This window comes from Lotus japonicus, chromosome 2 (genome assembly GCF_012489685.1).
Source record: "Lotus japonicus ecotype B-129 chromosome 2, LjGifu_v1.2".
NCBI classification, from domain to species: domain Eukaryota; kingdom Viridiplantae; phylum Streptophyta; class Magnoliopsida; order Fabales; family Fabaceae; genus Lotus; species Lotus japonicus.
In genome coordinates this window covers 43,726,354-43,798,442 of record NC_080042.1, presented here as the reverse complement: position 1 = coordinate 43,798,442, position 72,089 = coordinate 43,726,354, and the positions used below count along the sequence as shown (strand labels likewise).

General features: G+C 37.9%; 2 protein-coding genes and 1 long non-coding RNA gene across 4 annotated transcripts; 1 reads left to right on the top strand and 2 right to left on the bottom strand.

The window, feature by feature from the left end:
- Window positions 1–29,590: 29,590 nt before the first annotated feature.
- LOC130736466 (uncharacterized) lies at window positions 29,591–31,045 on the bottom strand. The gene has a single exon (XM_057588296.1). It carries the CDS (start codon window positions 31,043–31,045, stop codon window positions 29,591–29,593), a length of 1,455 nt encoding a protein of 484 aa, XP_057444279.1.
- Window positions 31,046–44,392: 13,347 nt separating this feature from the next.
- Window positions 44,393–47,495, top strand: LOC130735397 (uncharacterized). Its single transcript, XR_009018435.1, has 3 exons — window positions 44,393–44,965; window positions 45,744–45,861; window positions 47,049–47,495. It is a non-coding gene; the product is annotated as an uncharacterized LOC130735397 (long non-coding RNA).
- Window positions 47,496–54,070: 6,575 nt separating this feature from the next.
- LOC130738065 (serine/threonine-protein kinase TIO-like) lies at window positions 54,071–65,342 on the bottom strand. 2 transcript variants are annotated; one of them, XM_057589964.1, is made up of 17 exons: window positions 65,158–65,342; window positions 64,802–64,876; window positions 64,582–64,674; window positions 64,151–64,214; window positions 63,944–64,028; window positions 63,704–63,776; window positions 63,540–63,608; window positions 63,354–63,434; window positions 63,162–63,243; window positions 62,908–63,024; window positions 61,205–61,343; window positions 59,164–59,341; window positions 56,855–57,082; window positions 56,206–56,349; window positions 55,745–55,825; window positions 55,162–55,350; window positions 54,071–54,709 (listed from the first exon to the last, which is right to left on the bottom strand). In XM_057589964.1, the coding sequence occupies exons 1-17, from the start codon at window positions 65,212–65,214 to the stop codon at window positions 54,491–54,493; spliced, it is 1,974 nt and encodes a 657-aa protein (XP_057445947.1). In that variant the 5' UTR covers window positions 65,215–65,342; the 3' UTR covers window positions 54,071–54,490. The 2 variants fall into 2 exon arrangements, with proteins under 2 accessions (XP_057445947.1, XP_057445948.1); XM_057589965.1 differs by lacking the exon at window positions 65,158–65,342 and adding an exon at window positions 64,955–65,117.
- Window positions 65,343–72,089: the final 6,747 nt, after the last annotated feature.

The window sequence follows — 72,089 nt, the reverse complement described above, 5'->3', positions numbered from 1 at the left end:
ACCCGCCCGTTAGACAACCCTAATCTATAGAGTACCATAAATTGGATCAGGGAGTAAAACTTAGATGTGACGAATTACATACCATTGTTGACAAAGGTATGCCAAATCTTTACCAAGTGGTTCTATTGTATAATATGAAAAACAACATTTAGAAGCTATGTTTTATTGATTTATGTGTTGTGGTATTGGGAAGGTTTGTTCCATTGGTTTACAATTTTACTTTCTTGCGTGTTTTATGTTATTTTGCTAATGAGTACTCCTTATCCACTTTTTCATTTGTATTAATAAATTTCTTTTATGTTAATAAGTTACCACAGTACCACACTTCTAGGCCTATAATTATTAAACTTCTTTTGTGCTATAATAAACTTGTTTACAGAATCATGTAACTGTTCATTTTCCTAGTAGACATATCTTAATGCATATTTTTACCTCATGTTGGATACATCTTGATTCAAAATTCATTGTTCTCATATGCTTGATACATCATACATAATTAGTTAGCGAGTGATAGAAGAGAGGGACATTCTGAACTTTTAGCACTTGAGAACAATGCCTCAACGGAGTTGTAGATGTTTGAAAATCTTGAAAGAATCCTCTTCTCTCTGTTAGTGTTTAGCCATCAATAAAATATTTCAATTCATTCTTAATCTCTCCTATAATCTCTACAATTTTTTGTCTTTCTTACTTGTGGGTTCCTCAGGCCACCCAAAATGATCTTTTGATTGCACTCTTATATTTATGCTCTGTAAGATTAATCTCGTTTATGCTTTCAGGGATGCTTTATTTGCAAAAATTTGAAGAGCCTGATTTGAAAAGAGCAGGTGATTGCTTATGTTTAGTTAAACATTATGCAACCGTAGCTCAAGTGTATGCTAGAGGTAGTTTCTTCTCAAATTGTTTGACTGTTTGTGCTAAAGAAAGATTGTATGACATTGGATTCTCTTACATTCGGCAATGGAAACAAAATAAAAATGCTGACCATAGTTTGGTTAAAACTCATGATCTGTACATGATAGAAAATAATTCCTAGAAAGTTGTGCTAGTACTTATTTTGATCATCTAGATGTCAGATCCATGATGAAATTTGTTAGAGCTTTTCATTCGATGGATTTGAAGCGTGACTTCTTACGATTATTGAATTTACCGGATCAGCTTCTTGTGTTAGAAGAGGAATCAGGAAACCTTCCGGAGGCAATAAATATTGCTATGATGATGGGTGATATTCTATGTGAGGCTGATCTTCTTGGAAAGGTTGGTAAATTCAAAGAAGCTTTTGATCTTGTGCTTTACTACATACTTGTGAATTCTCTTTAGTCTTCAAGAAGCCAAGGGTGTCCCTTAAAGCCATTTGCGCAGAAGGTTGAGCTTTTGAGAAGAGCATAGTCATTTGCAAAGGAAGAGTCATGCAAATTTTATGAGCATGCATCTGAGGAAGCTGAAATATTATTAAATGATCACGGTAACAATTTTAAAATAGAGATTTATTTGAAATCATCTCACAGACATAAGTGTGTCATAAAATAGTATGTTTGTGGCAAATTTTGGATGCTCATTTTCATTTGAACCCCTCTAAATATGTCTTGAAAGATAGTGTGACTAGTGATGCTGTTAAAGGAATGATATTGGACAATCAACTTTTTGCGGAAACATTTTTCTATTGCTGGAAAGGTTGGAAGCATAACATTGTTCATATATTGGAATGTCTTCCAAGTTTTAAATCCCATGACATTCATCAGCTTAGCAGTTATGGCAAATTTGCATTTTGAATTATATGGGTGTTGGAAGATAACATGTAATCTAGATGAGATTTACTCTTTGCTTGTCTCTGATGCTAACTGGGTGATAAAATTAGGTGATAAGTTTCTGAAGAAGAATGGAAGGATGGTTTATGTTGATATACATTCTTTAGTTTCTTCTCTTAGAGCTATTGGAGTTCACAACTGCTTTCTGTTGGTATCGCAGTTTTGTGCAACCTTGATGCACTATACAAGTTTTCAGTTAATAAAGATCTTTCTGATTTTTTTCAGTTTTAGTCTTTATTGCATATCTATGAAGTCTCGCAATTTCTTCTTGGATCCAAATGTTTTAGACATACCCATGGTAACTTGAAGACATTAGAGAAATTTTGCAGGCTTCCAATTGACTGTTTACTTCGCCACATCGTTCCCCTAGACTAGAAGAAATCACTGACAGGAGACATGCCTTTCTAAGGAAAATGGAGGCTTGTAAGGATCCAAGAAGAAATTTCGAGACTTCATAGATATGCAATAAAGACTGAAACTGACAAAAATCAGAAAGATCTTTATTAACTGAAAACTTGTATAGTGCATCATGGTTGCGCAAAACTGCGATGCCAACACAAAATGGTTGTGAACGCCAATAGCTCTGAAGAGAAGAAACTAAAGAATGTATATCAACATAAACCAGCATTCCATTCTTCTTCAGAAACCTATCACCCAATTTTATCACCCAATAAGCATCAAGAACAAGCAAAGAAGAAATCTCATTTCGATTACATGTTATCTTTCTGACAGCCATGTAATTCAATGCAAATTTTCCATAACTGCTAAGCTGATGAATGTCCTGGAATTTGGAACTTGGAAGACATTCCAATATATGAACAATGTTATGCTTCCAACATGTCCAACAATAAAACAATGTCTCTGCAGAAAGTTAATTCTCCAAAATCATTCCTTTCGCAACATCATTAGTCACACTACCTTTCCAGACATATTTAGAGAAGTTCAAATGAAAATGAGCATCCAAAAGTTTCCATAAACATAATATTTCACCTCTGACACACTTATGTCTGCGAGATGATTTCAAATGAATGGCTATTTCAAAAATGTTACCATGCTCATTTAATAATATTTCAGCTTCCTCAAATGCATGCTCATAAAAGCTCCATGGCTCTTCCTTTGCAAATGACAATGCTCTTCTCAAAAGCTCAACCTTATGTGCAAATGGCTTTAAGGGCCACCCTTGGCTTCCAAAAGACCAGAGAGAATTCACAAGTACGTAGTAAAGCATAAGATCAAAAGCATCTTTGAATCTACCAGCTTTTCCAAGAAGATCAACCTCACGTACAATATCACCCATCATCATAACAATGTTTACTGCCTCCGGAATGTTTCCTGATTCTTCTTCTAACACAAGAAGTTGATCTAGTAAATTCAATGATCGTAAGAAGTCACGCTTCAAATCCATGGAATGAAAAGCTCTAACAAATTTCATCATGGATCTGACATCTTTATGATCAAAATAATTACGAGTACAACTTTTTCAGGAAATTTTGTACTATCATGTACAGATCATGAGTTTTAACAAAACTATGGTCAGCATTTTCATTTTGTTTCCATTGCTGAATGTAAGAGAAGCCAATGTCATAAAATCTTCCTTTTGCACAAACAGTAACAATCTGAGAAGAAACTACCTATAGCATACACTTGAGCTTTTGTTTCATAGCATCCAGCTAAACATAAGCAATCACCTGCTTTTTTCAAATCAGTGTAACATTCTGACTTGACAACTGGTCTCACAGTAAAAACACGAGTCTTTTCAGTGCACTTTGTCCCCACTCACGCACTTCTCAGGAAAACTTCCTAGGAGGTCACACATCCTAATTTTGCTTCAAGGCAAGCACACTTAACCTTGGAGTTTTTATTAGTTGGATTCCCGAAAAGAAGATGCATCTTGTTGTTATGAGTAGTACCAATCAAATCTTTTATGCCCTCCTCAACTGTATAGTCTCATATCTATACAATCTCGAAATACCTCGTGTTCGGTTGCGAGATCGGTTCATTCATGTGTTCCTCCGCCTAGAAGCCTGCCAGGAGTCGCTCCTTATTCGTGTCTCACTGCACCAGCGATCACTCCTCGTCGGCCCTGAGTGTCACAATCAGGCTTATCAAATTTTTCAACTGAAGCGTCCTTGAAAGCTGAAACGAGATTAATATTACATACCATAAATATAAGAGTGCGTTCAAAATGTGTCATATTGGGTGGTATGAGGAACCCACAAGCACGGCCGTCTCAACCAATATTCAGCCTAAAACGAACTTTAAGAATTGGACTTTTATAAAATTAACTTTTTTATATAAATAATAGAAATAAAATTTATTTTTTCGGGCTTTTTTAGATGCAAAATCGTTTATTAAATTATCATACTCGATTTCTTTTAAAATTTCTTTTTCAATAGAGAAAGAATTGGAGAGAGTAGTAGAAGAAGAATTCAGAGAGACCATATAAAAAGTCACACTTCTCCTATGCTTTTTATCAATTCAAAATACATAATAAATTTAATTTAATTACAAATAAATGTTGCACTTAAAAGATCAATTCTTTTAGGCACTCAATATTTTATTTAATTAGTCTATTGTTGGATAATTTCCTTTAAAATATATACTAGTTTTTTTAAAAAAAACTATGGGCTAAAAAATTTAGGAGCCTAAAGTAAGGGCTTTACTGGCCTAAGGGTTGAGACAACCCCGCCCACAAGTAAGAAAGATGAAAATTGTAGAGATTATAGAAGAGAGTAAGAATGAATTGAGATATGTTATTTATGACTAAACATTAACAGAGAGAAGATGATTCTTTCAAGAGTTTCCAACCTCTACAACTCTATTAAGTAAGATGTATCCAGCATATGAGAATAATGCATTTTGACTTAAGATGTATCCAGCATGAGGTAAAACATATGTATTGAGATATGTCTACTAGGCAAAAGAACAGTTACATGACTCTGTAAACAAGTTTATTATAGTACAAATGAAGTTTGAAAATTATAGGCCTAAAAGTGTGGTACTGTGGTCATTTTTTAACATAAAAGGAATTTATTAATACAAATGAGAAAGTAGATAAGAAGTATTCATTAGAAAAAGAACATAAAACAAGCAAGAAAGTATAAAATTGTAAACCAATGGAGCAAATCTTCCCAATCCCACAACATATAAATCAATAGAACATAGCTTCCAAGTGTTGGTTTTCATATTATACCATAGAACCACATGGTAAGGATTTGGCATACCTTTATGAAATCAGGAGAATCACTATTAATAATGGTTTTATCAATTAATAAACGTAAGTCTTCAAGCTATCCCAGAAGAATTCCAAATTCGTATGCATGTTAGCATCTTTACTACCGCCATCTGATATCTGATTTGAAATAGAAGCACAACTTTTATTTGGAAGACTAGCACAAACTGTTGAAGGAAACTCCTTAGAAGTTGAGTCAGAAGATTCCCTACCAACACTGTCAACTCTATCTGGAAACAAATCCTTCAATATAGGCTCTTTTTGTCAGCATACAATAAAATCTACTAACCCAATATTTGGAAAACAAATCCTGAAGAATTGTTGCATGACTTGACAATAACTAAGGTATTGTCAATCACTTTAAATGCCTCAGCAAAGACTTTCAAACCGAGGTATTTCCTTCCTTTCTTATATCAAATAGAAATGAGAATGAATGCAAAATATGTATAAAACTTATTTAATATTTTATATATCTTTTTACTTATCATGCATTAATTTTAAATTAAAAATATGAAAAGAGAAAATTTTATTATAATTTTATGGGTTGAGTGAGAGAGGTCAAGAGATCAATTTCTGGATGATGCAATTTATCAGTCCAATGTACCAAAAAATATCACATCTTTTATATGTTATAAATTGTGTAGTATTATTTAGATATGAGAAAAACGAAATAAATAAATAAAAATCATGCAATTTATTATATATTCAATTTTTATATCATAATCATATTAATTACACATATAATTATAATTATATTTGTATTTATTTATTATTTATATAAAAATAATAATCCATATATTAAAAATAATTTAATATGTTCAGAAATATGCCCCGTTGCAACGACACAGGTAAATTTACTAGTTGTTTTTCATGTTTGGATTAGTAGATTTAACATGTGTATGCAACGCCGATTAACATGTGTATGAAAAAAGAATTGTTGGGAGATGTTTGTAAGTCTTGAACCATGCACTTAGGGAAAAACCATAAGCACCTTAAGCACTTATTTTTAAGCTAATTTGAGAAACTTATACGCAGAAAAAAAGTCAATTCAACATACTTTTAAGTCTTAGAATCACTTTTCTCATACTAAAACGGCAAGAGGTGCCAAATACTTATCTCTGATCCTCATCATGCAAAACACCTCCACACCCAATGTCAGTAAACATTATTTAATTATTAACATAGTTCTAGATAGTTTCTAGACTTTACAAGAGATTACATTGTCTAGATTTTTCTAGTTCTATGATGGTGTCATGTAGTAGTTTCTAGAAGTTTGCGGAAATTTTAACACTCCTTCTTTATGAAAATTTCTCCAACTCCAAGTGTAGTTCGTAGTTCTTCAAATCTTGGTCTCGGTAACGCCTTTGTGAATATAGCTGCGATTTGATCTTCAATATTGCATTACTTGAGTTTGTTCTCTTTTGTTGTCTCAGCTTCTCCGATGGAGTGATATTTGATTGCTATGTGCTTTGTTCTACTGTGTTGTACTAGATTTTTCGCCATTCGATAGCTGATTTGTTGTCACGGACGCCCAAGAAAATACTACTGATTTAAGTGAGAAAGCATAGCAGGAAGTTCTCTTCATATCATCTACCGAACCTGCCTAATCACTATCGGTGAACCTAGCAACCTCGAGTTGGTTTTGTTTTTGTACCATATGCCAAACTCTTTTGTTCCCTGTAGATATCCTAGAATTCTTTTTCCTGCTCCAAGATGTATTTGACTTGGACTCTGCATGAACCTTGATAGTAGACTCTGTAGATGTTTGGTCGTGTAGCTGTCAAATATACAAGACTTCCAACTAAACTCCTGTAGCGCGATGCATTAGCTTCTGGTGCTCCATCATCCTTCTATAGTTTCTCATTTGTCACGAGTGGAGTACTTACAGGCTTGCAGTTATACATCTTGAACTTATTGAGTAAGCCTTATGTGTATTTCTTTTGAGAGATAAATATTTCATCATTTCTCTGACTTACCTCTATATTGAGGAAGTAACTCATCAAGCCAGGATCGGTCATCTCAAAGATCTCCATCATGTCTTCTTAGAACTCCATCATCATCTTTGTATTATTTCCTGTGTAGATAATATCTTCTACATATATGGATTATTTCTTGTGTGGCGTGCTATCCTTTCTGGGTGGAGTTGGTACCCACCATTTCATTGAGCCCGTAGGGCACATGTGTTTTAACAATGTAGTCTCTTTGATATGCTATATTTATTAACATTGACTTATTTATGCATGGTTTAATATTCTCTTATTATCATTTATGTTTTCAAAAAAAAATTACCCACGTTATGAAAGGTAAATGATGTACCGTATTTACTTTCCGAATCTTGGACACAAAATAATAACATGAAATCAGCGTGAAATAATTAAGAACTAGAAATTAAACCCGTGCGTTGCACGGGTTTGTTTTTAAGTTATGTGTCTATTATTTGTAAAAATAATTTGTGTAAAATAAAAAAATTTATTGTACACTAATTTTTTAGTATATTTTTCTTTGGTATAAACATTTGGTATTGGCCACCCTTTGGATATACCTACAACTCGAGATTTAGTCATAATTAAGGATTCTCATCCCTCCTTCAGAGTGTATTGTGTGGGGATCGAAGCACATATTTTATATTTTATGTTTCTTTAATAAAAATTATTTTCAATTTATTTGTTAATTATATGTTTAAATAGTAATGCACTCTCAATATTATGTAAAACGATACAGAAAATATATAATTAGAGCTGAATAATTTAGTTCGTGTTTGTGTAAAGTCATCTATAAAAGTAAAACGACTTTTATAAAGTTGTATTTATCTCTTGCTTTCATGTTTTGGCCATGAAAGTAGTGTTTTCAGTTGAAACTTTATGAGAAGTGTGCTAATGAAAGTTTAATGTCGAAACATATTCTTAGTGACACATATAAAAGTTATATTATTTATTGCATAATGAGTTAATATGTAGTTTAATTAGTTAATATGTAGTTTGTAAGAGCATATATTTTTTAACTTATTTATGAATTAAGATAATAATTTATCTTATTCGATAAATTTTTATAGTTTTAAAGAAAGTAAAAAATTATAAAACCTCATAAGACAATTTTGCAAACACAAATCGTTCAACCTAATGAATGTCTATTACAGTGGTTAAAATTAAATCTTTGGATCCCTGAGATTTCGTCCTTAAGGAATGCACTTTATGATAGACCTTTAGCTTTCACTACATTTGATAGAACTTGATTCCCTCAGTAGAGGAAACATGTGATTAACACAAATAAATTATAAGGACTTAGTTAAAACAAATTTAAACTCGTGTACCATAATAATGTGCAAAAGTGAAAGTTTGTTAAGAATGATTGTTATTTTTTATTCATGAAGAAATATTGTAGCTATATCAAATATAATTTCATTTAGGAAGTTTATTAAATACTTCATTGTATACTACATTTTTAGTCTATTGTAGATGAGTGCAACAACGATAAACCTCATAGAAGGTTATGAACTCATATTAAATATTATTAGAAAACATATTTAAAATCAAAATTATAAAATTAAACTATTTTGACAAATAAATTTAATTTAATTATTCTATTATTTTTTATAACTAACATTGTAACACCCCGATTTCCGGGTGTCACTTTAGTAACCAAAAATAGACTTCCCGCTGAAAACAGGTAATTTTTTTTTTTCGTTTGATTCCTTTTAAATCAAGCAATAGAAAATAAAGACATAGCCCAACCACTAAACTAACCAACACACAAATATATACACATGTACAGCCTCAGCTGCACTCCCATGTCACGCGCACTCGCAGTGACTCCAAAGTAGTGTGCCCGTAGGCAAATATATACTAAACCAGAAGTGTGAGTAAGAAAGTTTATAATTACAACCCACTGGGAGAAAGTCGGCCTCAAAATGGCCTAAGCAAAGACCCCTATGGTCCGACTGACTCACTGTGATCCCTCAGTAAGAGAACCACACAAAAAGTCATGCGTCGGGGACCTACCCTGCCCCAAAAGCAAAACGAAGCAGAGCTCTACACAAAATATGACGCCTGCCTAAACCTACCCTTCCAGTACCAAGTCCACAGCGAACTGAAGTTGGCAAGTTGAAACTCAGCTCCATGCGTCGTAAAGTTCCTTTCGTCAGACGTCCACGCTCGTCAGTCCGGTCCTCCTTGACCCTTCCCCGGTACGTCGCCCGATGACCCACAAGATAGATCACCCAAGCGGTGGGGCAGCACGATCCACAAGCTCATACCTGATCCCCCCCCCCCCGAGGGAGAGACCGTCGAAACCCAATCTACCGTCGACATCTGGCAGCAGGCCGACCGCCCAAACACAAACATGAAACCAAAGCCAAGGCGCTAGGGTCAACTCACGGAAATAAGTAGATATACACTCAACATGTGATAGGGGGTATAGATATATGTTGATATATACATATATAAACAATCCTAGCATGTTATGGCTCTAACAATGCTTCAATGAACAAACAGCACACAATTCAAGTCAGAATGAATGTATGCGTGAAATGCACAATATGATCCGGATTTGTGACGCGTTCCCGTTCGCCACAAGTGAAGCATTCCCGTTCTTCACTATGGATGAACCATTCCCGTTATTCATCCTGGATGAACCATTCCCGTTATTCATCCTTGACACATTGGTGAACCATTCCCGTTATTCACCGTATGATGAACCATTCCCGTTATTCATCATTAACACATTGGTGAACCATTCCCGTTATTCACCAAAAGATGCACAGGTGAACCATTCCCGTTATTCACCCGATTGATGCAATATGGTTAGACAAACATCAAATCGTCCTCACCACACAACCACTTAGCTCAAACCCAATCTCAAAACAACCCAAGAGTTAGTGTCGGTCAATACAACACCACTCCACCCACAAAAGTACACAAGGGTCTAGTGTCGGTCAATACAACACAGCCCAATCAACAAGAGCACTAAGTGTCGGTCAATACAACACGGCTCCAACAACAAGATCACCCCAAGATCAAGCCAGAGTCAGTCTCGGTCAATACAACACGACTCGGAGTTAGTGTTGGTCAATATAACACTACTCCCACCACAAAACCCACAAACAAAGCCCAGAGTCTGTGCCGGTCAATACAGCACGACTCGAACAACACTCCCAAGAGTACTAGAGTACTCGGTGACCTTCAATCATCACCATAGCTCACCTTAGTGGCTTTCCCAATTCCACAACTCTCCAAACCCACAACAAAGTCGACTTTTCCCCGTCTTTCGTAAATATTTTCCCCTTCAGTTTCCCTATGCTTAAACGTTAATAAAAATGATTTCAATTCACATTAGTCAGGTTATGAGTTTATTTCTCAAAGTCTAAGTTTTCCAAGTCTTCAGTTTTTCAAAGCTCTATCATTCTAAGCTTTCAAAGATCAACCACCCAAAATACATTTCCCGGGGAAAGTCTAGGAATTCCAACGAATACCAACATATGGCTAAGTCTCAAACCCCACATTTGGACTTGCCTAGGGTTGTTCATCCAACCCGAAATATCAAAGATCACTAGATCAATGAATCTCCACTCCGAAGTCGCGTCAAAACGCACCATCCAACAATATCACAATATCACAAGTTATGGAAAAGCATCATAACATCACCTCATCATCATAAACAACATCAAATAAAGCATAAGTCGAATTTATCGACGCCTATCACGCAATCATAGCTAATATAGTAAGTTGCCCTAACCTCGAGCTGATCCAGCTTCGAAATCACAAGCTCCTTCACTCAAGTGCTCTGAACCTTCCAAAGTTCCTTCAACTGAACCTCGGAGAAAACAAAGCAGAATCCACACAAAATCGATTAGTTCGATCGCAATACAACACATAAACGATAGACAAAGCATTAAAGCTTCAGAATACGACCATCGGGTACGAAAAGACAAGTTTTCGAAAACGAAAAACTCCCCCCCTAAAGGAATAGCCCACGGCCCTTAAGGAAAAAGAGCTTCGGCTCTTTTTCTTCGATCAAATCTGTTTACAAGGTAGTTTTAGGGTAAAACTAAGGCAAAGAAACTGTCAGAACAATTTTCGGTCAATCGGGTCGAAATACGACCGTTCAGGGGCGTTTTGGTCCAAAATAAAAGCTCAAAACCTCAAAGTTATCAGTTCAGAAAACAAATTTGACAGCAATGATCCTTATGACATCCGTGACAACAAATCCTAAAGGCACGAAGTCAGATTACAGCTTTTCGACAATAAAGTTTCGAAATGTGAGACAAAAAGGGTTTTGAATCAATTTTTCAGATCCTGGACAACTGAATCGCAATCGGCGATTACTGACAGAGGTTTTAGACGCTTGGGAACGTAGGGAAGATAACCCAAGCAAGAAATCAGAGAAAACGGACAGTTTTACAAAAAGCTCAAAACTGTGAGCACAGAAACGACTACAGAAACGCAATAGAAACAGTAATCAGAGGTAAGAATCGTGTTAGTTACCTCGGTACCTCGAAGTAGGGACGAACTGCACGAAGATCAGTCAAGTTTTCGCGAAAATCTCTTCTCCCCCAAGCTCCCTCAAACTCGCGGCCTTGAATGAGTGGAATGGAGAGATATTTTGCTTTTTCGCCTATTTATAGGCGGGTGAAATCGCGGGAAAATGAAAATTTCGCGATTCCGATTTTTGCAGCACATTCACCGATGAATTCTAAGAGAGATTCTGGCGTCAGAATTCCAGAACTCAAAACATATCTCTGACATTTGGGAAAAACGATATCTAAAATCCCAAAAGCGGTGTAAGTTAATCTGTCCCGAAAAACTACTTTTTGCTGTGATGCTCAAATGACAAAACTTCCTACTGAAGAAAGATTGGAAATGTCGAAACAAATCTGGCAACGCGGACGGAAACTTCGTTAGAAGTTCCGAATAGAAAAAGTCTTCATCCATCGCTCGAATCTAGAGTTTCGAAGCAAAGAAATTAGCGTCGGCGGACTTCCGAAAAGTGAATACTATCATGCGTACAGTCCAGAGTTCCGAAATGAAACGCTGGTCGAAGGAAAAATAAAGAGAATCTTTAAATTTTCCAAGGATTCGAAATCTCACTTAAAACGTTGCTCTAAAGCGAAATTAGCCTATTCTGGACACGCTCGCCATAAAGCAGGTGTGCAGACGACTCGCGCTAACTCCGAAAACAACTACGCAACATTCCTCAAGCAATTCCCGAACTTTCTTCTTCATTAATCTTTCTCAAATATCAAACTCCTGTCACGCTTACACTGATTCTACGCGTGAGTCGGAAATTAACTTGTTCTGAAAATCCAGGTCTTACAAACATGACATGCATAACATATATATTTAATATATATCTCCTAATTTAAACTTAGTTTTAAATATATTTAATTTATATATCATCATATATATAGTTAAATAGAAATATTACTCTATCATAATTTTAACTATCAATATTATTTAACAACAAATATTTATTAATTTTAAATCTACTTTATCTAAATTAATTAATTATATATATTATTTATAATTGACTTAATAGCTCTTTTGGTCCCTCACTTATCACGATTTTGCGCTTTAGGTCCCTCTAGAAAAAAATTAGCAAAATTAGTCACTCACAATTACACACTTTTGCCGCTTTAGTCTCAAATAGGGATATTTTTGCAAAGAATTAAGCAATGTGGAGGATCAAAAGTGCTAATTTTTTTTATTGGGGACCAAAAGTGCAAAATCATGATAAGTGAGGGACCAAAAGAGCTATTTAGCCTTTATAATTAATTAATGTTAATTCTTAATATTTGTCAACTCAAGTTATTTTTTTAAATTATAACTATTATTATTTAATATAGGTATTTTTGTGAATATTTAATGTAGGTAGCTGAATAGCTTTTGACAATACAATTTTTTTTCTTCAGTTTTTAATCTTATTATTTTATATAGTTATTACAAAGATAATTTGTTATTACTTAATGCACTATAATACATGTAATCTTTACTAATGTATTTAATGTAATGGTTCAAGTGTGCTTTACTTATATATATAGAAGATTACACCCTTGCTCTCATCTCTTAACAGCAACAATTATGAATTAAATCCTTTCTCTCATCTCTTAGTAGAAATAATTAGGAATTTTTTAGAGTGTCTTAAAAACCTGCATTGAGGAACAAAATCTCTTCCTCAAATAATCATTTATGAGAGAATCATTACGTTTGTTTCTTAATCATTGGCTACCCAAAATAGTAAATCATTTCAACATAGCAATCATCTCTGATAAAATTCCCAACAAAAATCAAGGTTGCAACAATAACTCAATCACAAATTCATTCAATATCTTTACCTTAAAGTGCGAGTTTGTATATTTTAGTGCCTGTTTGGTTTACCTAGTTCATACTTTCATTTAAAAACTAGAAAGTAAAGTTTAAAATGTTGTTCCTTTTTTAAGGTTGTCTACAGTTTAGCTAATGTGTTATGTGTGCCAAGATGTCGGACATGTTGTTGTAACATCGTGCTATGACATTTGTCCCTGGGAAACGTTCTGTGTGCTTGGCAGATTATTGTGAAGCTTTGAACTGATTACATTGTAATCAAGATAGGGTTACTGTGGAAGCTTCTGTGCGCCGTCAAGGAATATATCAAGTGTTAACAAACCCGGTTCAAAGGGGTTTGATTTGAAGTTATTTGTGGAAGTTTTTGTCTGCACCTTAAAACACGATTTGAAGATTTTGTGCAGATTTTGTTACTGGTTATTGGAAAACAAACTTTCTGATATGTGTATGGACTCTTTGTGCTTTCAAGCCCATTGAAGACAAGGCCTGAAAGACTGCTACTTATGAAGACCCAATACCTATTTGCTAGGTGTGCTTCGTGTGTGTGGTTAGGGTTTATACCGAGTTCATATTGTGTGTTCTCTTAGCAGCTTTGTGCCTTTGTGTTAAGCTAAGAGTTGTTGTTAGTTGTGTGATCTTGAGATCTGTCTTTGCTCTCTTGTAAGAGTTCAATCACTGTGGCAGTGATTGTGAGTGAGAAAGTGAGTGATGCTCTCATACTTGGGGGGGGGGCTAAGTAATAAGCCACGGGTAGAGATAGGTAGTAGAGGCAGTGAACTGGGGCAGTTCAGTTAAGACCTTTTGTGTACTTGATTCTCTATAATACTGGATTATCTTTCTCGGGTGAAAACCCTCCAGACGTATGTGATATTGCACCGAACTAGGTTAACAATCTCTTGTGTTTATTTTATTATTTTTGTGCTTAACTTGCTTATTTATACACCGTTATCTCTCGAATGTTATACAAGATGTCTTAGACATTTGGTAGAACATCTGTCTTACGATAGCCAGAATTTCAATTGGCATCAGAGCAGGCACCATGTTCTGTTTGGGTGAGATCTAGGGAACTACTTCTGGTATTATGGACAACAACAAGGAAGGAGGATCTGTTCATAGGCACCAATCTTGGATGGTCCCAACAATGACTACTGGAAAGCAAGTATGATTGCATTTTTGAGATCGATTGATAGCAAGACCTTGAAATATATTGTCAAAGGCTGGAAGCACCCAATGAAAAGTGACAAAGAAGGAACCTCAACTACTGAACTAAAGCTTGAGGAAGAATGGACCAAAGAAGAGGATGAGGAAGCACTAGGCAACTATAAAGCACTGAATGCTATTTTTAATAGAGTTGACAAGAATATGTTCAGGCTGATCAATACTTGTACTGTTGCAAAGGATGCCTGGGAAATTCTCAGGGTTGCTTATGAAGGAACCACAAGAGTACGATGGTCAAGGCTTCAACTTCTTACTACTCAATTTGAGAACTTGAAGATGAAGGATGATGAGACTATATCTGAATTTCACCTGAGGGTGCGGGACATGGCAAATACATCTTTTGCTTTGAGAGAACATATGTATGAAGAAAAGCTTGTCAGAAAGATTCTCAGGTCACTACCTAGGAGGTTTGATATGATGGTTATAGCTATTGAGGAAGCTCAGGATATTGGCAATATCAAGGTTGATGAACTCATTGGCTCTTTACAAACTTTTGAGATGTCCTTCAATGAAAGATCAGATAAGAAGAATAGGAGCATAGCATTTGTGTCAAACACAGAAGATGATGATCTAAGTGAGAAGGATTCTGATGAAAATTTGTTTCAGGCAATAGCTCTGCTTGGAAGAAAATTCAACAAAGTTATGAGAAGATTTGACAGAAGGCCTAGACCAAATGTGCCAGATAAGCGGTCTGACATTGTGAAGAACTCTAGTTATGCTCGTAGAAACAAGGAAGAAGACAAACCCAACAAAAGAAAAGGAGTTCAATGTCATGAATGTGAGAGATATGGTCATATCAAGGCAGAATGTGCAACATATCTGAAGAAACTAGAAAAAGGAATGATGCCAACTTGGTCAGATGATGATTCAGAAGAGGAAGAAGAACCTCAAGTCATGGGTCTCACTGTGAAATGTGACTCTGAAACTGAGTCAAGTGATGGTGAAATATCATAGGAGGAACTTGCTGAAACTTACAAGCTCTTATTCAAGAACTGGAAGGATGCTTGTGAAAAAGGCAAGAAGATGGAAGGGACTGTCAAAGATCTTGAGAATGAGAAACAGAATCTGCTGGTCATCAATGGAAACCTACAAGAGGAAGTCACTGTGCTGAAATAAAAAATAGAAGGTATGATAAAATCCGCTCGTATGTTGAATAATGGAACTGATGTGTTTGATCTGATCTTGGAAACAGGAAAGATAGCTAAGGATATAAAAGAGATATGTTACGCTGATGAATCTACACCAGAAGAAAACAAAAAGGCCACTCACAAGTTCATTCCTGCAGAGAGATAAATTGAGTTCAAGATGTCAAACCAGATGTTGGAACATGGTGTCCAACATGTGTATCAACAAATTTCATATTCATATCCACCAGTTCAGAAGGTGAAGAACTCAAGCTGGAGATGTCATCATTGTGGTAAGTATGAACATATAAGACCTTATTTCTACAGGTTATATGGGATTCCTTAGAATTGGAAACAAACTCAGAAAAACAATTATGGTAGCCCAAAATGGAGAGAGTGGAAACCCAAGAATAATATAACAGCACTTGTTTCTTACACATCTCTAAGAGTCTCTTATAAGGAGGATTGATACTTGGACAGTGGATGCTCCAGACACATGACAGGTGTGAAGATGTATCTTCATGATATCAAGCCACACTCTACTAGCTGAGTTACTTTTGGTGACGGTGTGAAAGGAAAAATCAAAGGATCTGGGATGATTGTCAGTGGTGGATCTCCAAATCTGAATAATGTACTACTGGTGGAAGGCTTAACTGCAAACTTAATTAGTATAAGTCAACTATGTGACTTGGATTTAAATGTTTCATTCAATAAATTTGTATGCAAAGTGACTGATGAAAATGAAGAAGTGATCAGGGCTGGAATGAGATCCAAATACAATTGCTACATGTGGAATCCACAGAACAAGGCTATGTCTTCAATGTGTCTCGTGTCAAAGGAAGATGAGGTAAAGCTATGACATCAAAAACGGGGGCATCTTAACCCTAAAAGCATGAAGAAAGCTATCTTTAAGGAAGCTATCAGAGGCCTTCCCAAACTGAAGATTGAAGAAGACAAAGTGTATGGAGAATGTCAGATTGGAAAGCAGACTCAGACTTCTCACAAGAAACTGCATCGTGTTGCTACAATAAGGACACTAGAACTGCTACACATGGATCTAATGGGACCAATGCAGAAAGAGAGCATTGGAGGAAAAAGGTATGTCTTTGTCTGTGTTGATAATTTTTCATGATTCACTTGGGTGAACTTTATTGCAGAAAAATCAGATACCTTTGAAGTCTTCAGAGAACTCAGTCAGCAACTTCAAAGAGAGAAAGGCTATGAGATTGTGAGGATTCGAAGTGATCATGGAAAGGAATTTGAGAACAACAAATTCTCAGAATAATGTGTCAATGAAGGAATCAAACATGAGTTTTCAGCACCAATCACTCCTCAACAGAATGGTGTGGTTGAGAGGAAGAACATAACATTGCAAGAATCTGCTAAGGTTATGCTTCATGCAAAGAAAGTTCCTTATCATTTCTGGGCTAAAGCCATGAACATTGCTTGTTACATTCACAATCGGGTGACTAATCGGTTAGGAACTGATTCTACTCTATATGAGCTAAGGAAAGGCAAGAAACATACTGTCAAATACTTTCATGTCTTTGGAAGCAAATGTTACATTCTACCTGATCGAGAGCAGAGAAGGAAATTGGACCCCAAGGGAATATTTTTGGGATACTCAATGAATAGCAAAGCATATAGGGTATTCAACTTTCTCTCCAAGACCATGATGGAGTCTATAAATGTTGTTGTTGATGATAGAGGAAATAACTTGGAAGAAGATGTTGTAGATGATGACAATGTATCTCAGCCAGTTGATGCTAGACCAAATGTCTCATACATCCGGTCCAACATTGAATCTGAAGATGAGATGAGCACTGTAACACCCCGATTTCGGTGGCGTCACTTTAGTAACCAAAAGTAAACTTAATGCGGAAAACGTGAAATATTTTTTTTTTTGATAATAACTAAGACAAGACTGAATTAAATAAAACCCAAATGCGAAAGGTAACAGAACTAATACACAATACATATAACATTCCCCGCTGTAAGTAGCGACCTCGTCACGAGTAACCTCCAGTGACGGAAAGTAGAAAAGTGTAACGCCCGTAGGCAAAATGTACAATCCCAAAATGTTAGGTCAAGTGTCAGCAACACAAGCCCTCAAAAATAAGAATAAGTCAGAGCTAGGACACTAACACCCAACCTTAATAGACTCTAATCACCCATCCCCCATACTTCCATCATCGACTCCCATCTGGTCATGCATGAAGTCCGGGTCCACGTCGAAGGCTCAATAGTAGTCATTTCGCTCCGGGTCTTCCCCGAACGACGAGGAATCACGGAAGAATCCACCAACGACATCTGACAAAAAGGGCATACATAGCCCCCCAAACACAGGTAGCACGTGCAAGGGTCAACTTACGGAATATAGGATAGAGAATACAAGACACCAGATAAAGTATAAGGGGTATATATATATATATGTTGTCTACATACATATAAGTTCTGCATTGTCTACCCTAAGGTTTAAACATAGCATGTTATCAAATCTCTAGTACAATTCCATCATCAAAGCACATAACGATATCTATCAACATCTACTCATCAAAACACATAACGATGTTTATCAACATCAACTCATCAAAACACATAACGATGTTTATCAACATCAACTCATCAAAACACATAACGATACAATTAGAGTGCATGATATGTCAATGCAACGTCACTCTCGACGGTTCCAGAAAGAATAGGCTGGGCACGTTTGAGTTGGTCCTAACACTGGCATTGTGTCGACCATAACCCCGGAGTGTCACTTACAACCTTGACATAGCCGGATAAGTCCTAACCCTGCGGGTCGACTTTTCCCTCCGCTATGCCCGACAATCAACAGGTCGATCCTAACCTCACGGTCGATCATATCCCCCGTCGATGTCCGAATTACCCGAAGGTATAAACTGTACCCGAAGGCATAAACTGTACCCGAAGGCATAAACGGTACCCGAAGGTATAAACTGTACCCGAAGGTATAAACTGTACCCGAAGGCATAAACGGTACCCGAAGGTATAAACTGTACCCGAAGGTATAAACTGTACCCGAAGGTATAAACTGTACCCGAAGGCATAAACGGTACCCGAAGGTATAAACTGTACCCGAAGGTATAAACTGTACCCGAAGGTATAAACTGTACCCGAAGGCATAAACGGTACCCGAAGGTATAAACTGTACCCGAAGGCATAAACTGTACCCGAAGGTATAAACTGTACCCGAAGGCATAAACGGTACCCGAAGGTATAAACTGTACCCGAAGGCATAAACTTAACTCATGATGATTCCTCGAATCATCCGACTCATCTCTATCCGATGGTCAACACTGCTCAACGAGCAAAGAGCATCAACATGCTCGGAAACTACCCGTTTCCCGGCTTATCTCTCAGATAGCCCAACAACACAACTGCTCCCAGAGCACAAGAGTATCAACATACTCAAAACCTCTCAATATCTCAACACTTGGATCCGACGACACTTCTCGTTTTTCCAAAACTAAGATTCGACTCCTAAGCTTCCTTCGAGATTATTATCATTACTTAAAGATTTAGAGGTTGTTTAAGGTCTTATGAGTTTTCTTCACAAAATAATATCCTTTTAGCCTTATCGCAATTCTTATAAGTTCTCGGGATCTCCAAATCCCCAAATGACTCCAGAGAATGTCTCGATCCATAAAACACCATAACAAGGCCCGAATCTCATTCGTCCTATCAAACTTTCCCCAAAACTCTCAAAATAAAATCGGCATGACCTGTCCGCTATTCTCACTATTCAGAAACTCAGATTTCATTGCTAAAGCATAAATAACTCAGCACCATCAATCAACATGTCATATATCAGCATAATAAGCAATAACCACATAGCACTTAGCATATAAGGCATGCACCACACATCCTAGATTACCCACATAGCACATAGCATGTAAGTCAATCTCCAAAAACATTCAGTAGATGAATCATCTACATTGTCAGCCGAAGCCTCAGAAAACATTTTCCCAATCATACACAAACAAGTGCATAAACAGTAAATCAAGTCGAATGCGTCGACACCTAAAGCATTAGCTAGTAAGGTAAGTTGCCCTTACCTCTAGTTATTCCAGCGTTCTCCTCAAACGTTCCTTCACAATGAGCTCCTTGATCTTCAGGAAATTCTTCAAAAGAACCTTTAAAGTAAAACCACAGTATTCTATCAAAATCTATCGGAAACTAAGCTATCAATGCTCACTAAGGTTACACGAAGTAGTTCATACTCCGAGGTACGATAATCTAGCGCGAAAGGATAAGTTTTCGGAAAAGGAATTTTCCTCCTCCTCCCTTATAGGGCTCGGCCACTTTTCACAATTGTGGGGCTCGATTTTTCTTCGATCAAACTTGGTTCCTATGCTTTCATTAGCCGTAACTAAGGGTATTCTGAACTCGGAAAAATTATCGGATCAAAAACTGTCGCAGGGGTATTTTGGTCATGATTTTTAACTTAGAAATTTCAAAACTGAAATCCCAAAAACCAAATTTTGCAGGGCCGTTACTAACGACGTTTATGACAACTAATCCTACTAACACTAAGCTAAGGCGATAGTTTTCAGCCTAAAGGTTGAAGCTTTACACCAAAAACTCCAAAAATGGGTATTTTAGGTTCAAATTGATTCCGGCGGAATTCCGGCGACATAACGGAAAATCTAATCCGGCAGAAGTGATCTTGGGCACATATAGAAGAGGTTTAGAATCAGAAATGAAAGATTCAGGATAGTTTTGCAAAAACCCATAAACTATCCACTCAGAAAACTCTACAGAAAAGCTATGGAAAAAGCGATCAGAGGTAAGGATTAGCGACTATACCTCGAAACCTTGAAGCAGCAACTGATTAATCGACGATCAAGCAAGAGATGAAGAAAAACTCTTCTTCCTTCCTCTTCAATGGAGCTCGCGGGTTTGGGAGAGAAATGGAGGAGTTCTTGTAAATTTTCTCACCTTTCTTGCTATATGTAGAAGATGGAAATTCGCGGCGAAATGAAAGTTTCGCGAATCTGATTTTTCCGGCGTCATTCTTCATGAATTCTAAGATATGTTTTGGCGAAAGAATTCCAAAACTAAAATGAGGTCTCCTTATATTTTTGGCAACAGATGCATAGTCGGTGTGAAACTATTTTACCCGATAAGTTGCTTTTTGCATCGAATGTCGGAATAGAAAACTTCCTTCGGAAGAAAGATTGAAATCATCAAGAGAAATGGGTGTACGCGTGTAGAATATTCATTTGAAGCTCTGAGTAGAAAAGTCTTCATCGTCGAGAAATTCTAGGGTTTTGAAATACCAGGGATTCGGTTTCGGCAAACTTCCGATGATTGGAATCGGACGTTCGTAGATCCTAGAGTTTCGCCTCGAAACGATTGTGATATATGGAAAAAGAGAAGTTCTAACATTTCTCTGAAGATTTTTGGAATTAACTTCCATCGTGCCTAAAAGTGAAAATTAGCTATATACTAGGGTTTCTGACCTAGGTTTAAGCGTATAACGATCGTGCTATAACTTTTATCGACTTCGATACGATCCTTTGACTTTTCCTGAACTTTCTCCTTCATAAATTTATTTCATTTGGTAAACTCTTGTTCAGGTTTCCCTTCACATTACATCAACCCTAATCGTAAATGGAAATCTCTTCCACTTATTCTAAGCTTAAAATCTTGGGTCTTACAAGCACATGTCACCAAAGGAGAAGGTTCCATCGATCAGGATTTAGAAGATTAATTCCAAAGAAAACATTATAGGGAATCTAAATGAAGGGGTAACTACCAGGTCTAGAGAGAACATTGCTAATGCTTGTTTCATCTCCAAAATTGAACCAAAGAACATCAAGGAAGCTTTAACAGATGAGTATTGGATCAATGCCATGCAGGAAGAACTGGGTCAATTCAAGAGAAATGAGGTATGGGATCTTGTTCCAAGGCCAGATGGTGTAAATGTAATAGGTACCAAGTGGATTTTCAGAAATAAGTCAGATGAGAATGGTACTGTAACAAGAAACAAGGCCAGACTAGTTTCTCAAGGGTACACTCATATTGAAGGAATTGACTTTGATGAGACTTTTGCCCCTATTGCTCGTTTGGAATCAATCAGATTGTTGGGAGTAGCATGTCTGCTGAAGTTCAGACTGTATTAGATTGATGTGAAGAGTGCATTTTTGAATGACTATCTGAATGAGGAGGTATATGTGGAACAACCAAAAGGCTTAGTAGATCCAACATTTTCAGACCATGTATACAAGTTGAGAAGAAAGGCATTGAATGGATTAAAGCAAGCACCTAGAGCTTGGTATGCAAGGATGACTGAATTTCTGACAAATAAGGGATACTTCAAAGGTGGGATAGACAAGACCTTATTTGTGAAGAATGACAGTGGAAATCTCATGATAGCTCAGATATATGTAGATGACGTTGTGTTTGGCGGGATGTCAGACCACATGGTAGATCATTTTTTCCAACAAATGAAGTCAGAGTTTGAAATGAGTTTGGTTGGTGAATTAAACTACTTCTTGGGGTTGCAAGTGAAGCAGATGGAAGATTCTATGTTCATTTCCCATAGCAAGTATGCCAAGGAGTTGGTTAAAAAGTTTGGTCTTGAAGGTTCTTCACATAAGAAAACTCCAGCAGCCACTCATATCAAATTGACCAAAGATGATAGTGGAACTGATGTTGATCAAAGCATATACAGAAGTATGATAGGAAGTCTTCTATATCTCACTGCTAGTAGACCAAACATTGCATTTGCAGTAAGAGTGTGTGCTACGTATCAAGGTGCACTTAAGGAAAGCCATCTTATTCAAGTGAAGCGAATCATCAAGTATGTCAGTGGAACCATTGATTATGGGATCTTTTATGCTCATCATACAAATTCTAGTCTTGTAGGATATTGTGATGCAGATTGGGCAGGAAATGCAGATGATATAAAGGGCACTTATGGAGGATGTTTCTTTTTGGGGAATAATTTGATCTCTTGGTTCAGTAAGAAGCAGAATTGTGTCTCTTTATCTATTGCAGAAGTTGAATTTATAGCTGTAGGAAATGGATGCACTCAATTATTGTGGATGAAGCAAATGTTGAAGGAATACAATGTCTTACAAGATGTTATGACATTGTACTATGACAACTTGAGCGCTATCAATATTTCAAAGAATCCAATTCAACATAGTAGAACCAAGCATATTGATATACGTCATCACTTTATCAGGGATTTAGTTGAAGAGAAAGTTATTTTTCTTGAGCATGTGGAAGCAGTTAGCATACATTTTCACGAAGGCGTTGGATGTGGCTAAGTTTGAGAAGTTAAGAAGGAAATTAGGGATTTGTGTAATAACTGACTTATAGCAGTATGTCAAGAGCAATGACTATTTTTCTCTGTATTTAATCGCTCTTGATCGTCTTTTGGAAGTCACAAATCTGAACTTCCTTGTTTCTATGAAATTCGATTATTCTCTCTCGTATTTCTCTCTAACCTCTAACAGTTATGCTTTTCTTTCTCCCAATTTCTCTCCAACCATGTCTCAAGAATCAGGGAAGAAGAACGTTGCTGGTCCTAAACCTGTCAAAAATGTTCATGGTGTCAGATTTCTTGGTCTGAATCCTTCATCATCCACACCCTCTGGGGTTACTCGCTCCTCTGCTGCAATTGCTTCCTCAGAATCCTCTAGTCCAACAAAGAGGACCCGGAGTTCAAGAATCAAACATGTTGCACACAAGAAAGGAGGAGACAAGGCATCAAATGCTCATGACATCTATGATGAGTCCATGCCAAATGACGATGTTGGTGATAATCAAACAAATGATGTTCCAAATGCTGAGGTGAATCAAGTCATCAATGATGAGTTGGAGACTCTTGCTGACGCTGCAACAGCACAAGATTTCGCACCAAATGTTGAATCTAAAAGAAGAACTTGGTTCTACCTCTGGTTTTGAAGAGAAATCCCAAGATTCTGGTGCTGAGAAGGGCGATGATTCTGATGCTGAAGATACTGACTCTACCAGTGAAAAGACTCCGTCTGTGGAGGTACCCATTCAGAAGACTCCTGAACCCTCTTCCAAGAAGGGTAAGGAGAAAGTGGGGATTGTTTCTGAAGAAGAGGAGTCTGGTGATGAAGTGTTGATCAAGAAGTTTGCAAGCAAGAAGACTACTGTTTCTGCAAGCAAGAATGTTGCAGATGAGAAGAAGAAGAAGAAGAAGAAGAAGAAAGTGGGATCTGATGCTAAGACCCCAAGACTTACAGAGGATCTCAGGTTCAAGTCCCTGAGAAGAAGAAAAAGAAAGGAAGGAAGGAAGAGAAGGTTGTTGCTTCCACTAGAAAGAAAAGAAAACATGTTTCTGACACTGACTCTGAACCGGATGTCGAGCAAGATGTCTGTTGGTCAATCTGCAAGTGTACAGATATCTCCGGGTTTTAATATCGAATCCACATGGATTGTGAGAGTCGTGGGTTTAAGCGCAAAGTTTGAAAGTTGCAAAAGCAATAAAAGATTCAATTGTTTGGTTTAGTTGTTGAGACAAGAGATTGTCAAGAAAGCAATTGTTAAGGTGACGAAAATATCAATTGATTAAAATGCCTAGTGTTATCGATCATCTAATCCACTCTAGCCAACCTATCCTATGCAAATGAGATCTTGATTCATTCCTTGTTGCTCTAGCCTAGTTAACTACCTGTTGATGCCTCACACAAGCAATTCCCTTAAACTGAAAGTTAGGCCCAATTCCTTGTGTACCTAATCATGCATTTGAGGCTCTAAGTTCTTTATGTTCAGGCCAACAAAACCCAACCCTTCCTCTATTCCTAGTAGCAAGCATAGAAGGGTCAATCTCAATTCATGTCCCCAAACTACAACAATCTACTGATATGATTATAGTCTAGTCTATAGAAAGATGTACATTCAAGCTAAGCATGAAAATGGAATTGAAATTCAAGGTAGAATCAAGAGCAAAGGCATAGAGATAGGAATTATAACTAGAGTTTTATAGAATCACTTAAACCCAAAGAAAAAAGTAAACTAGCCACTCATGGCTAGTGAATCCATGCAAGAAATGTAAAGAAAACCTGGAAAATACAAGGTGGAAGCTTCCCACAAGCCCCAAAAGCACTTTCTAAGCTTCAATACTTGGTAAAATTCCAACTAAAAGTCAAAAGTTCTGAACAAAATGGCCAAAAGCCTTATTTATAGGCAACCGGGTCGAGCCAAGGCGCTCAAGCGTTGCATAGGGGTGCTTGAGCGCTCCTGAAGAAGCTGAAGGCAAAAAGCTTCTGGAGTGCTGGCGCTTGAGCACAACAATATCAAGAAATTCAAAGAATTAAAAACATAATAGTCCTCACAATTAAGTACGAAACACATGCAAGTCCTAAACTTACTTAAAATGCAAGAAAGACCCTTATAAAACTACAAAATTACCAAAACTAAACAAAGATTCAAATAAATATAAAAATGCATGAGAATGCATGTAACACTACATGAGACAAAGAGAAAAGACTCAAAATTCACTAAAAAATGACCCTAAAAACACTACTAAACGAGGGCCATCAAGTCCTAGAAAAAGAGTCAAGGGGAAGAGAATTCCTTTGAAAAATACCTGATGCCCCAATGGACAATGTGTCCTTCCACTCTGCAGAATTCGCTCAAAGATGGAAATTTGTTTTTCAGAGAAGGATTGCTATTGAAAAAGAGTTAAGTGAAGAAGCCTTGAGTTACACAGAGATCACTGATCTTCTTGAACAAGCTGGTTTGATGAAGACTGTCAAAGGGTTGGGTAAGTGTTTTATTGAATTGACCTGGGAGTTCATTGTGAACATTCCCTCTGATAGTGATAATGAGGACAATGTTGAGTACATAAAAGTGTTTGTGAGGGGGAAGTATGTAGACTTCTCACCTGAAGTGATTAAAACTTATTTGGGGAGAAGCCCTAATGTTGTGACTAAGGGGGAGCCTGACTTGGACGGGGTTGCTAACACCCTCACTAGAAAGTTGATCAAGAAATGGCCAAAGAAAGGGTTGTTACCCTTTGGGAATTTGACTGCAAAGTATGATGTATTCTACAAAATAAGCACTGCAAACTAGATGGCTACCCAACATTTTTCTGGAGTGACTCCTCCACTGACCAAAATGCTTTATTTTATTGGAACAGGAGGTGATATTGATTTTGGAAATCTTGTCTATGAGCAGACTCTTAAGCATGCTGGATCTTTTGCTGTGAAGCTACCTATTATGTTTCCTTGTCTTTTGTCTTGACTGATTCTGCACCAACATCCTAACATTGTGATGGCTGATGAACCTCCAGGTAAGAAACCTCTGCCTCTCAAATTTGATTACTGTTTGTTTGTTGGGACACATGTTCCAGACATTATGTTGTCTGCTGCAAAGGGAACTGTCAGTTCCAGTGGCACTAAGGCACCTGGGTCGAGCAAGGAGGATATTGTGGGCGAATTGCAAGAAATTTCCAAGACCCTGCAAGACACCATACAAGCCTGCAAGGTTAGGAAGCATAATGTTGATCAACTGATCAAAGCTCTGACTGATGTTCCTGCTGCTGCTGAGGAAGAAGAGTTTGAAGAGGAAGCTGTGATTGCTGGGAATGAGAATGTTGAAGTTGAAGAAGAGAAAGCTCGGTATGAGACTGCTGGAGAAGAAGAAGAGTTTGATGAAGAAAAAGATGTCACTGGTTCTACCAATTCTGCTACTCACAGTGCTTATCTTTGATTTTTCTTCTTTGGATGTATTTGTTAAATCCTGCTGGCTCTATGAATTTTACTCTCTTGGTCTGTAATAATTTTAAGAACTGATCTCAGTGCACTTTGGTTAGCTACTACAGCTCTTTTTTATGGATAAGTATGCTAGTTCTTCATGTCGTTGGACTGGGCGAGCCCCCTTGGTGCCTACGCCCAGGGGTTACCCACCAAGCGGCGGTTGCCCGGCCTGGGAGTTGGGCCTCCTTAAGCGAGTCCTAACTTGCCCAACAGAGGCAGTTACGCGTTCTAGGCCTAGCTCCCCCACTATAAATAGGGAGCGGTTACCATTTTAAGAGAGTCTTGGCTCATTGGCCAAATAACACATGAAATTCAGTTATATTCTCTCTCTAACTTTCTCTCTCTATGTGCAATTTCTCTACACTAGGGGCTATACCCTCCCTCAATGTTCATGGAAAGAACATTTGGCGTCGTCTGTGGGGAACCATAAATTGTCTACTCCCAGATCATGTGGATTGGTTGCACAGAAAGAAGCTCCAATTGCTGTTGAATTCCTTGATTTCTGAAGGATTTCTTGATTCTCAGTATTCTTTAGGCAATTTCTTATGGAAACTCGCGGTCGATGACGACGCGTTCCATCGGAACAGGGAAAACGCGAGGAGGTGCTGCTAGAGCGGCCGATTCCTCCACCTTCACCGACTCCTCTGCTATCATCTTCACTTTCATCGGTTTCACGGCAGGAAACTCCGACGTCGGAGTCAATTTCGTCGCCTCGTTTGACAATCCCACAAGGAGACTGGCGACGAATGACTCGTAGTGTTGCTGACTTTCAACGGAGAAATGAACATCTGCCAGCGCAGCTCGATTTATTTCGCCTCGAGCAACAAGACGAAGGAGTTCACGAGGCGACGACAGTCGCAAAGTATGAAGAATCTAATATTGGAGTCTTTCGGCGGGTCGAGGATGCTATTGGGCTCCTCCGTCCAGTAAAAGGGAAAACGTGCGGTCCCGTCGTTCAGTGTATAGACCTCAAGGTATTCATGAGTTAGCCCGATTTTAAAAAACCTTCAACGAAGTTGGATTTAACGTTGGACTTAAAGGGGTTGAGGCGTTTGCGGCCAGGCCAGGCTTTAAGAGATACCCAGCCGCGTGACTGCAAGGACTTTGCGTCCACGTCATAGAAATAGAAAAGGTGGGTGGGTGATGGCTCGCATTTAATGGCATCGCAGAGGATCTCAAAGCACCTCATAAACGCCCATGCGTGGAGTGCAGTTGGCAGGGAGCGGCGTTGATGTCCCTCAGAATGGAGCTGTAAAAAGGGGAGAAAGGAAGCTTTATCTCCAACTCAATGAACATATACTCGTAGATAAACAAGAAGTGGAAGCTTCGATGATCGTCGTTCGAGCGATGCTGCCAGGGGCGATCATCATCCGTGCAACCGCCATAAACAAGGATTTTACCTATGGAATATCGTGGCAAAAGCCCCTGATCTCTGAGGAAAGACTCGAAATGGAGTTGTGGCTTTCGTAATCAGAAGGCTGGTTGATGCCTTCTTGAGAAGGGGCGGTTTTGGCAGAAGGAGGAAGGGTAGCGAAGGTTCTAAGCCGGAAGGCCTTAACCTCCGACGCCTCGAGGGGAACCCCGCAAGGAGGAGAAGGTACGGACAACACCCCGGGCATTGTCTCGCGTCGTGGGGGGAAAGTTGGAGTGGTGCGGCGTGAGGAGTTTCTGGTTTGGCGCTTGGGTGCCATGAAGAAAAGTAGAAAGGGGGTGGGGGATTGAAATTATGGCACACGCGGACAGATGTTCTACCAGATGTCTAAGACATCTTGTACAACATGATACAAAACGGTTAATTGAATGTGCAATATAAAGAACATAAACAGAGACAAGACACACGAGATTGTTAACCCAGCTCGGTGCAAAATCACCTACGTCTGGAGGGTTTTCACCCAAGAGAAAGATAGTCCACTATTCAGAGAAATTGTACACAAAAGGTCTTAATTGAACTGCCCCAGTTCATAGCCTTTTCTACCTATCTCTACAAGTGTTTATTACTTAGTCCTCCCCCTAAGTATGAGAGCCCCTCTCACTTTCTCTCAATCACTGCCACAGTGATTAATAGCTCACAACAAGAGCAAAGACAGATCTCATGATCAAACAACAAAAAACTCAACTCTCAGCAAAAGAATCAATACATGAATAAGCTGAGAGAACAACAAGTGTGAACTTAGACAAGAGTAAACCCTAGTTTTACTCAACAGAAGCTCTCTTCCTAAACACTAGGTTTCGGTCTTCATATATAGCAGTCATCTAGGCCTTGTCTTCGATGAGCTTGGACGAGCAAAGGTCCACACAACACTCAAGGAGTTACTAGGAAACAAATCTGCAGAAAAGTCTTCAATAATAAGTTTCCTATTTCAGAAATAAAACTCCCACACACAATCTCAGATCAAATCATTGAAACCGATTTGATCACATAGAATATAATCCTTGCACGGCGCATAGAAGCTTCCAGAAATACCCTAGCTTGATCACCAAGTAATCAAAACGAAGCTTCACAGAAAACCTAGCCAACTCATTGCAGGTTTCGCAGGGACAGATGTCACAGGCAAGATGTTGTGACATCGGGTCCGACATGTTGGGCAAAAACTTATCTTAGCTAAAATGCAGACAACATAACAAAGGAACAACAATCTCCCCCTTTGTCAAATTTTAGCTAATACAATCCACTACCATAAAGAACTCTTCACCATCTTGGAACTTGAAAAACTTGAATCAACATAGAAGAGCATCCACACAAACAAGGTAGCTTACACATCAACATAGCTAGTAGCATCATCTATGCACATTTCCATCTCAGAACCATTCTCAGTGCAGCAGAACACCATATCAGAGTTTTAGCACAACAGCACACAATCAACTATCACAAACAACAAGATGTTGTTTGTATAGAACATACAAATGCACAGTAGCAAGAAGCTACCAAATCACAATAGCAAAAAGCCATAAAGAACCAGCTACCAAATACCAGAGATAACCAAATACTATCCCCCTTATTAGCATAATTTGGCAAAGGTAGTCATAACATAATAGCATCCAATTGCTTACTAGAGCTATCCACAGAAGTCATCAGCACCATATTCAAGAATTATACAGACCAGGAGCAAATACGGAGCGCACATAGTCACACAGGGCTCAAATACATCCAAAAGAAATTAAAGAGAGGTGCTACGAGGGCTAGAACTATGGAGCTAGTGACATCCTCCGCCTCTTCTGCACCAGTCTCCTCATTATCCTGTTCAGATGCATCCTCTTCTTCGCCTACAGTTTCATACTGAGCCTCTTCTTCCTCATGAGCAGTTGAGTCATCCTCAACATTCTCAGCAATGTCTTCACTGTTCCCTTCCTCAGCAGCAGCAGGAGCCTGGGATAAGACCTGGATGAGCTTGTCCACACTCTTCTTCCTGATCTTGGAAGCCTGAATAGTAGCATCCAAGGATTTGGAAACAGCCCTCAATTCAGCCAAGATGTCATCCTTGCTTGTACCACATGCTTGAGTACCACTGATACTGGCAGGACCCTTTGCAGCAGATAGCATAATGTCTGGAACATGTGTCCCAACAAACAAGCGATAATCAAACTTGAGAGACATAGGTTTCTTACCTTGAGGTTCATCAGGCCTCACAACATGAGGATGTTGTTTGACTATGAGTTCAGACATAAGGCATGGAAATAGAATAGGCAGTCTCACAGCATAAGAGCTTGCAAGCTTCAGAGTCTGATAAAAAACAAGCTTGCCAAAGTCAAATTCACCACTAGTACCAATAAGATATAGCATTCTTGCAAGGGGAGGGGTTACACCAGAGAGATGATTGGTGGACATCCAATTTGCACAGCCAATCTTGAAAAGAACAACATACTTTGTAGTCAATTTCCAAGATGGGAGCAATCCTTTCTTTGGCCACTTCTTGACCATCTTCCCAGTCAGGGTCTTAGCAACCCTATTCAATTCAGGTTCTTCATCAAGTCCAGCCACTGGTCTTCTTCCCATAAACTCATTCACAACTTCAGGAGAGAAATGTACACACTTTCCTCTGACATATACCTTCCTATACTCAGAACTGCTCTCATCATCACAGTCAGTAGGGATGTTCACAATGAACTCCCTAACCAGATGAGTGAAGCATCTGCCAATGTCCTTGACAGTCTTCATCAAACCTGCATTAACCAACAAATCCATAATTTCCTTGAGTTCCAAGGCATCTGCATGAAGTTCCCTTTCAATAGCAAGCCTCCTTTGAACCACATATTTCCATCTCTGAGCAGAGTCTGGAAAATGAAAGGACACATTGTCAGGAACATCTTGTCTGACATCTGGCTCAGAATCAGAATCTGATACATGCTTTCTTCTTCTTCCTGGAGAGGGTTCAATCTTCTTTTCTTTCTTTTTCTTCTTCTCAGGAATTTGTACCTGAGATCTTTTGTACATCTTGGGTGTCTTGTTCATTGGATCCTTCTTCTTCTTGCTTCTCCTCTCTGCATCCTTCTTGCTTACAGATCTGGGTGCCTTGGTCACAGAAGTTGGAGTCTTCTTGATTAGTATTTCATCACCAGAGTCGTCTTCTTCTTCTGAAACCATCCTTTCTGTTTCTCTCTAGGAAGAGGAAATTGGGGTCTTCTAGACAGAAACCTCCACATATGGAGTTTCTTCACTGGCAGTTTCAACCTTCTTGTCTTCCTTCTCATCACCAGAAGTAAGACCTTTATCTTCAGAACTAGAGGGAGGAGTGTCTTTTTCAACATCTGGTTCGACATTTGGACCAACTGCAGCATTGGTCAATTTTTCAAGATAGTTTTCAACTACTTGATCAACTTGTTCATCTTGAATGATTTTGGGTTGATCATCACTAGGATTTTCAACAGAGTTGTCAGAGAGACTCACAATGGGAGAAGCTTCTCCCTTTTTGTTCTTCTTCTTTGTCACAGAGGTCTTGATTCTTGAACCTAGTGTTCTTGATGAGGGACCGGAGGGTTGATTTGAAGCCATTGCAGCGTTGGATCGAGTAACCCTAACAGGTGTTGAAGCAGATGAAGTGACTCCCATGAATTTCACTCCATGTTCATTGGTAACAAATTTCGGACAAGCAGCTTTCTTATTACCAGAATTGTGAGACATGGTGCAAGAGAATTGAAGGAGAAGTGAAAAATAACTGTTACAGGGTTTGCACTCGAATGAAAGAGAATAATCAGGTTTCTTGAACAAATGTACAAACCAGTTTGTGACTTCCAACATGCGATCATGGGCGGTTAAATAGAGATCAATATAGTCGTTGCTTTTGACATGTGTCATTAACTGCAATAAATTAGTTAACACCCAAATCCCTAACTTCCTTTTTAACTTCTCTAACTTGTCCATAATTTTAGCACAAATATCTGACAATAAGAGGCTATTTTCCACACGTTTCACCAAGATCTCTCTTTCAACTAACCTTTCAACATAGCAGTTATTGGTGTGCTCGCTTCTGTCATGATGATGCAGATCATTGAAAAAGATGAACCCCTTCAGGTAATCATGGCACAATGTTGTAACATTAGGCTTAACATCGTGTTTTGACATATGATTCTTGCTCACACCCATGATTTGCCCAAGTTCAAGAACAATGTAATTCCTCTCAGTATTTAACCCAGAAATCCATTTTTGCCATTTACTAGACCATGATCTATCAATCTTTTTCCACAACAACCATTCTTCTGTAGCTTTAACGAGATAGCTCTTCTTCAACACTCCATATGCCTCAGATTTTAGTGTACCCTCTGATCTGCTTGAACCCAGTCTCTCAACCTTGCTGCTACACAAACCTTGACAGCTATTTCCCTTACTTATAACCTTGATCAATTCTTCATGAAATAGCAACGATGTTCTTCTTTGTGTAATATTTTTCCGATAATCATCCTTGTTCAAGATACTGACACATTTACTCGGAGTCACAATCAAAGTGTTCTTCATATGTTTCATACCTTGTTCTGACATATGGTATGACAACCATGTTTCTGCACTCTTTTTCATCAAATATCTCGGAAAAAATCAACCTCCCTGTGACTATCAAGACAAGTGAGATTATGTCAGTTCTATTGTACCCCTTAATCAGTACCTTGTTAATTCTTCCACACACGGTTCCTGGATCTTGAATCAATTCATCAGAACCCCTTTGCAACTTATGAGCTTGCTTTGAAGGATCATTGATCTCATTTAACTTGACAGGACTCAGTGTTTCCTGTGTGAATTCTGCCCAGTCACCATCTGAAAGAGTTTTCTTGGAGCTTCTTGACATGAGGCATCTATTTGCACAATTTTCTTTAGACTTTTTGTAACATCCCACCAACCAGGTAACGACCTCATAGGAAATGCGAAACCCTAGAAAGTCGGAATAGGCAAATACGCGCTAACAATCTAACTATATATATATATATATATATATGTTTGTGTGTATGTGTATATGTGTGATATTTTACTGTATTACTTGTTTGCGCGAAAATCGACTTTAAATCGACCCGACAATAAGAGTACCAAAGGCATGGTCATAATAACCCCAAAAAGAGGATGAACTCGAGATAGAGGTAGGATAGGCTTAATAAATGATCTGATCACATCTCTTGGCAATGATGAATGCATTGTCTCAGAGTGATCGAAACCCGAATCAAGCTAAAAGAGTGATACTTTAATCACTCTAAAGAGATGATATTGAACCTTGAGAGGGGAAATACACTCTAATTTAGCACTAACAAGCCTGAACCAGTATAATATTGCATCAGTTTTGTCCCGACATGAGAAATGATAAAGAAATCGACCAACCGGTACCCTAGGATTTGTGTACCAATGACCTAAGCTTGCAATCAGCCATGACACCCTTCCTTCATCACCTTTGATGATTTCTGAAGCTTTCCAAACCCCTCCCATGCAACCAGAAGCCCTAGGATAATAACCATGCATGAAAACTATTGGTGGTGCAACCTTGAAAGTGCTTAAGCTTGGATTAGCCATTTAATCACTTTTCAGCCTATATAAACCGTACCATTCAACTCCACGCGACCCTAGCTACCCACAGAGTGCCCTAGAACCAACAGAGAGTGCCCAGAGAGCTTGAGAGAAGAGAAAAACCGAGAGGAAGTTCAGAAACTTCTTCTCTTCGAATATCTCAAACCAGAGAGAGTTAGACCTTCATTTTTGTTCCATTGAGTTCCTGGAGAGGAGAGGAAGAGAATCGACTATTCGTGGTCAAGTTTTGGTCGAGAAACGAAGCATTCACCATCTCCGGCGAAGCTCCGGCGAGACCCCGACCTGTAACTCGACTTTCCTCCCATCTCCGAGCACTTCAGCCACACCCACGAGCACAATTCAACTCCTCACTACCTGTAGATCAAGTTCCAGTATCCGGAGTAGCACGGCGGTCACGTTTTGCAAACCTCCGATCGTCTTCTCCGGCGGTCTCTGCATTTTCCGGCGATGAAGTTCTGCAACTTGCTCGTTTTAGCTCTTTTTCGATCCAAATTGATCCCTTAAGCATTCTAGGACATATATAGGAAGCTTTAGACTAGTTTAGAGCCATGAATCGTTAGGAATTAGGAGAACCGGTCCTTGGTTTTTGAAGCTCGAAGAAGCTATCGGGTTGAGCTTCTGAGGGCGAGTTGGCATGCAAACAAGATTGGGTTATGCTTCTGGAACGTCATAGGAGCTTTTAGGATAGCTAATTGTAGCAATAGAGCCCTGAAGAGGAAAGCCCCAATTTCACCTTGTGGGCAGCCTCTGAAATCGTGAATTGGCACTGTTAGAGTGCCCCGAAGCTAAAATTGATGATTCCATTGAACTCAGAAGGTAGAAAACTATAGGAATGGACTATTAGATGTTAGCATTAGGCTCAGTTTATAGATTTCTTAGTATGCAAGTAGACTTTGAATTAAGTGCTTAAAATAAGTGATTCTGAACTTGAGCATAAGCTGATAACAGTAAAGTGAGCTTAACAGAACCTAAAATCACTAGAATCATGAGTAGGTGAAGACTTAGGAGTTGTAGCTTAGTTATAGAATTAATTTACATAATATGGCTTAAGTAATTAGAATAATTAAGTAGAAATATTTTAGCTTGAGTTAGATTAGTAGATTAATGACTTAAAAATAATGAAGTCAGAAGATTAATGATAATATATAGGACATAAAGTCAGAGATGATGATATAGAAATTAGCTATTAGAAAATGAAATTAGTTTGCATAATAGAGGTAAATGATTAAGTTGTAGTTTTTAAATTAGTAATTAACCTAAGTGGATAATTTAGTGACTTAAAACTAATTAGGTCAGATTAGTGGACATACAAAATATAGGTCACACCCTAGTTAGTTGAGACCAAGGTTAAGTTAGAATGACGCTAGACTGATAGTTAAAAGGCATCATAATAATAATAATAATAACGATAGTAATGAACGATTTAATGCCTCGATTAGCCTATCTTGACCCAAGCATAATCAATGATGCAGAGGGAGCTATCTCAGACACACACGATCCTCTATTGGTGAAGGTTAAAGGTAAGAGGGGTTATACAAGACCTTGTCTTGGTACACAACTCATAAGTTAAACGTTATTACGGTAGAAAGCATATTATTATTTGCTTATGTGTTATTGGATGTATGATTGGATGTTGTGCTTGAAGAATGAATATTGGATGAAATGTTGTGCTGAATTGTTGTGATTGTGTCTCATGCTTGAAGTGATGCACAGTAGAAAGGGATGACAGTACATTATGGGATATAGTGGTACTTAGGATTATGAGCCTAAATGACATGGTATCAGGATTGTCTCCGATACGTTGAAGCATCTAAGGTAGTGGGAAGAGGGAAAAGATAATCCCCGATTTAATGAGTTGTCGATACTTGCTTTTGGAAATCGACCTACCTATAACACCTTAGGATTACCCTAGGATATTTAGAGTAAACAATTAAATAATGATAATAGAATACGCATGTGAGCCATTTTTCTCTAAGCGATTTAAAAAGTACATAACCATTAAACGGCGGAATAGAACTTCCGCTTGTATTCCTAAAACTACTTGATCTTGTCAAAGATCCCACCTCTAAAATAATTATGGTGTACTTACTCTAAGTAAGGCAGCAGATGCTTGTTTCTAATTTATTAGAGACTTAATGGAAGTATAAGGGGGAGATGATTGATACTTGAAAATACACTTAAGGAGCAATAAGGAGTAGGAAAGTACTGTCACTACCACTAAGAGAGTGGGAACACAGAGACGCCAAAGGTGGTCATGTTCAGAGATGAATTGACCCGGGATTTACGCAATGGCCCTACCTCTCCATCAGCTACCGGCAGGGTCCCGGAAAGGCCGGCCTGATGTGATGCAACAAGGACCGCATAGTCGTGTACTTCTGTCTGTGAGCTACTGAACGATCATTGTCTGGTAAAGAGTGGACTGTAAGGAGTGTCCATGTTCCCGAGACGACTTTCAGAAGATAACGAAGCAATAGCTTCGGGCCCTTAAAACATATTCATCACATAATAAAGGAAAATAAATTAAAAAGGTTGGCGATGAACTCACCATTTCCTACGAAGTAGTGAGAGAAGTCAATTCGAAGGACGGAGATATAAGGCAGAATTAACCACATTGCATTACTACTTGTGTTTGCTAACATGTTTGTATTTAATATGTTGGCTTATGTTTTAACGCTTATCTTATCTGATGTGTATTATTGTGCAAGTTGCGTATGACTCACCCTTGCACTTATTTTTATAAATGCAGATAGCAGGTGTGACAATGAGCTTCCCTCCAGTCCTTGCGATCCACGCTGATTTCCCGTCCCGTGCTGGCTGGCATGTTGACCTAGTTACCGGATACTGCTTTTATCAGGGACTCACGATTTTGTGGTGCAGAGATCCAGGAGCAGGACACATCGGTTTCCCAGTGACACTCCCTATGGTGTTCTCATTCTTTCTGCCGACCCATGCTCAGCACGTTGGTCCGCAGAGTCCAGGCAGTCCACAGGTGCCATACCCACAGGCAGGCGAGCCTATGGAGACCGGAGAGCCTATCCCAGCAGTACCAGTCACCGTGGTGAGCCCACAGGGATCCCCAGATCAGAGAGTTCCGCAGACCCAGGAGTCTATGGGATCTCTTCCACCCCGGAGGAACTTGTCTTGCTTTCGGGCCACGGCCCGCAAGCGAGTGAGATCCCCTAGATTCTCCCGAGATGCCAGGATTTACCGTCGCAGATTTCGGAGAGGCGAGGCGTCCAAAGTCAGAGCAGGGTCCGACAGCAGAGCTAGAGTCAGTGCCAGCAGCCAGCGGGGGAGTCAGTGAGGAGGATTCGGAGGAGGAAGATCCGAGGGGATGAAGCCATCTGGTCCGAGTTTCTTATGATGATGATGATCTATGTTTCCTTTCTGTATTTTGATTTCCTGTACCAGACTATGTGCTTGAGGGCGCTATGTCCTCTTTATGTGTTGTCTTTTTATTTGTAGACTTATGCGGTGGATCCGGCCACCAACTATGCATGTTATGTATGATCTGTGTGGTTTATATCGTTATTCTTAGTAGTCTTAGGTTAGGAGGTCGAAATGCCTGGGGATGAAAAGGGAATGCTCAAGTAATCTTTCCTCTTGCGATCCCGACCTGACGAGATAATAGTGAGTAGAAAAAAAAACTACCCTAAATTACGTTGCGTACTCACTCCTAAGTGATGGAGTAAGGTGAAGTCGTCACTTAAGGTGGGAGACACCACACTTTTCAAGAAATTGCAGCATTCTGATGAAAGGAGCTTCCATCTGAGTCCATCTATTCTCACTCTCCTCATCTGATTCACAGGTTGTCATAATGCTTGTAACAACTGGATCTTCATCAACTGAAACCAACTTGTTTTCACCTCTTTGTACAGCTCTTGTATCCTCTTCCTCTTTCTCTGAGTCCACCCTTCTCTTTTGCCTGTTTGCTTCTCTGGAAATGATCTTTTTCATGAGCTTCCTGAATTTTGCATCTTCAGCCTTGCTAGTCAGATAACCTGGAGGCATGTATTTGTAATGAGAACACCAATTGTAGCAATCATCCTTTGTTCTCTCACCTTTCATTACAACTTTATCTGTTGCATTTGTTACTTGACATCCATACTTGCTGAAAGTCACATTCAAATCCAAATCATAAATTTGGCTTATACTGATTAAGTTTGCTGTCAAACCTTCTACAAGCAATACTTCACTAAGTTCAGGTGAAATTCTACTGTCAAGTTTTCCAGATCCTATGATTTTTCCTTTGACTCCACCACCATAAGTTACATCTCCTACCTGCCATATGTCTGGAACATCCACTATCAAAGTACCAATCTTCTTTCAATGAGACTTCCACAGAGGTAGAGCCAACAAAAGCAGTCAAATTGCTTTTAGGCCTCCATTCTTTCTTCTTTGATTTGTAACTCCCAGACTGAGATGTCTTAGCCTTTGGATATCCATGTAACCTATAACCATGTGATCTGATGTGACCATGTTTTCCACAGTGATTACATTTCCCTCCTGAATTCCCTTTCTTCTGAACATGAGATGTCTGTGGATACACATGTTTGACCCCATGTTGAGACAATTGGTTTGACATGTGAAATTCAGATTTCCTCTCAGCAGGTACAAACTGATGAGTTGTCTTTTTGAAATCATTAGTTGTGGAATGATTCTCATATCCCAACCCTTTCAGGTCTTTGGTAGTCTTTCCTGATTCTAGCATCAAATCAAACATATCAGTACCATTATTTAACATACGTACAGATTTGATCATACCTTCAATTTTGGATTTCATAACAGACACCTCCTCCTGAAGATTATCATTGATACTGAGAAGGTCTTGCTTTTCTTTACGTAGTTTCTTCACAGTACTATTCGGCTTCTTACCAAGGTCACAAGCTTCATGCCACTTTTTCAGTAAGTCCTCATAGTTTTCAGCTAGTTCTCCTCCTGAGACATCCTTATCACTGGAATCTACCTCTGAGTTACACTTCACCGTTAATCCCATTACAGAATTTTCACCTTCATCTTCTGAGTCATCATCAGACCAGGTAGCCACTGATGACCCGAGGTTTATTCTATGTTTATCGAGTCCTTCTTCGTTTCTTTCTTTTCCTTTTTGAGTTCTTTATTGAGCTTTAAGTCAAGTTGAGTCCCTTTTTATTTCATAATTGCATCTGCACTAGTTTAGGTGTTTTTAATCAATTTATTTAGTCTTTTTATTAGTTTAGTTAGAGAGTAATTCCTATGGTCAGTTTTGAGCTGAAGTCCTTTGAATTCATGAGTGTTGATTGCACATTGGGGGTTTTATTTGCTGAATTGAATGAAAGGATGGTGAATTATCATGATTAATGACATGTTCCAATGAGTTACATTGTTGTTTTGATGGTTTCTTGAGATTCTTTTCAGGTTTGATAGGTTTTTGATGGCTAATGATGATGGTTGAAAGCTAAGTTAAGAGCCATGATGATAGGAGAAGTGGGAGTTACAAAATTGAAGAAAAATCAGATGAGCCACGCATGTGCGCCATGTATCCCACGCACATGCGTGGAGCTACTGCAGGAAAAAAATGATGCCCACGCATGTGCGCCGTCTGATCCACGCACATGCGTGGTGGCAAAATCTGATGCTGCGAATTTTGCATTTTGAGCGTTTTGCCCACGCATGTGCGTGGAGGAGGCCACGCACATGCGTGGATTACCGCTGGAAACTCTATAAATAGGGATTTTGTTATTTCTTTTAGGGTTCTTGTAACTTTTTGAACAAAACTTAGAGGTTTAGGTTCTTGGAGCTTGTGGGAGGCTTCTCTGCCCTCTTCTTTCAGGTTTTTATTCCTTTAGTTTGCATTATGAATTCCCTAGCCATGCTTGGCTAGTTTTCTTTGTACTTTGGGTGAAGTGAACCTTAGTTCTGATTATGGTTTAAACTTCTTATTTTCTTATATGAATAAAGTTTCTTTTCCATGTATCTTTTCTCTGAATCAATATTCTCTTGAGTGCACACAAGTGTTTTTCTTTCTTCTTGCACAACGGAAGTTGGTGAGGATTAAGGGACTTGGGATTAGATTGATTTGTTTGCTATCACTTAGGAATAAGGGTAGAAACTTATTGTGTTGGCCTGAACTTATAAACTTCATTCTTCAATTGAATTGACTAGGCACTAAGGAATTAGGTTTGGCAAATGAAATTGAATGTTTTACTTGATTAAGGAATTAACAAGTAGAGGTAGAGGCTATAACATCATGGATAAGGATTTTGAACATCATATAAGAATTTGATTTGAGAACCATAATTGGACTAAGTGGAGCTTTGTCCAAGGTACTTCTTTATCTGAATTATAATTCTTGCTCTTCATCACAAGTGTGTTAAACACAACAAACCCTCAAACTTATATTGCTTTCTTTTTCACATTTTGAACACAAAACTCTTAGAAGCAATTGATGAACAACTATCCCTGTGGTTCGACAATCTTTTGTATTACTTCGATCAATCCGTACACTTGCGGAATTGCTATCAGCCACCATTCCTTTTCCTTGCTTCTTTAGAAAAGTAGCACATTCAGATCTAATGTGGCCATACCCTTCACACTCATGACATTGCACTCCTTTTGCTTTGTTAGATTTGTCTTCTTTCTTGTTCTTCAGTGCATTCCCTGAGTTCTTGATGATGTCTGGCCTTTTGTCTGAGACATTTGGTCTGGCTTTTCTGTCAAACTTTCTCATGAGCTTGTTGAACTTCCTACCAAGCAAGGCTATGGCTTCTGACAAATTTTCATCTGGATCTTTGTCACTTTGATCTTCATCCATATTGGACACAAAAGCAATGCTCTTGTTCTTTTTCTCTGGCCTATCATTCAGAGACATTTCAAAAGTTTGTAGTGATCCAATAAGTTCATCTACTTTGATGCTACTGATATCCTGTGCCTCATCTATGGCAGTAACTTTCATGTCAAATTTGTTGGGTAATGACCTGAGAATTTTTCTGACAAGCTTCTCATCTGACATAGGTTCTCCCAGAGCAAAAGAAGCATTAGCAATATCACGTACACGCATGTGAAACCCAGAGATTGTTTCTTCCTCCTTCATCTTGAGATTTTCAAACTGAGTGGTTAGCAGTTGAAGTCTTGACAGGCGAACTCTAGTTGTACCTTCATGAGCAACCTTGAGAATCTCCCAAGCATCCTTAGCAACAGTGTACGTATGAATCAACCTGAACATGTTTTTGTCCACACCATTGAAAATAGCATTAAGAGCCTTAGAGTTTGCAACAGCTTCTTCATCTTCTATCCTGCTCCAGTTCACTTCAGATTTGAGTTCACTAGTAGAAGTTCCTTCTTTGGTTTGTACTGGATGAGTCCACCCTTTGAGCACTGACTTGTACACCTTTCCATCATAAATAGATCTGAGAAATGCAACCATGCGAGCCTTCCAGTAGTCATAGTTTGTCCCATCAAGCATAGGTGGCTAGTGAATTGAACCCACATCCTTGCTGTTGTCCATGATACCAGAAAAGTAAATCCCTGGAGCTCTCCTAATCAGAACAAGGTGCATGCTCTGATGCCAATTGAAATTCTGGCACAGCGGACAGATGTTCTACCAGATGTCTAAGACATCTTGTACAACATGATACAAAACAGTTAATTGAATGTGCAATATAAAGAACATAAACAGAGACAAGACACACGAGATTGTTAACCCAGTTCAGTGAAAAATCACCTACGTCTGGAGGGTTTTCACCCAAGAGAAAGATAATCCACTATTCAGAGAAATTGAACACAAAAGGTCTTAATTGAACTGCCCCAGTTCACAGCCTTTTCTACCTTTCTCTACAAGTGTTTATTACTTAGTCCTCCCCCTAAGTATGAGAGCCCCTCTCACTTTCTCTCAATCACTACCGCAGTGATTAATAGCTCACAACAAGAGCAAAGACAGATCTCATTATCAAACAACAAAAAACTCAACTCTCAGCAAAAGAATCAATACATGAATAAGCTGAGAGAACAACAAGTGTGAACACAGACAAGAGTAAACCCTAGGTTTCGGTCTTCATATATAGCAGTCATTCAGGCATTGTCTTCGATGGGCTTGGATGAGCAAAGGTCCACACAACACTCAGGGAGTTACTAGGAAACAAATCTGCAGAAAAGTCTTCAATAATAAGTTTCCTATTTCAGAAATAAAACTCCCACACAATCTCAGATCAAATCATTGAAACCGATTTGATCACATAGAATATAATCCTTGCATGGCGCATAGAAGCTTCCAGAAATACCCTAGCTTGATCACCAAGTAATCAAAACGAAGCTTCACAGAAAACCTAGCCAACTCATTGCAGGTTTCGCAGGGACAAATGTCACAGGCAAGATGTTGTGACATCGGGTTCGACATGTTGGCCATGGCAAGAACAATGGTCTTCACTGAGCATTTCCCTAACATAACTACTCTAGGGGTTATACCCTCTCTCAATGTTTATGGCAAGAACAATGGTCTTCACTGAGCATTTCCCAAATTGTGCTAATAAGGGGGAGTAATGTGATTGTGTAGTAGTAGTTTCTGTTGCTGCTATTGTGTTTGTGGTTTGGTAACATCTCTGTACTATAGAGAAGTTAGCTGTGTTTGTTTTCCAGCAACACCGTGTTGCTTAAGGTAAGTTGTTGTGTGGTATGCTCAGCTGAACTCTGATATCTGCTATGTGTTTTCTGAGATTGGTTGTGTTCATAGCTGCTGATGATAGTTATGTTTATGGAAGTTATGTAAGCTACCTTGATATATTCTAGTTGCTCTTATTTGGTGATTCAAGCTGCATGATGTGTATTGAAGAACTTTATGGTAGTGGATTGTATTAGCTAAAATTTGACAAAGGGGGAGATTGTTGTTCCTTTGTTAAGGTTGTCTACATTTTACGTAATGTGTTACATGTGCAAAGATGTCGGACAAGTTGTTTTAACATCGTGCTATGACATTTGTCCCTAGAAAACTTTATGTGTACTTCGCATATTATTGTGAAGCTTTGAACTGATTACGTTGTAATCAATTTAGGGTTACTGTTGAAGCTTTTGTGCGTCGTCAAGGAATATATCAAGTGTTATCAAACTCGGTTCAAAGGGGTTTGATTTGAAGTTATTTTTGGAAGTTTTTGTCTGCACCTTAAAACACAGTTTGAAGATTTTGTGCAAATTTTATTACTGGTTATTGGAAAACAATGCTCCTGATTTGTGTATGGACTCTTTGTGCTTTAAAGCCCATCAAAGACAAGGTCCGAAAGACTTAGTTGCTAGGTGTGCTTCGTGTGTGTGATTATGGTTTATACCGAGTTCATACTGTGTGTTCTCTTAGCAGCTTTGTGCCTTTGTGTTAAATTAAGAGTTGTTGTTAGTTGTGTGATCTTGAGATCTGTCTTTGCTCTCTTGTAAGAGTTCAATCACTGTGGCAGTGATTGTGAGTGAGAAAGTGAGAGAGGCTCTCATACTTAGAGGAAGGACTAAGTAATAAGCCACGAGTAGAGATAGGTAGAACAGGCAGTGAACTGTGGCAGTTCAGTTAAGACCTTTTGTGTTCTTGATTCTCTATAATAGTGGATTATCTTTCTCGGGTGAAAACCCTCCAGACGTAGGTGAAATCGCACCGAACTGGGTTAACAATCTCTTGTGTTTATTTTAATATTTTTGTCCTTAACTTGCTTATTCATACACTGTAATCTCTCGAATGTTATACAAGATGTCTTAGACATAGAACATCTGTCCTACGATTGCCAGAATTTCATAAAATATGTTGATTTCTCCTTCCATTCCAAAGTATAAGTTTGTTTTAGCATTTGTATCAGGTTTCAAAGTAAATGTGTTTTGAAACTAAAAGGATTTTTTTTACTTTCTTCCTTTTATCCACTTATTTAATATTATATCTCTTCTTACCACCTTTGTAAGACCCAGGATTTTAGAATTAAAATTAATTAATTAATTTCCACCTCACGCATAAGATTCTGTTTAAGCGTGAGCGGAACTCGACTTATGTTTGATGTTCGGATTAGTATAATGAGAAAGGAAGTTCACGGAATGACTAAGAATAGTTTTATAGTCGCTATAGGTGATAGCACGAGCCTTATTCACTTCCGCCTTAGGCAAAAACGTTAGTAAATGACTAATCTGCTCTTAAAGCACTGTAGAAACGATATTCAAAAATATTCAGAGGAATATAAGAATTTCTCCTATTTCTTTCCTTGACAAGTGTTTCGACACGAAACCCTGGACTGTACGAACGACCGATTTCAATTCTCGGAAGTTTGCCGAAACTGAATCCCTGATAGCTCAAGAACCTTTAAATAAACGGTCGATGGAGACTTTTTCCATTCGAAGCTTCAAACGAAGATTCCATCCGCATAGCCTGATTTCTTTCGACGTTTCCAACCTTTCTTCAGAAGGAAGTTTCTTCATCCGACGTCAAACGCAAAAAGTAGTTTTGCGGCATATTTCAACCCATACTACGTTCAAGCTATTTTCTCACTTAAATGAACCAGGAACAAGTATCGACATTTTATAGAGAGATACTTAACTCTGATGCATAATATGACAACTTCATATTTGTTCTGATCGTCTCACAAATATTCTTTAGCTCAGTTTTTACTCATTTCTTTGTCCATGGATCATTTTAATTTGCTCAAAGTGATCCAAACTTATATTTCATTATTTCATAGAGTCTCTCATAATTTTTGGTATAGTAATATATCAACTCTATATTTTTCTCTTAACTTTGTGAGCTAAATTCTTCAGTGTCTAAATCAATTCGTACCGGTTTTATAAATATCTTCCTTAAATATCTAATAATCCATCCTCATCCTCTGTGACTCACGTTCACTCCCTCCTTCTCTTTCATTGTCACGTTTCTTTCTTTCTTGCAGCAGACCATAATCTTTCTTTCTTATTCTTCTTCTTCTCTATTTCTATATATATGTATATATCTGGTACCACTCTCTTGTCCACTCACGCTGCTCTCTTTCAATTCAGATTGCATTAGCATTCATTACAATTCCAAATTCTCTCTTGTTCACTTTCATTTTCTCTTTACAGCAAACCTCATCATGTTCCATTCTTCTTCTTCTCCCAAACGTTCAGCAACTACATCACCAATTTCTCCTTCTTTTTCCTTGTATGCGCAGCACCTTCATCACCTCCTTCTCATCTCCTTCCCATCACCATTAAGACACCATCACCACTTCTCTTTTCTCGTTCCTTTTCTCCCCTGCTGCATACTTCATGCTTTTTCTCTTCCTCTCCACGAGACCACCATCCCCATGAGCCACCACCACACACAAAAGCTCCAACCATGGCCACTTCAAACAGCCATGAACCCGCGAGCACCACAGCCACCGCTGGTCACCATCACCATTTCTTCTTCCTCTATCTTTTTCTCTCTTTTCCTTCCCCTGGGCAGCATAAAAAAATGCACATCATGGTCCCTCTTCCCTCCCTCACGTGATTTCTCTCTTGTGCAGCACCATGTCTTCATCTTCCTATTCTATGGTAAAGTCTCTTCTCCTTTTATCATGTTTTTAATGGGTAAAGTTGATTTTTGATTTGTTATGCTTTTTAAAAAAAAATGACTTCCATCCAAAGTGCTTTTACAAATGTTATTCCCCATCATCGGATCTATGGATTTCACCGATTAGTTTTCTAAAAAGTTTTTTTTTTGAGTTAAGTGATTTTGAGATTTTAATGATTTAATTTAAGCCTTGATTAGTTATTTTTAAATGTTAAAAATGGTGTTGGAAGTGATTTGGGGAAAAATGAAAATTTATACATAGGTATGTAGATGTGACCGAGCCTATGGCATGTGTTTTGGGTTTGGAAAATCAATTCTGAAACTTGTTTTTGTTTAGTGAGAATCATAAGCTAAGTGTGAGGACTAAAAGTTTATTATGGGAAAACTTTAGGATTAAAACACAAGAGGTTGAAGAGTTTTGGGTTAAACTTTAATTATAAAAGTACTGGGGTTTATTTAATAAATTTAGTAAAGATTGAGGGCTGAAAAAGAACTTACTTTTATGTGAGGACCTTTTCGTGATTATGTGCTTGTTAGGGGACTAGGGTTGAATTACTTAAAAGTTGAGGAGTTGTTTTCTAAATGGGCATTTAAAGGGGCCTTTCTTTAAAACTCACAAATATTTTATCTTTGGACTTTAGTCCTTGGAACATAAAGTTTGTGCATTTAGCCTAAGTGAGCTAGAAAGATTGGCCAAGTTTGTTCTGAAACTTTAGATGTGACTTTAGAGGCTAAGGTTTAGTATGTGAACTTGTGAAGGGTACGAAGGACGAAAGCGCCTTGCGACGAAGCTAAGGAATAAAAGGAAGCGAGCCGACACGGGAAAGAAAGGATGTGATTGGATTGGAGTTGCAGTTTAGGAAGAAAATTGGCTAAGGTAAGGGTAACTCAGTTTTAGCGCGTCTTTGAGTCTTGCATGCTATTATCGCACTGCATGCGTTTGAGATGAAGGTGTTTAAATTGATTGGCATTTGATTATGACTGTTGTGTTGAACTGGGAAAATGTTTTCTGGAGGCTTCGGCCGAGTGAACTTATTGAGACGTGTGTCTCCGTTTTCTGAGAGGCTTCGGCCGTTTACTGGTTTCTGTCATTACTGCTTTCTAGTGGATATGACAGGGTTATGTTTTACAGCATTGAATTATTGATTCATCGCTCCATAGAGCTTGATGTGTTTGTGCGGACATGGAACTGAATTGACGAATGCTTGTTGATATTAAGAGTAACATAGGGTTACTCTGTCTTGATTATTGGATTTGAAATTGTTGATATTTGTGCATATGCGTTGTTGGACTGTACTGTGTGGCCTTCGTGGCGTTATTAAGTGGCGATCAGGAGGTGTGTCCTATGATTGTCCCGTCTTGTGAGACGCTAAGTAGCGATCAGGAGGTGTGTCCTATGATTGTCCCGTCTTGTGAGACGCTAAGTGGCGATGAGGAGGTGTGTCCTATCATTGTCCCGTCTTGTGAGACGCTAAGTGGCGATGAGGAGGTGTGTCCTATCATTGTCCCGTCTTGTGAGACGCTAAGTGGCGATCAGGAGGTGTGTCCTATGATTGTCCCGTCATGTATGACGTTATAAGTGGCAATGAGGAGGTGTGTCCTATCATTGTCCCGTCTCTCGAGACGCTATTCATTGACTCATATTGTTGGTTTTATTGATATATGATTTGAGGTTGTTGTTATTTGATTTGATGTTATATTGTTGAGATTATTGTCATATGAATTGATTTTATACCGTGGAGGTTGTGGATATCTGAGCTGTTATATGCTGTTAAGTTGATGTCTGAATAAATGTTACATTGTTAAGTTGTTGATATCTGAATTAACATATATGTTGTTAAGTTGTTGATAACTGAGTAGAAATATTGTTGAGGTTGTTGATAGTTGATTTAAATCTATATTGTTGAATATATGTCGTCATCTATCTTGAATTAAGTTGCTAGTTTATGTGCCATGCTAAGTAATCAAATTTGAATAGCATGTTTTTCCCTTTTATACGTGGTAATGGCATGGAGTTAACCCTTTCTATTTGCTACTTGTTGTTTGGGCGCTTAACGCTATTAGGCGATGGAGGACTGTCGATGAAACTTGACCTTTGCACGAGTCGGAGCTGAAGACTTGAAGATTAGTGGAAGACACGAAGAATAGAGTCGGGTTTAAGGTTAGAGCCTTGGGTTAGAGAGCTTACCGTTATTGGTTTAAGCTTGCCTAATAATTTTTAGGAATTTGCATTTGAGATTCGGGTAGGTTCCGATGCATTGCTTTCTTGCGGTTCCCCGGTGTGGAGATCGTAGGGAGTAGGTCGTATTAGGGTGTCGTGGCATAACAGATTCCTTATTGGATCTGATTTCATTCGTTAGATTTGTAGTTGTGTTCTTTCGTTCATACATTCGGGAACTTGTCTTGGTTAAGGCTTGATGTAGATTTTATTTACTGTTGGGTGTAGGCATTACATGTTTTGAAAACAATTCAAAAGAAAAAAATATTACTCGCTTTATAAATTCATTTGGAAAATATTGCATATTTAAATTAATAGGTTACTAAAGTGACACCCGAAAATCGGGGCGTTACAACCTTCAATTTTCACCAATCACAATTATTACTATCTACTTAACCAATAATCAAATTTCTCTCTCTTTGATATAACTCAACTTTCATTTCAAAAATAAAATATAACTTAACTTTAAATAGAGGTATTTCAGTAAATATTTTTGAAATTATGAGTTCTTAATATCCGTGCGTAACCTTAAACTATTGGGAATTGTTATATCCACCACCCCATATCTATTCATACCACTCTTAAAAGTGAGAAAATATTAAAATGCCCTTAATGAAGAAAAAAAACATAACAATTATCCACCACCCTATCCTCACACCCTCTCTCATGTTTCTTCCCTCACCAACACCACTCGAACCCATACCCATCTTCATACCCATCTCCGAACTCAACCTCCATCTTCTCTTCTCACCTTTTTCTGTTGTCGTCATAGTCACTCATTCCCATTTGTCCGTCATCGTCACAGTTATAGTAGTTGTTTTCAGATTTGTGATTTTTTCTGCAACTAAACGTACTTTAGAGTGCGTAGATAACACACTTCAGAGTGTGTGTCTCACGCACTCTAGATTGTGTTTAGTTGCAGATTTTGACAGATGCCTGCTTGTTTAAAATAAAAGAGATTTAATCTAGTAAATCAAAATTAAATAATAACTTGTATCAGATGAATTTAAAAAATTATTAGACCACCATAGTAAATCAAGATAGAATATTTGAAAACTTATGGTGGAATAAAAAAAAATTAAATTCAAAATAAAATACCCGAAGAAGGAATTGTGTCTGAGACACATGTCTTATGGTGAAGCGATAAGCGTGCAATTACTTTATTTTTCTCTTCCACTTTCTAGTTGACTCCGTCTTGATCCGAGACAGCGGAATAATTAGTTTTCAGGACTGCAAGAAATCCTTACCAGACGCAAGAATTTGCATTTTTTTACTGCATAGTTGAGCTCAAAATGGTCCTGTTACCTTAACCGAGAAATGTCAGTCCCAAATTTCTTCTAGAAATTAAACAGGAAAATAAAGAAACAAAGTGTGTTTCAAGCACACTTTAAAGGGCGACCGTACACACTATAAAGTGCGACAGAAACGCACTTAGGGAGTGCGTGAATAACGCACCTTGAAGGTGCGAGCGAATTTTTTTTAAGGACCTTTCGGATTTTACGAATATAAGGGTGGTATGAATAGATGTGGGGTGGTGGTAATAACAAATCCCTAAACAATTTAATTTTGGGGGTGGGCGTAATGTTTAGAAAATGTTTTGTTTGAAAATCTTAAAAAATGTTGTTTTCATTTTCAGTGGAAATCAAATCGAAAATAAGAACAATTAAAAGTAGTGAGATGAAACACGATGTTAGTGGTAGTAGGAGTAGTGATTATGATTTTTTTTTGGAAAAGCCAAGATGTTGTATTTATATAGCACAAGGGTGCAAACCCAATTACAGAGAGGTAGTGGTTGTGGTAGTGGGGACAATAACAGTGGTGACAATAATGACAATGGTGATGGTAGCAAGGTTATTAAAACCGGACCGGTGATCAAACCGGTGAGAGTACTGGTTCAAGGTTCATTGGTTCAACCGTAGTTGAATCGTGGTCCAACCGGTATTACCGCTATAAGTTAAAATAATATTATTCTAAAATAAATATATAATATATAAGGTAATATTAAAGAAAAAAATAACATCTATAGCTCCATATCATTAATAAAATTATAAAACACAATTACACAATTAAAATAGTAGGTCCAAAATAACAATAGACATATTTTTATTTATAATTCACATTATATCTTCTAAGAAATAAAGCAAGAGCTTGTACATAACCCACTAGTAAAAATTAAAAAGGCTAAAAAATAATTACATATAATATATTATTATCAATTGTTAGTTTGTGTGCTATTGTAACTTGTAAGTTGGATAAGAACATGTAGAAATATGAATTACTCCCTCCGGGTCCTATTTATAAGCATGAAAGAGAAGAAAAATCTTGGTCCTTTTTATAAGAACCAAATGAAAGTTTGAACTATATTAATTATTTTTTTTCAATGATGCCCTTATTAATTCTAGCTTGTAAAATGTGTCTCATTAATTATTCTCTCTCTTTCCCACTTTCCAACACTAATAACAAAGGGTAATTTTGGAAGTTTATTTTGATTCAAGACATATTTAATGCATTTTATCTAGTTTAACTACATTTCTTAAACTATGTGATTTTTTTTTTGCTGCTTATAAATAGGACCGGAGGGAGTAATAAACTTTAGTCGAAAAAATGAATACATAAAAAAGAAATTAAGCAAGTCAAAGTGGGCACCAATACCATAGCCAATTTTGTGTCCTTTTATATGCTCCAGCGAGAAGAAGGAAAAAAAGATTCACCCTTGGTCAAACTTGCTCTCGTTTTTAGTATGTTTTAATTTCAAAAAAAAAAAAATCAAATTCCAAGCTTTCTCATAAATGTGACACAGCTTGAGATGCATATATAATAATTGATCAATTTTGGAAAAAGATAAGCAGTAACTGCCGCAGCCCGCATGAGTCTTGGGAAGCAGAAAAATTTATGTTTTTAATATAATTTTCTGAACCGGTCTAAACCGGAAAACCACCGGTTTTGACCGGTTTTCCCGGGTTTTGACCGGTTTATCCGGTTGTTGACCGGTTTTCTTGCAGTCTGGTTTTAGGGTGATTTCAGACCGGTAACTGGTCCGGTTCCTGGCTGAAACGGTCGAACCGGCCGGTCCGGTCCGGTTTTAATAACCATGGATGGTAGTGATGGAGGTTGGTGGTGGGGGTCGGTTATGAGTTATGACGGTTGCGGCGATGATGATGATGAAAATGAAAATAAAAAGCAAAAGCATATATGTTTTCTAAACTTCGAAAATTAGAAAATAAAAAATTATTTTCAAAAATTAAAAATGGAAAATAAAAATAGAAAATATTTTCTCAAACCAAATATACCGGCGATTTATGTGTTTTATAGGCCTCGACTACCAAACCCTCTTTACGGGCGTGTTTTGTTTATATGAGTTATTTTGTACCTAGGCCCAAGTCCATGCTTTAGACTTCTCTATATAAGGAGGAAAATACATTGACCAAAAAAAAAGGAGGAAAATACCACTTGTATTACTTATGTGCATCTTCATAATGAAATAGATAGGTTAAGAACTCTCCTCCTAGGGAGATTAATTTTTGAACACCCAAAATACTTTTTTTCCTTAGATAGACGTCTCTGTACGATTCTTTCCGAAATCAAGTTTTTCAAATTTTTAATAGTTCAATTTCCGGAAGTGTATTCACGAGGAAAAAGTATTACACTTCCGACAGTGTAATTCACAAGAAAAAGGAACTCTACCTAATAAGTGTATATTGATGCATTTTATGTGTGTATTTCTAAGCTTCATTATATACATTTTTGTTCTTAATTGTTGTGATTTAGGGTGCCCACTAGGGTGGGCAACTTTGTTTTTGGTCCACCGGTGCACCAGGGGTAACCACCATTGGATCTGAGAATCTTAAAATGTTTTTTAATTGGATGGATAGGATTGGTTGGATGCTAAAAGGGTAAAAATATAATTACAACCCCTGCAACTTTCGACCAAAAAAAAAAAGCCCCCCGCAACTCCTTCTTCTCCTTGATCCACCATCTTGCTGCATCGGAGGCCACATCACCACCACCATCAACCTCGCCGACGCCGACGTTTCCCTCTCCCCTCTCCAGCATCCTTTGTCTTCCCACATTAACAACATTAACAACACCATTAACAAGATAGAGGGAACTCAAACCCAGAAACAACAAAAAGAGAAAAGAAAGATTGAATTTTTTAGTGGAAACCAGAAAAAATAGACATGGAAGACATTGATCTTTGCTGGTTTATGTTGCAGAGGAGAAAAAGATTGAAAAAGAAAAAGAAGCATAAGAGAAGATTGAAGTGGATATGTTCGAGCTTTTGAAATCCCGATACCCAGCATCGACATCCTCTCCCTCGATTCAGGAAGACACAACCCAATTCGATCGGGTCTCTTGGCGGCGGCGGAGGAGGCTTCCTAGAGTCTTTCAGTTTCCAGCTACCGACGTCGTCGCCCTTTAGGGTTTCGCCGAAACTGGTCAGAACGCAAGAAAATTCCCAACAACCCCCCTCCCCCCCCAGAAAACAATCTAGAATCAAGAAGAACCCAAGTTGAAAATCGAATCTCTTTGGAATTCAGAACGGCGTTGAGCTCTGTGGAATGTTGGGTTTCAATCAGTTATCGCATAGGAGAAGAAGAAGAAGCATAGAAAAAAGGTGGCTGCATAGAAAAAAGGTGGCTAAAGCAGAAATTGTGTGTCAACTGTTAACCGAACATGGGTGTGTTGGATGTGAAGTTTTTTCCAAATAAAGGGAGCAATATTCACGAGATCGGAGGAACGAGACCTTCAACGGATCTTGGTAGTGAAGAAGAACCGTGAAAGTGGGGAGAGGAAAGTGGGAGGAAGATGGGGAGAAAGGGTAAAGTCTGAAGTGCCCTTAGTGTAAAGTCTAATTTAACCCTGGTGCACCGGTGGACCAAAAACAAAGTTGCCCACCCTAGTGGGCACCGTGATTTAGCCATGTTTTGGCCATTATTGCTTATTTGGATTATTCATGGAAAAGTGCTTAATTCTACACTTTTAGTTTCTGTGATTGTTTTACTAGAACAAGTTTTTTCTGGAGCTAGAGTGATCTAACTGGGGAATGTAATATATCTTTGGAAAGCTAGAAGAAATCTCTACGACTTTCATGTTCAGCCAAATTGCAGAAAATGTCTCTAGCTTGGTCAGAATTACTTTGCAGAGTTTTTGTCGCTGATCTTGCGAGGCTGGAACAGTCTAGACTAAATTGATCATAACTTGGGCTACAAGACTCGGAATTGAGTGTGGTCAGAAGCTACGAAAAGATGAAATATATATTTTGAAGATTCGGCCATCTACAGTGGTTCGTACAACTCTGAAGTTAGCAGACCTGTCAGCACTTTAATAGCTTCTTTGGGCCCAAACTTGCATCAACTTAGATTAGCTTCTGAATTAGATAAGAAATAAGTGAGGTTTAGGCTCTTGTTAGGCACCTCACTTCATCTCACCACACCTCCTATTTCTCCCTCTTTTATAGTATGAGTTGCTAAACTCTTTAGTTTGTCTTAGGATTTTTAATATTCTTGTGTTTACAAACTTGAGGTTCTAGTCTTAATGCAAATTCGTTCTTTATTAATTATCTTCATCTCTGTCTCTGAATCTATGGTTTGCATAAATCTGTCGTTTTAGAAATAAGGGTTCATGCATGATCCCTTAGTTTGTCTTAATTCGTAATTGTTTCATAATCACTTAGTTTTTGGAACTGTGAATTGATTTCTCTTAGTTAATTAATTCTCACAAATTAGGGAAACAATAAGAAGGAATTAATCTTTTATAACCAATGAAGGTTTGTTGCACTTGAATGTTATAATCCGATGACTAACGATATCTCTCTTCTGAATCCTTTAAATACTTTGACACGCATCACGACAGTATGTTTGTCACTACCGAAAGTTGAAGTTCCGGAAGCTAATTTTGGTTAACTTATGGAATTTCAACTTCTGGAGGTGTAAATATTTTTACTTCTGGAAATATAATGAACCACAACAAAATTTACACTTCTGAATGTTTATGTTTTGAATGCTAATTTTTCACTTAAAGACTTTTAACTTCCGGAAGAGTAAGGGTCTGTTTGTTTGCAGTTTGCAAAACAGTTTTCAGTTTTTAAAAATTGAAAATTTGTTTGATGCGACCTGTTTTCAAAAACTGTTTTTGAAAACAATTGTCATTTTCAATTTTTAAAACTAAAAAACCAAAACAGCTAAAAGATGTTTTCAGTTTCGATTTTTAGTTTTCAGATATCATGTCATTCAAACTGTTTTCTTCTTCTAAAACTGTTTTAAAAAATTGTTTTTAAAAATTGTTTTAAAAACTGAAAATTAAAACTGCAACCGAGTTTTTTGCTCCCGGAAGTTCAAGTTTTTGTAGTGTAAAATTTTTTGCTTCCGGAAGTTTAATTTGCAAAATAAAAAAAACAATTCCGGATGTTCAAACTCCGGAAACTATTTTTCACTTACGAAATTTTAACTTTCGGAGGTTCAAGTCTCGAAGCTATTTTTACTTTTGGAAGTGTAAATTTTTTAATTTAAGAGTATTGTGGAATTTCAAACTTAAAAAAATGTTGGGTGTAAACAATAGAGAAAAAGATGATGTAAGTACGGTGTCAAGTTTTTTTACACCGTCAATCAATTAGATTTAAAGGATGTGTCACGTCAATTAATGAAATTAAATAAAAAGAGATATTTTTTAACAACATTGAAATCTGATTGGTTGATGGTGTAAAAACACTTTATACCGTCAGTGCATAGAAATTAAACTCTTAACAATATTACAATGTACTGGTATGGATAGGCCAAATGGTACTTGATGAATTAAAAAATCCCTAGTCCTGGGTTCAAATCCTACTTGTACCTAGATAAAAAAAAAAACAATATTACGGTGTGCAAAATTAAAAAAAATACCCTCCCCTTAAAGCTCCAAATCTGGAATTGTTTCAACATACGTTAACACAGACCCTATTTTTCCAAAGTATCCTACTTGGTAACTAATAAGGTGGAGAGCCTTTTTTCGAGCTACATACAGACATTAATCTCTCAAGCTACATACAGACATTAAGGTAGATCGGAGACCCTATTAGCAAAACTTTAAAGTTCCCCCTATACATTAATCCAGAAATCAAACCCAGAATTACATATTTAAAGAACCCATCTTAATTACACTTGGACGTTCACACATTTTGACTACAATTTTTGTAACTGACTTTTGGCTGCTATTTTTATTTCAATCAAAGCACGGCTTGAACAAAAAAAACTGCTATGTACCCAAAAAAAAAAAAAAAAACTAATAAGGTCTTTCCGCTGATCCCCGATCATCTGGAGACTTTGTTGATAATCAGAGAGGCATTTTTAGCAATGGATGATTTTGGAGACCGCTGAAGCCTTCTAATCACAGGCAACATAGGTGATGAACGTATGAACTGTCTGCAGAGTGGATATGCACACATCTTTGCTAGGGCATAGAGCGCTATCTCTGAAGGGGATTCACTTGCTGAATCACTTCTGCAATCAGAAATTAACTTCAGAAGAGACTGCAAGGAAGAAAGAATCCCAAGAATACGTTAAATCAAATCGCAATAGCTGGTAGTCGTAAGCTCATAGCAGTCTGTCATGAGGACCATAAAATTCCATAATTGATTGTGGCAAACACAACAAAGCTTTTGAAACATGTAAAACTAGTTTCTTATTATTTCATCCTGGAAACAAAATAGAATTTGCACATTACACTACTTTCTGTCAATCAAGTTATAAATAGGAAGTTAAATGATTCAGTTGGTCCCAATAATTTCACTAAATTGTCTAATAAATCTTACAAATTAAAAGCTTTTACCCAAATTTCAGTATCAAAATTTTATTAGGAAGCCATAGGCTTCTAAAAGTCCTAAAAGGAATTCCCTATTCGATACACTTTGTGATATCTCAAAGCAAATCTAAGCTTCCTCGATAGAAATTTTTGGGTTCCCATGATAATTTTTCATTATACCTGAATCGCTCCTTTTGACACCATGTCTTCACAAAGTTTGTCAGAGTTGCGAACCAGATTGCTAAGTGCACCTGCTGCATTTGCCTTAGTCATGTCATCCTCTGCCATTTGCAATATATTTGCTAACTGAGGAATCGATCTCCTCAACTCTTCATACAACATGTCATTGTAGTGGGCCGCATTTCCGATCTGAGTTCAAGTGTGGAGCAGCAAATTAGACGAGATGTGCAGTATAATTTGCAGCATGTACACGGTATTAAAAAGTTAAGGCATGATGTCTTCGGTTCTAAACTAAACACACACTATGTGATTGAAGATTTGACAAGTAAAAAACATGTTACATAAAACAGAACAATTATCACAGAGATTCATCTAATACCATAAGAGTGCCAAGTCTGAAAAAGCTAGAAATTTCACAATAGAATTATAGCAATAGCATATTAGCATTTATAGGTAATCATATAATACCACAGCAATCCTCTAACGCAAAAATAATTCCACTGATAAAGAAATAAATGTGCATAACATGTAATGAATGTGAATAAAACAATTTAGCTGCGGCCGTAGGATGGATAAAACTTACAGCGAAACAGGCAAATTTCCGTGTTTGTTTGTCCGGATCATAACACCGATCGACAAGGATACTAATAATTTGGTGTCTTGCCTACAAATTCAGACCAAATTATAAGATAATCCAAAATATGATAACTGCAGAAAGTGGAGTATGAATTTTATTTTCCATGTTTTATGGAGTGTCATGAAATTCTATTAATGTAGTGTCAAATGTGTGCTGTCATCCAAATTTGCTTTTAGGTAACAGCTTTTGTATAGATCCATGTTAGAATATTGTATATATCTAGGATTTAAAGATGTTTGCTTTGCAGGAAACAAACTAAAAAGGAGGAGAAAGCTGACGTAGGAGAAAATCATTATAACAGGTTCAAAAATTTGCTTTGATTAAACGAAATATCATTGTTTTATTCCTATATTTCTTTATTGTATTCATAAAGAACCAGGGCCAATAATATTATATATCATACTTACAAGTGAACTATAAAAGTAGTCGTTATGACGACACATGTTTCCAAGAGCACTGCAAGATTTAGCACGTATATTGGGATCCTCATGCGAAAGTAAGACTTTAAAAGACTCCAAAATAGAAGCACCTTCAATGTACTCATAGAATATCTGAACAGCAGAAAACAGTCTAATGACTTTTTAGAATTATCATTAAGGAACATCCAAAAAGTAAATGCACATGAATCAATTAGACATGTCTGAAATAAAAACATAAATTGTGCTATCCTATGCATCGGAGGACAGAAGCATGTTGAATCAAGGTAAAAGTTTAATCTACAGAAAGCAAATTGAAATTGACATCCTAACTGCAAACTAAGCAACAGCCAAAAGGATCAAAGAAGCCTTTAGGCTCTATCAAAAATAAAATCTCAATGAATTCATTTAAGAGTAAATAAATAAGTAAATCCTTTGAGGATTAAATTGAGTGATACCATCAATGGAATACTAATAATAAGGATTCTGTAATTCGTTGATTATATAAAAACACATGTAAACAAGGCTGTGTTACATGGTATGCAATATCTCCACATATCTTTTCCTTCTAAGCTTATCCACCATCCTTTGGCATTTGCATTTGTATGATGAAACCATTTGATGAAGTATGAAAACTAACCTGGTCCATGCGAGCAAGATTAGAAATTATCATGAGAGCATTGAGTGTGACCTCTTTTGGGCCCAAATGATCAAACAACCTTCTCATCCTATTCGAATCCAGAAGACCTTTATTCACAAGTTGGTTTGCTAAAGGGGGGTGCAATACCATTTTAGCAAGAAAGCCCACAGGCCTGCCCAAATTATTCAATTCCATATGATCTAGACATTGAAGGATAATACCACCTACCTGAAAACTTCAAATCGATTAATAAGGATAATAACATTGTGAGCATTGACGTTATAAGACAACAGTTCAACAAGTAGTAAAGTGAAACTGTTGAGAAGTCATTGACTAGAGATATGGAAAAATAAGCTTAGAGTTAAGCGGTTAAGCCTAACCAAAATTCTGAGATGGTATCAGAATCTATAAGTCATTTATTGGAGACCATCCATATGTTCATTACTGCAAATCTCATGCACCCGATGTCCAGCCCTAAGCGTGAGGGGGTGCATTGAGAAGTCCCACATTGACTAGAAATATTGCCAAATAAGTATTTATTAAGGGTAGAGCAACCCTCACCGCTCAGCTAGCTTTTGGGGTATAAGGTCAACCGGAATTCTATGAAACACAAAATAGCAGCAGGCAGTTTTATAAATTAATTTCTATAATTGAAAACACTTACCCAAATAAATCCAAAAAATGAATATTGGAGGGACAGTCATCAAGAGAAGAAGAAACTGGAATAGAACTGACAGGACTCTGATTTTGTTGTAGAGAAACAACAGGTGTTGTGACACAAAAATAGGATTTGCAGGATTGAAAAAAGTAGAAACTAAAGGAATAGATGCAGGCAAGTTGTGACAGAAGGTATAGACCGGGAACATGGAAAACTATCAGGGTAGGGAAAATAAAATTCATTAAACAAACCATCTACACACTTGTACGCTCAATGATTAGGAGAGTAACCCAGAAAGATAGACTCTTTAGAATGACAAGACAACTTAGAATTGGTGTAAGGTCTTAGAAAAGGATAGCATGCACACCCAAAAAATTTAAGAGACTTGCTTTGTGTCACAGCCACTTGTTAACAACAGGTGTGGGAAATCTGTTGGTGGTGTATGTTGTTAAAAAAGGCATGGTCCCAATATTAACAAGGCAATTTAGCATGGGCAAGTAGAGACAAACCAGTCTCAACAATGTGTGTGCTTTCTCTCAAGTCTCAACACTCCCATTTTGATGATGGGTACAAGGACAGGCAACTATGTGAACTATCCCCAAATCAGCAAAGAATTTTGTCAAAGGACGAAACTCACCTCCTCGATTTAACACCCTTAAATTTATGATTCATCAACAGTATTTCAATCATAGCCTTAAACTGTGTAATGGTTTTGAAGGTGTCTGACTTACTTTTAAGAGGATAAATCCAAGTATACTTGAAAAAGGCATCAACACAAATAATAAAAAAACCACATGAAGATTCTAAGGAGACAGGTCCCCATAAGTCAACAAAAACCAACTCTAGGGGAGAATTATAGACAGTAGAAGATAGATAGATTGTTGAGACTGGTTTGATGAAAGAACAAGTGTTTCATGAAAGGACCAAGCACATTGAGATAAATTGTCATCTTATAGGAGAAAATATCATATAAGGGGACATGTATCCCCACTAGGTTCGTCAAATTAAACGATCAATTGGCAGATGTCTTTACTAAGTCATTGAGAGGTCCTAGAATTAGTTATATATGATACAAGCTTGGTGCATAAGATTTATATGCTCCAGCTTGAGGGACAATATTAGATATCTTGTAAATAGGTAGGATATCTTGCATTAATTGTAATTAGGTAGCTTGTATATTTATTGCACCTATTATATGTAATACACTCCGTTATACAGTTGAGACAGACAGGTTAATACCTATTTATTTATTCTAATAATCAAGTTAATACTTTTGTATTTCTAGTATAAGCCCAAGCCCAATAATAAAATAGGCCACTAACTAATTAAATAAAAATACAAATCAAGAAATATAATGAAATTAAGAAATAAGTACTAAGATTGTTCCCCAACAATTCCTCAGATTGCTTGCTGAATAGATAAATATTAATATTAGAAAAGTCTATCTATACCATATTTCTATGCCATATCTCTAACCAATGTGGGACTACTAACAATTAAATTGCATGATTCTTCAAAATTATACCAAAACTAGATCTAATGCATATCCTAACAAATATCAAAACTAGAACCGAGTAGTTTTTGTCCTAGCGAAGGAATAAAGACTATAATTCTGAAAGAAAGAAATTTATCAAGCGCGTTAGTTATGTACCTTGGTGCTCAGGTCAACAACTTCAATGGATTTCATGGTTATACTTATAACAGATTTAGTAAAGAAGAAGAGTTCACTTATTAGTTCATCTACACATCCACTAGAATTGAAATCCCCAGCAGCAACTAGGTTTACGAGAATCCTCAATGACTGGTTAGAATCAGCAATATCTTGAACACTGTAGATTCATAGATGATAATTACTAAAAGTCTACAAGATGTTGGATTTTAAATAGTTATTATATAAATAACCACTTGTTATTTTAGCATTGCAATATTGAAGAAAAAAGAAAATGACAGTAAAAAATAATGCAAGTCAACTTAAAATGGCAGTATAGTGCAAGAGAATCTCATAAGCATTTTTGCATCATTCACGAGTTTATTTCGGATTTAAAAATAAAATAAAAGTAAAGAATACTCTACATAGAAACAAAGACAGTACACAGTGGAGGATATAACATCCTCCAAAACAAACTACCAGAGAGAGGAAAACTATCAGAGTAGAAGATGTAAATCAATCGAATAAATGCTTTCAACTGCTAACAATGTCATTTAAGGATACATGCAGAAAATGCCCATTATGATCCAACCAAAATACAAAAAAAGTTGGATTTAAGGCATACCCACAATCCCACATCAGCCATAGGTCGAACTAAAACTAGTCAAGATGAAATGATACAAGCCTAAAGAAAATATTATTGAAAAAATATCTAATAGAAACAAGCAACTCTTTTTCGGATTAAGAAAAAAAACTACAAAGTAAACTTTTTTTTTTGCAGATCGAGGTAAGAAATTAGAATATTTTTTCTATTTTGTTTTATTATCCATCTGTTAGATTTTTGAATATTATATGGAATATTTTTTTATAGACTGTAAGAGAAAGAGACCAAGGTGCTGCCTACCCAAAGACAGGAGGGCAAGCAAATTACATACTAGTTATCTATATAAACTAAAATATTTCATAATGCACAACATATATGAAATAGGACTTTTCCAAATAGTCATTTCAACCAACATATATGTCATAACACCAAGTTAATCAAAATTTAAAGAATGATGTTGAAGAGTCACTTTGACCTAGAAATACAAGCTATTAAGGAAGCGAAGCAAACTGACTTGAACTCCCAATTACTTAAGTTGTAGGGTGAAGAAACGTAAATGGTTTTATGTCTAATGCTGCCCTCACACAAGATCTCATTGGGCTTGAAGCATGGATAATGCAAGACCCATCTATCTTAATCTAAAATTCAACTTTTTGCTAGAATATCAAAGATGATCAAACTCCAGACCGGTCATAGTGGCTCTAATACAATGTCAGGAAGCAACTACATCATATTTCCAACACAAACAATGAAATTCTTCGAATTTGGGCTACGCCTGACTCTACCTCAAAAGCGCTCAAAGGTGAGGGTTGCTCTACCATTTATAAACACTTATTTGGCCTAGTTTCGAAAACATTGGAAATAACTTGGTTTCGTGATTTATCGGCAAAGATCAAATTCCCGTCACCATTTGCTACTTTGCAAATTGACGCTTCTATATCAGCCACATCAATTTGAGGGGGGGTGTTTGTCAAAAAATTCGTTATAATTCTTGTTTTCTAATCTATGTTGTAAGTTGTAACAATTAAGAGAATGATCTGCCTTCAATTGTGGATGATAAGAATTCCTAATTTAGGTTGTGCAAATTAGGAATTAGTATCATTTGTCATTAATATCTATAATGTATTTGTACTATTTATAGAGGAGAATACAATGAAAGAAATCATTAAGTCAGAAATTCTAGACATATTAACCTAAAATGCAAGAAATTCAAGCCCTTGGAAGATAAATATATTCAAGCATTATTTAGAATCCAAGTCAAAAGAATGTTCTATATGACAGAGTAGAATCCGAAAATGAGAAGAAAAAAAAAACAAGAAACAGAAGCATGCAGTAGATTATACTCCAGAAGTTAAAACAATTCATTATAAAAAACAATGCATGAGGATACAAAATGCAAATTAATAGTTATACTTATACGTATGCGCGAGTGATGTTTACCTGCAAATATTTTGTGATCCCTTTGACCACCTTTTCAGTGGTAGCAGAATATGTTCCAATGCTTCATTATCTTGACAAATCATTTGTGCACCTTTTAGCGTGCGAGAGTTGTTTTCAAGTATGTCCAAACTTTGGCAGCCTACTCAAAAAAATTATTTCAATCCCATATGACAGGTGTTCAAGCAGAATAAATAATTATAATGAAGACATTTGACAATTCATTTCCCAAGGCTAATAAAACAAAAAAGTAATACAATGATAGTTCCTCATTGGTCAAACCAGTTATTACTAAGGTCTATTCGAGGAAAGCAAAGAGACTTGTGTAGTTAGTATAGTTAGGTAACAGAATGTAATAATAGCTACTTGAGTTAGTTAGTTAAACTCAGGTTAGTAGAAATTGATACTTGACTTAGTTAGTTAAACTCAGGTTAGTAAGACTGTTGTGAATGTCAAATAAATAGGAAGAGAGCATGGAAAGTTAGTTAGCCATTATGGTCTTCTGTTGTGGAGAGAATTGAGCCTCTCGAATACTCAGTACCCATGTATTCTTTCTCTCTGATTTCCTATTCTGTCTATTGGGAATTAGGGTTCCTAATCAAATCTATAACAAAACATATGTATATATCCATTGCTCATTGATTTCTGCATAGACAAAAATTCCACGAGGCTACAGCTTATTTATGTGGAATTATTGTAAGTCAACCTTGTAAAGGTGTCTTCTTACGTTCTTTTCCCAAGTGCAAGGACCAGTATTAAGGAAACACTGAATAAATGCCAAAAAATTATATATTTCTGATTTTGTTGACAATTACACAGTAAGTAACATGATTGGTAAAAAAGTATCACTTTTAAGTTTGAACAGAAAACCTCTCACAGTATTAACAAACTCAAGGGCAAGGGCAGGGGCAGAACCAGGAAAAATAGGTTCAGGGCAAAAATTTGACACATGCCCAACAAAAAATTTAATGACTAACTTCTACTATTAGCAATTATATTAAATTTGATTCATAGAAAATATCATATAATCCACAAAATTAAACTTAGATAACTATTGAGGTAAAATATCATATAATGCATAAAAAAGAGGTCACCCCTGTGTGCCCCTCCCCCAATATACCTAAAATTTAAAGGAAGATAAAACAATACCTTTAAAGGATATAAAGCAAGATAAAAAATAACTTAAAACATCATATATGCCTAAGGCTGTGTGTGTGCGCCCCTCCCATAACCCAATATGTTTTACAATAAAATACTCCTTCAGACTTGGCCCCATGTGGTGCTGCTACTGCATACACAACACAATCGCACACGCGCACACATGATACCTTTTGACAAAAACAACATTAATAAAGTCAAAGCCGTTCTTCCCATCATCATAACTTCACAAACTTGACGCTTTGTTTCTTTTAGAAACCCAAAAGTTACAAACATAAAAAGTTGACTGTATAATGAAAGGAAAAGAAGTATTAACCAGGAAGGAGAATGGTTGGTTTCACAGGTTTAACTTCACTAGCAGGAAAACATGAGCAAACTGGGAAGGGGAAGGGAAATATATTTTTTTCTGAATAGAATGCTCACAGTCACACATGGAAGAGGAAAGTGAGAAGGAGAATGAATTTTTTTTATTTTAAATGAGTGTTACTCCCAACAGCCAAAGGAACATTTGTGTCTGAATAAGCAAGGAATTAAGCCAAGAGAAATACCTGACTCATCAAGCACCGAAGAATTGGTTTTCTTAATGTTAGGACCGTTTAACTGAGCTTCAGCCAGAAGCGGTGCCGCAATATGCTCCTCCAAACCTGTTGTATGATTGTATTTTCCTGAGACAAGATATAGTATTTTGATGAAGGGAATGAAAACAAAACATATAGGCATATACAGTAGATACTTTATCAATTAAAATGTAGTAGCGTATGTAGTCTGCACTATCATCCGACAGTCATAGAAGCGGCTGAACCTTTTGAAGTTTGAATGGTTTTTCCTTCGACCCTCTGTGTTGTATCACTATCCCTAGCTGAACCACTTATCTCATGCAATACCTGAAGTTCAATTCATATTACTGATTTAAGAATAATTAACAAAAATTACAACTCCAATGAGCATCTTGCATATTTTAGAACTGTTTTACATAAAAGTTAAATATAGCTACCCTGGCCTCAGGATCATCAGACGTTTCTATAACAAATGGGTGTTCAAGAAGAGCGGGCCAAGTTAATCGACTTTCTGGTTCCTGCTCAGAAAAATTTAGAAACCAAAGCATTTTAAAAATCATTGTAAGTTAAAGTAAAATGCAGCTATCTAGTAATAAAAAATGGTATAATCACAAGTGAACTACCTTGTTAAGCAAGCCCTCTAAGAATCTCTTGAATTTTAGACTCATGGAACCTGGATATTCAACCTTACCCTGGATGATCAAATTAGTCATCACCCAGCCCTTTAGTATAAGTACATAAGTGATTGCCTAACAAATAACAAATCTTGTGCACTTAAGACATTTACCTCTTTAATTTGTCTGATGAGAGCATATACAGAATTTGTGTAAAATGGTGGTTGGCCAAAAAATAACTCATACCTGTAAGGACATCAAAGAACTGGTTTCAAATTAATGTGAATTAGCAAGGAAAAATGAGGGCAAGAAAGCCCTGTTCAACAGCACATGCTACCAATTAACCACAAACATGTAGCTGAATACAAAGAAGCCTGTTTCTAGATCCAGATAAATAAAGATAATCAACATACAATATAACACCAAGAGACCATAAATCTACAGCGTGGGTGTACGGCTGTTCCCTTACAAGCTCCGGAGCCATGTATAGTGGAGTGCCTGTAAAATGTAGTACCAAAATGGTATACGATTCCTCAAAATACAAGCAGCTACAAAAAAAACTACTTTAATAAAAGTAAGATTTAAAAAAGCAATACATTCAGTTCTAATATAAGTCAAACCTTTTATGGATCGCAAAACAACTGTATTTGTGGACATTGCACGTGCAAACCCAAAATCACAAAGCTATTAGATAGTCAAAAAAAAGAAAAGGACAAATTAGACTATGGTCAACTGTACTTAAATATAGGAAATTTAACCTGACAGCCATACCATCAGTGAGTAGATTAAAAAAAGGATGTGGTGAGCAATTGCATCAGCTTATTCTGAGGTCAGAGAAGCTATTTTTTTCAGCTTTTCATTCCCTCAGATAAAGCTGAACACAATGTATGTAGTGCCTCCATGGAGAATGATGAGTCTTATTCAATGAAAGAAGAATTAAATCCATCTATAATGCAAATTAAAACAATAGATAGAGGAAAAATACTACTTCAATAAGCAATAGAAATGTTCAAGTGCATGTTCCTCCAGGTGAACTAACAGTTTAACCAACCTTGACAACAGATCCAGCACCAATGAGAATATTTTGGGGCTTCATATCACGATGTATGATCCGGTTGGAATGCAAATAATGTAAGGCTTTTACCTTCATAATCCAAACAAAAAATCAAATATTTCCTCGAAACAAAAATACATAATATTTATATTTGTATTTTGTAGCTCTTCATCTAAAAATTATTAGACAAGGAAAGGATGGTTCCAAAGGGAGATACCAATTGCTTTTCAATTGCTTTAACTTGTTCTTCAGGAAGTCGCTTATCATCCTCAAGAATCTCATATAGCTCACCCTGCAAGGTAAAAGTTATCATCAGCATGACAGCATCTCTAACTGCCCAACCAGGCTTAGGGTGAGTTTGGGAAAAAACCGCTTGATTAAGTGCTTATTATGCTTTAAGATAAGCTCAAATAAGCTCTTCCAAAAGGGGCCTTATTCCACAATCAGCTAGTTGCGGATACTAATTTCACCTATTGATCGATAACTAGAAACTTTTAGAGATTTAAAAGTACTGCAGATCCAGTATCAGCAAAACAGTAAACTGAAAATGTGGCAGAGAATACAGATAATTACTTGAGCAAATTCCGTGACAACACAAAACTCTTGCGGGCTTTCAAAGGAATCAAGCATTTGAATAATATTTTCATGCTTCAACTTTCTCAAGATCTGAAAAATTTATGAATTTCAAAATGTCATCAGTCAGCACAAGCATTCGTAAATAATTTGTAAACAACAACAAAAAGTCTTATCTACACGGTCATGGACCAATTATGCCAATATGCTTTAATGGTTTCTCGTCAATATGCTATAAAGTATAGAAAACCAGAGTTTCAATATAACCATTTAAAACAAAGTCTTTTTTATTAATGGTTTCTCGTCACTACTAATGTTCCTTCAAGTCTTAATTGTATTAACCAGAGGTGTGTAGAACAGTATTTAAAAATCAATGCCCAGTGCTTATTTTAGTCAACAGATTCTATATAAGTGTTGGCCAAAAATCGATAGTATATGTCATCAAGTTCAAGCACTACAGTAATCTTTTCCGATTTTAGATTTAAAAGTTTTAGGGCTCGTTTGGCACGCCGTATTAGGCATGATAGTATAAGCTTATACAATACATTATGAGTTTATCCATTGTTTGGTGATGACATTGTATTGTATAAGCTTATCCATCAAAGTCCCCTTATACGTTAAAATGACGTATTATTTAATCCATCATGTGAGTGATGGATAAGGCATGATAAGGTTGTGACGTATAAGTCACCATCACCACCACCCTCTATTGCTGCCAACTTACACCACTATTGGCACCACCACCACCACCACCACCATCCGATCACCGCCGCCGCCGCCACCACCGCCCTACCGTCACCACTGGTGTTGCCACCACCACCATCGTCGCCGCCCTACCGCCACCACCACCATAATCGCCGCCACCACAACCTTATCGCCACCACCACCATAATCGCCGCCACCACCGACACCACAACCACCACCCTATTGCCACCACCACCACCACCACCATTGCCTCCACCCTCCACCGTCACCACCACCCTACTAAGCCGCCACCGCCTTACTACCACCACCACACCCTATCGTCGCCAACACCACAACCACCATCGCTGCCACCACCGCCACCACCGATGTTGCCGCCACCCCCACCACCGCCGCCCTACCGCCACCACAACCACCACCCTATCGCCACCACCACCATAATCGTCGCCACCACTCTATTGCCACCCCCGACACCACAACCACCACCCTATCGCCACCACCACCACCACCACCACCATTGCCTCCACCCTCCACTGTAGCCGCCACCGCCTTACCACCACCACCACTACCCTATCATCACCACCACCACAACCACCATCGCTGCCACCACCACCACCAACCTATCTCCACTGTCACCACCACCGCCACCAACACCAACCTACCACCATTGCCACCACCACCACCAACCTACCACTACTTCCATCACCACCGCCACCACCGTTATAATCACCTTCATATTTGATTTTTATTTTATATCATTATTCAATACTTTATTAAACATAAAATTGCATTAATTTAAACGATATGGTAAATTATACAGTGTATGTCCAAACGCTGGATAGTATAAGAAAGTTATCAGGGCTTATACTATCAGGCCTAATACTATCAGGCCTTATACTATCAGGCCTTATACTATACGTCGCACCAAACGGACCCCGAATTGACTGAACCAGATCATTTTCTCTCCAGTAGAAAAATCATAAAATTTACATGAAATTAAGATTAATTGTCAGTTTATTAAATTACTATTTAATTTAATACAAAAGAGTGTCTTGACACAACCCTTAAAGTTGTTGCCATGTGCAACTTCAAGTCATGGAATCTACACCTTGTAAATTGAAGTTAAGGGCTGCCTATGTCTAATCAACAACGTTTACTTTGATACACACAAACCCACAAGATTGATGCTCTATATGTCTACCGGTTTTTGGCATCGATGATAAATGAAAATCCTATAATTTCCTACAGTGAGTAGGTAAATTAATTAATTTTTTGTTTACTTAATTATTTACTTTTCTGTTTTTATAGACAAATGTTAGTTGTTAGTAATGTTAGTAAATTAGTCTCACCTCAGGGTTCGAACCCTGGAACCTTCACCTTTCATCTCACCCAACTCTTATGTTCCCTAGCTCTTACAAATTGAGCTAACCCTCGGGGACACTTAATTATTTACTTTATTAACATTTACCCCACACTCCTGATAATCAAACTCTAACACAAAAAAATTGCGCTATAAGTACTATTTTAGGCATCAATGAACAAAATACTTGTTATTACCTACAGTGAGTAGGTGTCCCCGAAGGTTAGCTCAAGTAGTAAGAGCTAGGGGCATAAGGGTTTTGGAGGGTGAAGGGTCTAGGGTTGGAGTTGGAACCCTGAGAAAAACTAATTTACTAACATTACTAACAAGTAACATTTCCCTATGAAACAAAAAACCTACAATGAGTAGGTAAATAAAATTATTATTTATTTAATTATTTAATTAACATTAATAGCATGTTTAAATCAGTTTATTTTCCCTCAAAATCAATTTTAGCACCCAAAAGTGACTCACACCCTAGAATTTTTTCTGGTTTTAGAATCAATAGAGAAGGGTTTTCACTTTTCAACCATGCAGCCACTGATAATCATAACTCTACCGAAACATACAGACAATAAGAGAGAACAAGTGTATGAATTGAAATGTGAATAGTTGAAAAATTACCTCGATTTCTTGTCTTAAATTGTGAATGTCCTTGTCAGTTTTGCCATGTGTTTACACTGATTTTTGGTAAACAAATATCCTCTTAGTTCGACTAAAGGAAGTTTAGATTTCAGGGTCCTTTTGAGAAAACGCTTTGCCAAAGTGTTGTGTGTACATGAATGTGTTTTCGACAATAACAAGCAGCTCAGATGAAACTGGAATTTATTGAATACGAGTCGATTACAAAACAGTCAAACAAACTAAAATAACATGAAAAGTACATGAACTGCAGATTTCGAAAAACAAACTGCACAAAAGAACTGGAAATCAACAAGCTGAAATGCAGGGAAACTAAAGTGTTGGTTCTGCAACGTACTCCTTCATCATCACGTTTTGCTCCTTGAGTCTCATTGATGCGGACATTAGAGCTTTCTGGTGAATTTTTCAGAGTTTCAGTTGCCAACCTCTTTTCTGAATCAGATTTTCCTATTTATAGAGCTCCATGTCTCGCGTGTCCCTGGCGGTTTTCTTCCTTGTTGGTCGGGTTAGTGGGTCTGATTCCCCACGATCTGATGCTTGTTCCGGAAGTTTCATGCGTAGTGGTGAGGGTCGTGTTTCTCAACTGCCTCAACCGTTTCTTGGCCACGTTTTCGACCATCGTGGGGAGAATTTGACTTGGTCAATGTGGCACGTGTTACATGTGCCTGTGTTTAGCAGTAATTGTTGTTGTCGAGTTTTGCCGCCCCATTAACTTGGTGCAACTTCCTCTTCCTTTCTTTAGTCAGAATTCGACTTCCTCGAGAGTTTTGGGCTGAATGCGTTTTTCTTTCTTGGGCCAAAATATTGGGCCAACAGATGCCCCCCAAAAATGTTGATTCTCGACTACCAGTCCTTGGAGAGATCAAGCATTTTTCGCCCGTGCATTTCGACGGAGCTTGACGGCTGTTCGCGACTTTTCCTTTTCTGATTTCAAGTCCCATCAGAGATCCAATCGTTTGACTTTTGCTCCAATCAGAGGCTTTGACGTCTGACCTCGTCTGCCGTGTGCCGTCTCTACTTTAGAGTAATCATGGCCTTTTCCTAGCCTTTTCATTAGGGTTTGCGGTTATATAATAAAATAACCGTTGGATTTCAAAAATTTTATGCATCACCCTGTAATGCAGCTTCACGTCCGACTATTCGCTTGCCTATAAATACGCCATTATTGGCCTTCTTCAAGCTTTACCGTTCTTTCAATCACTCACGCTTTCAAATCCTCAAGCTTTCGAACACTCAAACTTTTGCCTGATTTTGCTTGTGATCGCCTTCCATCGTTTGGTTTCTGTTTTCCTGGTGTATTCTCTGAACATTTCCATGGCTTCTGGTTCTGGTTCTGACAATGTCATCCCTTTGGCTGCTGCTTGTGAGATGAATGAAGCCAAGCGCACTCCCATTCCAGATCCGCCGTATGACGTGGAGAAACGGGCTATCTGGAAATCCCAGGTATTTATTCCTATTTCTGTGAATGGCAATTTACGTGCCATTTTGGGCCCTTTGAAGAAGGCGAAGAAGGGCAGGCCTAACAGTCTCCCTGAGGACTACGAGCATTTTCACCCCAGCATTCGTGGGGATGAGCTCATTCTTGCATTCCAACCTTCTTACCGCTTCCCTTTTCTGAAAGATCCCAAAAGGGCTTTCAGGTCTGCGCCTCCTAACCCATCTGCTGGTGAAGGAGCCTATCTGAGATGGCTCAACAGGGTGGAGGCCAGTAAGTCTGGGCATTGGAAAGTGACTGGCATTTTCGACCTCATTCAGTTGTCGAGGTCGCCGATTGCTTACAACCCTGCCATGCTTCTGAGTTCTCTTTTCTTTTGGGAGCGGTCCACCAATAGCTTTCATGTCCCCTTTGGGATGCTTTCTCCTACTCTTCTCGATGTTGCTGCCATCACTGGCCTTTGGGTGGTGGGTGACGATTATCATTCTTCTGCCGCTCCCACTGATCCTATCGCCATTCCGACAGATAACATTGCTTTCAGTAAGTTTATTAAAGATCATTATGTCGAGAATGGTGAAGTCTCCGACGCTGAGCATGTCGCGTTTCTATTGTATTGGCTTTCTGCCTATGTGTTCTGCACCAAATCTTTGAGGATTCCGGCTAAACTCCTTCCTTTAGCCAATCTGTTGCACGAGGGTCGAATTATCGCCATGGCTAGGCTCGTGCTCGGTAATCTCTACCAAATGATCAATGAAGCAATCGCCGATATTCGAGATCCTAAGGTGGCGTCTTTGAATGCAGCTGGTCCTTTCTGGCTTCTTCAGCTTTGGATGAATGCGGTTTTCGAACCATCTCTTCCAGCCAAGAACTCTCCTCCTGTGGTGTCTAACACAAGGATCGACGCTTTCAGGCTTGAAGCTCTCACCCCTCCTTATGATGCCTCCACGTTCGAGTTTGACTTTAAGAAGTATTTCACCATGTATTTCGAGCTGAAACGTTTCCGCTCGAGCTTTGCACCATATCACAAACCCTCTTACGACCCTCGGTGGCTAAGGAATTCATATCCTAATCTTCCCGGTTCGGAGAACCTTTCTCAACACCAAGTCGAGCTTTGGCAGACTATATTGTCTGCCAGGGTGTTAACCATCAACTTCGCCAGTAATGATTTTACTCTTTGCGGTTACAATCCTCAGCTTGTGTCTCGACAGTTTGGGCTGAGTCAAGATTTGCCCAATACCTTGTTCGACAAATCCCTCATCCTCTATCCTGGTACCATCACCAAACGTAGTGTTTTCGACACTACCATTGGTTACTATAACAATGAGGAGCTACTTGGTCTTAGTCCTTTCAGTTTCACTCCATCCTTTTACGTCACCCAGGCGTTTAAGGCGTGGTGGTCTGCTTATTGGCATGATATTTCGACGCCAATTGAGGATTGCTTCCAGCGCATATCAAACGTTTTTCTTTTGCAGAGGCAGGCCCCAAAGAAAACCAAAGGTATGCATACATCTGAGATCAACGCTTTTCAACAATTCTTCGGTGTAGTGTACTTTCCGGGTCCTCGACTTCAGGAAACGGTTGCCAAAGCAGCTCAAGTTCTCAGGCGAATGTGGGAAGCTAAAGCCCAGAAAACCCGATTGAGCCTTCCTTCTGATGAGGACGGTCTTTCTTTTATTATTCGAAAAACTGGCTTTAGGTTCCCACCACTGCCTACTTGTAAGTATGCTTTGGCTTTTCCGGTAGTGCTTCCTAAGTGGGTTGATCATGTAAGTATCAAAAACTTTTACCACAGTGCACTGCCCCCTCGGAAGCGGGTGACCTGGACCAAGCGTTACCTATGGAATTATCCTCTCCATGTGCCGGTTGAAATCTTCAACCACATATCGATAAAATCGCTTATTGGTCAAGGTAATCATTTCGACCTGGCATCTTTGCGATATTTATGGCTTAATCCTCCTTTGTTTTCTTTTTGTAGCTGAACCAATTCCTCGACCGACCCCTCAGGCTTCTCCTCGGGTGGCCTCTGCGATTGTCGAAGTGGAGGATGATGATGATGATGATGTTGCCTTGGCTGATAAGCTCAAGATTCCTAAGGTAATACTGAACCTTGTGAAACTCTGACTTTTACTCGACGTGTATATCTTTGTGATCATTTGCTTTTGTTTTAGAGTCGAAAATGGGGAGCCACCCCAACTACTTTTGCGAGCCAAAAGAGGGCTAAAGGCGCTGGTGAATCTTCTGTGGGAAATCCCTCCCCGGCTAAATCAGCCAGTCAACGTGAGGAAGTGCAGCAAGGTGTTGAACAAGGTGTTGATGAGCAGGCTTCTAATCCTCTGCTTCAAGGTACTACACCAATTCCTGTCGAGATGGCTCAAGCCAAGAAGACCTCCGGGAAAAGGTCTAGTCGCAAATCTGGCAGCTCCTCTTCCCACCATTCTAAGAGTTCAACCAGTTCCAGTCCCCTCAGAGCATCTGGCCCTAAGGTGAATCATTAGCTCACATCTTGTTTCAATTTGCTTCCTTTTCCTCTTTCTCAATCATTTTTACTTTGATTCTTCAGAGGGTTGGCATGTCTAAAATGGCTGTACCTCGGGCCACGTGGTTTTCTTCTAAACCTCCACCAATTTCCCTATCTAGTTCTTCGAGCGGTTTAGAGTCCTCTAGCTCGAGTTTAGACTCTACTGAGTCAGACCCTGTGTGGGACAAACTGACATTCTATTTTAACTCGAAACCAATTGCTTGGCAACATCCTGGTTGTGAACCCTATTATACCAAAGAATGTCGAGATAACCT

Excerpts from the sequence above, each read along its gene's own strand:
- LOC130736466 (XM_057588296.1), bottom strand. The coding sequence starts at position 31,045 with ATGGTTTCAGAAGAAGAAGACGACTCTGGTGATGAAATACTAATCAAG.
- LOC130738065 (XM_057589964.1), bottom strand. The coding sequence starts at position 65,214 with ATGCTTGATTCCTTTGAAAGCCCGCAAGAGTTTTGTGTTGTCACGGAA. Across the intron at positions 63,609-63,703 it reads TCATCAGACAAATTAAAGAG|GGTAAGGTTGAATATCCAGG; the intron begins GTAAATGTCTTA and ends TTGATCATCCAG. Across the intron at positions 61,344-62,907 it reads TTCGGTGCTTGATGAGTCAG|GCTGCCAAAGTTTGGACATA; the intron begins GTATTTCTCTTG and ends TTTTTTGAGTAG.